This window comes from Heloderma suspectum, chromosome Z (assembly GCF_057233095.1).
Source record: "Heloderma suspectum isolate Gila_16-S chromosome Z, 16-S_ref, whole genome shotgun sequence".
Taxonomy (NCBI): domain Eukaryota; kingdom Metazoa; phylum Chordata; class Lepidosauria; order Squamata; family Helodermatidae; genus Heloderma; species Heloderma suspectum.
In genome coordinates, this window is record NC_139476.1 from 536,975 (window position 1) to 606,595 (window position 69,621).

Consider the following 69,621-nt stretch of genomic DNA (forward strand, 5'->3'; position numbering starts at 1 on the left):
CTTGGGACGTGACTGAACTACCTCCTGGGCTTCGGGCGGAACCTGATCCTTGTTCCCACTTGCTTGGACGAGTTAGTGCAAGGGAGCCTCCAGTTTAACTTGGCACTCAATGCTCATAGCACAATGGGCCGGATCCAGGCTGCATTCATTGCCCATGGTTCCCATTGAGACTAGTGGGACTTAGCTTAGCCGTGAGGAGCTTCTCCAGGTGTGGCTGTTTTGTCTTTCCCCCCTTAATGGATATTTTTCTGGTAAGTAAAGAGATGGTGGGAAAACATAGGCTGGTTACAAGTGGGAGATGACACCTGAACCCCACCTAAAACTAAAAGTCAGTGTTTGAGGCAGGGCGATGCAGGATGAAAGCCTTGTTTGGAAGCCCCTTGGTCTGGATCCAACCCAATATCTCCCAGGAACACTGAGGAATGGGAATGACACCTGGGACACCTGCTAAGGATGCAGTTCCGCATGTCGGGTTAGAATACTGACCCAGTCCTCACACCTGGTTTCAAGGGGGCTTGAAAAGATGAAAAAATGCGCTGCAAGGGGTGGACGTCTCCACACACAGGGCTGCAATGTTTAATCAGTGATTGGTAAGACTGATCAATTGACAAATTTGACTTGAATACATTTAAGATAATACCACTTAATTTAGTGGCAATTTTTTTTAAAAAAAAGATAGCATTACTGCAAGTATTTAAAAAGAGATACCCAGGGGATATACTGACCTGGTTCACACATAATGCTAAACCACAGTTTGTTCAGCCCATTATTAAGCCTTCCCTGGACCCCAAATGCCTTGGCAACGCTGCAGTACTGGCATTTAGAGCAGCTGGGTTTTTGGATCACCTTTTCCCGCCTCCTCTGTAGCCTGGCAAAATAAACCATGAACAACCCATGGTTCTGGGTTTGCATAGGACGACAACACAGGGTTCCCAACCCAACAATAAGCCATGGCTTCTTTCCCTGGTTGTTTGTGGTTAGTTTGGTTAACTTTGTTAAGTGTGGCTGGGTTTGCACATCACCGCAACCAAGAATTCAACAAACCATGGGCTAAATAAACCACAGGTTAGTGTTATGTGCAAGCCAGGTCACTGAGATGAGACATTTGCTGTTCTCTCTCGATAGGAGAGGAGGCTTCCTCTAAGCTGCACCATAACGACCGTTTCATAGGGCCAGTACCTAAAACACCGACAACTAAGAATCCCCCATTTGCATGTTTGGCTCAGGAATTCCTCCCCCATAAGTGCAAAATCCATTTGCATCCTAGACTTTTCCCTGCCTCTGGACCCTCTACAAGTTGTGGGATGATCATGGATCTGCCAGCTGTAGCTGTGAAACCAGCACTGGAGGGCAAGAAGGTGCGCTCCGTGGCTGGCAGCATCACCTGCTGGAGGGTGGCTGTGGCCACCATCCTCATGGGCAGCCTCACGGCTGTGTGTTGCGGGATCCTAATGGGTGAGTCCACAGTTGAGGCTGGTTTGTTCATATGTATGTTTTCTTTACCCTGTATTTTCAGCCGCAAATGTCCAGCTGTGTAAAAAATGTGTATACATCGTAAAACCCTGAAACTGCTGATGCAGAGCAGAGGGCACAGATGTGATGGGCTTCTGTTACAGAGGGCAGATGTTGGCTGAACATTAGGGGAAACTGCCAGATCAGCCCCCCCCCCAGCCTGGGCCCTCCAGATGTGCTAGATTATGGGAGCTGTAGTCCAAGACACACGGGGGGCACCCGTTTGGAGAAGGATGATTTAGAGCTGTATAGGCTGCTGCTGCAGCTGTTACAGCATGCTTCTTAAAGGACAAGATAAACATGTTTTCCTGAGTTCATACCCACAGCAGCTGTGGGGGGGTGTGGGGATGATGCCCCTTCAGGAGCGATCACATGTGGACTGCCCCTGAGTGCTTGGCAATGGTGCCACAGCCTCCCACAGGCCACAAGCGACGCAGCGGTCAGTTTGGGGGTGCAGCCGCTCAGCTGTGCCCCGAAGGACAGCCCCAGAGCGGAGGGAGATTCCTACCAACAAACCAGTTCGAGCTGTTCTGTCTCCGCCAAGCGAGGGTCTTTTGCCACTGGGTCTCCGTGGCCCGTTCAGACCAAGCTCCCTCACCCCATGAGGACATCTGAAGAGCCCTCCTGGATCAGACCAAGGCCCATCTTGTCCAGCATTCCGTTCACGGAGTTGCCCCACCAGTTGCCCACGGGAAACCCACGAGCGGGACACGAGGGCAGCGGCACCCGCCCGCCCATGTTCTCCAGCCCCGCCAAAATACGTTGCGGTGCAGCAGGGAACAATCCGCCGTCGCTGGGAAAGGTATTTTCCACGCCCAGGACTGCCGCTAAGCTCGGGGGGACCTGGGGAGCCCGAGGGGGCGCAGGTGACGTCGGCGTCCCCGCGACCCCCGGTGGCCCCACGCCCCTGGAGCTGCCGGCAGGAGCCCAGGCTGCCGCTTCGCCCTGGGCCTGCCCGGGGTCCAGCGCTCGGGCACCGCCGGGCGGGTGGGAGCGCAGCCGTCGCTTTTTCTCCGCAGCCTTCCCGGCCAGGCACGAGCGCCTCTTCGAGCACCTGGCCGACCTGCGCGGGATCCGCTACGAGAGCAGCTTGCAGTGCCCGCGCTCGGACTACCACCGCGCGCTGACCCCCGTGCTGGAGAGGCTGGTAAGCCGGCGCCGGGACCCCCGTTCCCTTTCGGCGCAGGGGCCGCGCTCTCCCGGGGCGCCGGGCCGGGGCGCTGCTGGGCTGAGCGTCCGGGCCCTGCGCGGGGGCGCCGCAGCCGGGTAGGGGCGCAGGGCGGCGCGGCGCGGCGCGGCTCCACCCTGCGGCCGTCTCCGGCTTGGGACGCTCCCTGGAGCGGGTTGGGACGGCTCCTTCGTTTCCAGCCTGCGCTTTCGCCTCGAAGGGCTGCGAGGGCGGCTGGCGCACAGTCGTGGCAGGGCAGCCCCCGCCCTCCAGCGCACAGGCTGAAAGACCCAACGCAAAAGGAAACGCGGGCGCGCGGGGCGGGGGGAAGCAAAACGCGGGCGCCAGCTCTTGGCTTCAAAGCCTGCATCATTTTAGGGATGCCCAGAAACTCCCTGGGTTTTTTTTTTGGGGGGGGGGAGTATTTCAACTTTCTCGAACTCATCTCTCTGTGGCGGAATACCCCCGCCCCGCCCGCCCGCAGAGCACTCCTCTTTGGGTTTGCCCAGGAAGATTGCGCCCCATCCAGCTGTCGTGGGCTTGGCCAGGTCTGGGCGAGCCGTTCTCCTTTTTCTCCCCACCACTGGGTCTGTGGCTCCTGCAAGGGACGTGTGTCTGTCCAGGGACCCTGGGGGCCTCCGCCAGTGTTGAACACCCCCTCCCTCAGTCTCAGCTGCGGGGGACAGCCAGGGGCCCAAAGCCAAGGAGGGCTCTGCCACCAGCTCGCTTCGCAGTCTTTGCTTTGCTCGGGGGGCTCCTTCAGAGAGCAGCCTCCTGCAAAGTGGGAAGACGGGACTGGAAAGGCGGGGGGGGGTCCTGGTGCCCATTTTCCAGGGGGCAAAAAGGGGGCTGCGCTGGGAAAGATGGCCGACAAGGCAACGCAACAATCCAGCAGGCAATTCCCGGTGCGTTTCGACCCCTCCACTAGGGAGGATTTCCGCTGTGGTGAGCTTGAGGCAGAGCTGCGCCAACGCCCCATGTTGTGCCCGTGGGGGACCCGTGTCGCACCCACATCTGTTGGCGCAGTGCATCATGCACAAAACCTGGATCAGGGTGCATTTTGATGGCTTGATATGTAACAAAAGCAACCAGAGTGTTGCTTTCGCTATACCCGAGTACAATATTTCTGGAATGCAGGTAAGGAGCTGCACATCAAAACGACATTCTACTGAATCATACTCTGGGTCCATCTAGGCCAGTAGTGCTGACACTGACTGGCAGCAGCAGCAGCTCTCCATGGTTTCAGGGAGGACTTTTCCCAGCCCTACCTGGAGATGCTGCTGGGGATTGAATAGGGGACTTTCTGCATGCAAAGCAGGGCCCCTGCTGCTGACTGGGCGATGGTCCTTCTACTAAAGATAAACTTAAGATTCCAGTCCTCATGGTTCGGAAGAAAGGGCAGATTTCAATAGGAACATAGGAAGTTGTCTTATACTGAGACCTTCTGCATGCAAAGCAGGGGCTCTGCCACTCCGCCACAGCCCACACATGAATCTGCCTCTCCCTGGTTTGGGGGGGGGGGTGTCGCTCTCTGCCCTCTCCTCTCTGCTCTGTCTTTCAGTTTCAAAGCAGTTTCCAGAACTCCCCACTGGAAGGCAGCTGTTTGCGGTGCTCTGTCTTGCAGTACAGGTGAGCTTGGCAGGGTTGTTCCTGCTCCCCACCCTGTGCTGCTGTTGAGGATGGGGCACAAGAATGCAGCTGGAGTGGTGCCCCCTCTCCTGCTGGGGGATCACGAGACCCTCTCGTTCCCACTTGGCAGGAAAGGCAATGCCAGTGTCATCGTCCGCTTCCGCCTCTGGTTCTCCACGCAGCAGCCGCTCCGCCCTGGTGCAGAAGAGGAGGCGCTGAGGCAGGGGCTGGCGGCTACCTTGGGCCACGAAGGGATCCCGCTGCTGGCCTACGGCACCATCTCTTCAGCTGTCCTCACAGGTATCCGTGAAACTCTTCTCACCATCCTACCAAAGAGTTGGAGTGTGCAGCTCGCCCCTTCTGATCCTCACAACAGCCCTGCAAGGCAGGACATGCTGCAGGTGTGGTGGCTGGCCAGCCAGCCCATGGTCACATCATTTCTGCCCAGGAGATTTGAACCTGCACCTTTCTAGCCCTCATCCAGCTGCTACGCCAGGGGTGGAAATGCCTCTCCCAAGGCCGGAAGCATTTTCAGCTCAAATATGCTGCTATTTGGAGATATTTCACCACCCACCTGTGGAATGCAGCCCCTGAGAGGCTCTCCAAAGGGAATGCAGCCCTCAGGCTGGAAGTGGTCCTGCACACCTGCTCTACCCCAAACTCTGCCTCTCTAGGATGCTCCCAGAAATGTGACCTTGCGGGGGTGGGGGGCAGCGTGCCTCTGAGATCTCTGTCCAGCTCCCTGCAAACGCGGGGAGGAGCGGGAGCATCTTGGATCAAGAAGCTTTGGGAGAGGCTCGACACGGGGGTGGGGGTCACGTATGACAGCCGTCCTTGTGTTTGGGGGTGGGAGGTGCAATGGAGACCTGTGCTTGCCAAGGACAGAGGGGTCCAGGGCTGGGCTTTTGGCCAGCCTGGAGCAGGACAGCACTCTGGCAGCACTGCACCTGCCTGCCCCCTCATTTCTCCTCTCTTTCTCAGGGTCAAGCAGCGTCTCCCCCTCTGGAATGGCCCTAAAATCAGGTATGCTCGGTCTTACGTATTGGGCGTCTGGCCCAGGACTCCGGTTAAGAAAAATTAAAGTCCTGTGTCCTCTCCAGGCAACCTGAATTTGCAGTTTTGCTGCTATCGTTTGCGTATTCTGTCTTGCGTTGGTACTTGCATTTTTGCGCTGCATGGTAGGCTTTTTAAAGATGTGCGTGTTGGATTTCTGTTGTGATATTGTAATGTTTTAGCCAATCTTACAATTTATATGATACCTAGACAATTTGTTTCATAAGGCATGCAATAAATATACATAAGAAATATATTCTTGTGGGTGCCTTCCAAATTTTGTGGCACCTTTAACAACTAGCAAACTTATTCTGGCATAAGCTTCTGAAGACTCAGCTCTCGTTAGTCGTTAAGATGCCACAAGGCTGTTTGTCACTTTTGCTGCAAGGCGACTTGGGAACAATCATTGTTGTAATTTGAATACATGGTGCAACTGAATCAAATTTGCATTGGGATTGGTTTCTTTGCATATTTAATCTTGATACGCAGAGAGGGACCGAAGGCCTGTTTCTCCTGCCTGCAGCCTTCCAAACCTCTGGAAGTCCTGCTCAGTTCTTTATGGCTTCTGAGATACCAGCAGACGTGGTCTACTTCTTTCCAAGTTTATCTATGCAGCCGTAGGGGCTAGGAGCCTGTCATTTTTTATTTTGTTTAAATAAGAGAATCTAATGGGTGAGATTGGAAGATTTTGAATGTTTGCACCTGATATGAATTTCTGTACTTGTGTCGATGATAGAATGCAACCTGGTCAGGTCACCAGCCTCCCCTCTCCTCCTGTCCCCATGGAGGGCTGAGGTGTATCTGGGGCTAAAAGGAGTCTTCCCCCTGACAGATCCTGTGCCAGGTCAAACCATGTTCGGCTGAGATGCTGTAACTGGAAGACAGAGACCTATTATGGGGGCTTTTCAAATTATAAACAGCTCCTTTCTTTGTCAAATCGCTGAGCGTAAGGCATTTCTTAGGCTAGCTTTTAGTGGCATTTTAGTGGCATTTAGTGGTAAATAAAACTCTGCCATTGGACCATGCAAGCGAATGTTTGAGACCATGGCATACATCCAAAAGCAAAAAATGTCCACTGGGCAGGACTGTGCATTCTGTCCTGTCCCATCCTTGCTTTGCCCCCAAACCAGAGGCCTGAGAGACCCCTGGGCAAATATCTCCAGAGAGGACTGACATTGGGGGGGGTGTAATTTCCTGCCCCTAATGCAGCAGTTGCTCAAACTCCCAAGGCTACCCCTCCAACTATGAACCACCGCAAAAGGCGCCTCTTCCCCCAACCACTCTAGACTGTCTGGAGCGGGGGACGGAGTGCAGGGGTCAGTTTTGCCATGACTGTCCTTCTAGGCATGTGTCCTGGGAACACCTTTGCCTGTCGCAGTGGCCAGTGCGTGAGGAAGGAGAACGCAGAGTGCGACGCCCGGCAGGACTGTGCAGACGGCTCCGACGAGGCAGAGTGCAGTGAGTCCCATTCTGGCAGACCCCGGGGGGCATGGATGATTTCTCAGAGCAATAGGCCTGGGGTGTGCGTATGCATGTCACTTGTTCTGGGTCATGTCAGGGTCCCTATTAGATGCGCAGAAGGAATTTGATGGCCCAAGAAGAACCGAATTCCTGACAGTTCCCTGTGTGGCTCAAACTGCTATGCAAAAGTTCATCTTTTAAGGCTGCGGCTTTTAATCACCTAATTGGTTGAATAAATAAATTAAGTAGTTTTTAATTGCCTGCAATTGGAGAGCAGATATGTTAAAAAAAATAATGACATTAAAATGGCATGGCATGCGTGTGTGTGTGGGGTGGGGAGGGGAGGGAGCGGAGGGCATGCCACTTGTAAGATGCCTCCTCCATGATTTTTCTTTAGAAAGATTGCATTCTTGAGTGCAAATTTATGCAGATTTAATCCATTCATGAATTCAACTAAAACCCGTACGATTAATTAAGATTTCTTCAAGCAGTTGATAGCAGTAATATTTTGGAGTTGGGGAAACTGTGGGAGTCTTCTCATTCTGTGGCAAATGTCAAAACTGTTTACAGAAATCCCACCGCTCTCTCTAAGGGCAAATTTGTTATGAGACATGCAGTGCTTTTGTGTGGGGGTTCTTTTTTATTTTGGGCATAGCAGTTCCAATAACTTGGTGAGAAGGTGAATTTTGCAGCCCCAGCACACTGGAACTCCATGGATCACAATTTGGCTTTGTGGAATTTAAAAGCTGGTGATGATTTTTATTTTTTATTCAGAAGGGGACATTTTTGGTTTGGGATGTTTGTGGCAGACTCTGGCCATGTGTGTAATCCCAGACCCCTCCCAACGCAGCCTGTGACCCCCCGCCCCCGGCCATAGGACAGGTGATGCTCATGGCCGGCTCTCCCCTCTCTTTCAGACTGTGGGGTTCGGCCAGCCATGCAGGCAGCCCACCGGATAGTTGGGGGCTTGGAAGCCTCGCAGGGGGAGTTTCCTTGGCAAGTCAGCCTGAGAGAGAACAACGAGCACTTCTGCGGGGCCACCATTCTGACGGCAAAGTGGCTGGTGTCCGCAGCTCATTGCTTCAACGAGTAAGGCCAGGGCGCTCCCTCCCCCGCCTGGGCGGGCACACAGCCGCTGCTGTGCATAGAGCAGCATCAGTGAGAATGAGGGTAGACCGGGCCACAGAAAGGGGACAGGGAGGCCTCTGGGGGAAACGGGGGCCAGGGCTATCTGCCCTTGGAGGTCCAGCGATGGGGATGACCAAGGTGCTGCACCGGAGGCTGCACGGAATAGGTGGGCTTTCTGATTGGGCTTTCAGATTGGGGATCTGAAAGGAGAGAGAGAAGCTGCATAGCACAGGAGGGGTTGGGGGCAGTTATAGGCATCGGGCGCTTGTCAATAATGGCTGGAAGATTCAAGTGACAGAGAAACACACACGCCCATCTCACTCACACACACACACACACACACACACACACACACACAGATTATTCCAGACTGAGGGATCCAGTTGGCAAGTGTGCAAATTCTGCCCCATTCTGAAAGGGCGGAGGTTTCCTTGCTGTTGGATTTCTGACCCCCAGCCAGCCTGGTCTCCTGGAAGGCGTCTTGGTCAGGGGGCATGGTGGCAGCCGCCCACTGAAGCTCTCCTGCCTCAGGTTCCAGGACCCCGGCACCTGGATGGCCTATGCGGGCAGCACCTGGCTGAGCAACTCTGATGGCCGCGCCGTGAAGGCTGCTGTGGGTCACATCCTCAGGCACCCCTCCTACAACACCGACACGGCAGACTATGATGTGGCCCTGCTGCGGCTGGCGGAGCCCCTGGCCTTCTCCAAATACGTCCAGCCGGCCTGCCTGCCGGCCGCCTCCCACATCTTCCCCCCGGGCAAGAAGTGCCTCATCTCCGGCTGGGGCTACCTCAAGGAAGACTTCCGTAAGCAAAACCCTCGAGGGGCCAAGGAGGGACAGGATTGGACCCCTGCTCAGCAAGGCCTGCCTTGCAGGGTGGTTGTGACAGTCCTGTGGCTAACAGGAGACTGAGCCACACTGTGGCACAGAGGGAAGCGGGGGTCACGCTGTGCTGAACTGGGGCCCTCAACGGCAACTCCCCATCGATTAAGAGCTCCTTGCAAGGGGAAATCTTCAGCCCAGCAGACAATGCTGCTGGCAGGGGTGCTGCTTGGCCTGGCCCCACGGCACCCCAGAACCTTTTCCAGGGCCCCAGTCTCCTTCCCAGAGGGGCTCCTCTGCTCCTCCAGCCGCCTGACGGGGAGTGGGGAGGCCTTTTGGTCCAGCTTATTCCTCCCCTCCTCAGTGGTGAAGCCAGAGCTCCTCCAGAAGGCAACGGTGGAGGTCCTGGACCAGACGCTGTGCGCCAGCCTGTACGGCACCGCGCTCACCGACCGGATGGTCTGCGCCGGCTACCTGGAGGGCAAGGTGGACTCCTGCCAGGTACCGGCTGGCTTGCCACCCCTGCCCTGGCCCCTTCTGGCTGCCCTGGCTGGCGGGGGCTGCCTTGGCCCCCGGCCCGGCCATTGTCCTCTTGACCCCTTTTCTCCCGCAGGGGGATTCCGGCGGCCCACTGGTCTGCGAAGAGCCCTCTGGCCGCTTTTTCTTGGCGGGCATCGTGAGCTGGGGCATTGGCTGTGCGGAGGCCAAGCGCCCGGGGGTCTACTCCCGAGTTACCAAGCTCCGGGACTGGATCCTCGCCACCATCGCCACCTTCACGCCTCCCCTGCCCCTCCCCCGCCCTACCACACCGGCCACCATGCCGCCTCCTGCCGCCTCAACCGGGGGCACCAGCACCACTGGCGAGCTCCAGCCTGGCTCTGCCACCCCTGCCCTGGCCTCCACAGCCACCAGCAAGCCGGCCACCACGGCACCCCGAGTGCAAGGTAGGGCCTGCGCCGCGCACAGGGGCGGGGTTTGCCTCGTGCCCGGGCCCCGGTGGCTGGGCGAGCTCTCTTTGTGCTTGTGCAGAGTGTGGCCGGCGACCGGCATTCTCCAAGCCCATCAAAATCGTGGGCGGCCTGGCTGCCTCCCGAGGGGAAGTCCCGTGGCAAGTCAGCCTGAAGGAGGGGCTCCGGCACTTCTGTGGGGCCACCATCATCGGGGACCGCTGGCTGCTCTCGGCCGCGCACTGCTTTAACCAGTGAGTAGGGTCTGGGCCTGAGGAGGCTGACAGACACAGACACGCACCCAGTCCCTCCAGCCCAGTGTTGTCGACACAGACTGGCAGCAGCAGCTCCCCGGAGTTTCAGGCAGGATTCTTTCCCTGCCCTCCCAGGAGATACTGCCGGGGATGGAACATGCTACCTTCTGTAGAATCATAGAATAGGGTTGGGAGGGGCCTATAAGAGCATCGAATCCAACCCCCTGCTCAGTGCGGGAATCCAAGTCAGAGCATCCCTGGCAGATGGCTGTCCAGCCTCGTCTTGAATGCCTCCAGGGTGGGAGAGCCCCCCACCTCCCCAGGTCATGGGTTCCATTGTTGTGTTGCTCTGACAGTCAGGAAGTTTTTCCTGATGTTCAGCCGGAATCTGGCTTCCTGGCACTTGAGCCCATTATTCCGTGTCCTGCACTCTGGGGTGATGGAGAAGAGATCCTGGCCTTCCTCTCTGGGACACCCTTTCAAGGACTTGAAGAGCGCTATCCTGTCTCCCCTCAGTCTTCTCTTCTCAAGGCTAAACATGCCCAGTTCTTCCAGTCTCTCCTCATAGGGCTTTGTTTCCAGTCCTCTGATCATCTTTGTTGCCCTCCTCTGAACCCTCTCCAGCTTGTCTGCATCCTTCTTAAAGTGCGGAGCCCAGAACTGGACACAGTACTCCAGAGGAGGCCTAACCAGTGCTGAGTAGAGAGGAACTAGGACTTCATGTGATTTCATGAAAGTAGGCCTAATGTAGCTCAGTGTAGAATACTGGCTATGGTTTTGTGATTGGTAGTCAAATATAGAAGACTAACCACTTTCTGTCAGACTGTGCATGGAGAAAGCTCAAGCCAAACAGGAAGCTGATTTCAACATGTTGTGGCAAGTTAGGTTATAAATTACTGTTGCTTGATTTGCACTGGTTACACTTTTTCCTTGCAGTGGTTGCACTTTTTAAAAACTTTAGGCACATTTTATGGTAACTGAATCACTATTATTTACAGTGTGCATAGTGCATACCCCTTTTTCATTTGTAAAAATTTATTAATTGGAAAAAATTAGTGCCATAAGTGCCATCTGGTTTATAGATAGTTGTTTTATTATTTTGGTTTTTAACTATCTCTGTTTTTTAATCTTTTCTGCTACTGTTGACGTGGAAGTGGGTTTGTTTCTACCACTCTTTTAGTGCCTTAACATTTTTGGAATTGCTGGTCAACTTATGGTTGTTAGCCACTTTAAGCTTTTTTGAGCAAAGATGGATATAAACATTTTAAATGAACAAAAAAATAAATAGATTCAGTACTCTCTTTAATGTAGCGTCAAACTTCAGGTGTGGGTTTTATAGGCTGCCCAGGGAGGATTTTGTTCCTCTCACTTCTCAGGAGCATGTGAGATTTGTGGTTGATAACATAGCCTGAGGTACTTTACACTTGAACCCAGTAGATAAGGTGCATTTCACAGGGCAAAGAATGCTACCTTTGAAGAAAAATGCTTGCTGTTGCTACCTCCCTTACTCAGTATGTGGCATGTGGAACATTTAAGGGAGAAGAATATTGCACAGCAAGTCACTACTTATACAGCAAGCTGACGTTGGAGTTTTGCCCTCAATTCTCCCCCTGCCTCCCCATTTCTAGCAACTAGAAATGGTTGCAACGCAGGGGCTCTGACACTGCGCTATGGCCCTTCCCTTCATAATGAAGCAAGATCCTAGTCCTCATGGTTCAGAGAAAGGGGCTGGTTTAAAGCAGATCACAGGAAGCTGCCTTCCACTGAGTCAGACCCTGGGTCCATCTGGCCCAGCATTGCAGACGCTGACGGGCAGTGGCGGCTCTCCAGGGTTTCAGGCAGAATTCTTTCCTGGCCCTACCCGGAAATGCTGCCAGGGATTGAATCTGGGGCCTTACTGCATGCAAAGCATCTGCTCAGCCTCTGAGCTGTGACGGTAAAGTAATATTCCAGTCCTCACGGTTCTGAATAATATCAGGACATAGGGAGCGGCCTTGCACCGGCTCAGACCAGTTGGCGATCTCATGGGGCATCCCTCAGAGAGCGGCCCCTGGACTGCTCCTTTCGGCAGGGCAGGGAAATCCTGCAGGTGGATCGTTGGCTCAACAGGCAGCGCCATGGGGAAGAGGCCCTCCTCTCCAAACACCCCAGTTTGGGCCACAGCAGCCTGTGTACCTGGGGAGGAGGATCGGGGAGGGGGTTCCTTGCAGCCCCGCGCTAACAGCTGCTCCCTGTGTCTTTTGCCTGCCTGTGCGGGTAGCACCAAGGTGGAGTACCTGACGGCCTTTGCGGGCACCACCTTGCTGTCGGCCATGGAGAGCTCCTCCGTGAAGGCCAGCGTGAGGCGCGTGGTGCCGCACCCCGCCTACAACCCCACCCTGCTGGACTTCGATGTGGCCGTGCTGGAGCTGGAACGTGCCCTCCCCTTCGGCAAGGACATCCAGCCCGTCTGCCTCCCGCTCGCCATCCACAAGTTCCCTGTGGGCAGGAAGTGCATGATCTCTGGCTGGGGCAGCCTCCGGGAAGGGAACGGTGCGGGCTCCACCAGCGGGATCTTCCTGAGTTTCAGCCATAATGCTTTTATACTGCTTCATTTAACAGCCTTCCCCAGCCAGGGCCCCCCAGCCAGCTCTTGGGGATTATGGGAGTTGTAGTCCAACCCATCTGAGGGCCCCTAGTTGAGTAAATCGAGCTTAATACATTAAAATCACTAAGTGGTTCACATTAAAATTCAGTCTAGACAATAGAGAAGCAAGATAAGAAATAATTAAAATATTACAATTCCAAACAGGGTGCGAGTAACAGGGTCCCTCCCAGGTCAGAGAAAGGCTGTTTGAAGACCTGTTTTCAAGTGGCATTTTAAACCAGCCACCATTTCTGCCTCTCGGACCACATGTGGGAGCGGGTTCCAAAGGGTGAGTGCCACCACCAAGGACGGCTCACGTCCCACCATCGGCGGTGGAACGACCAGTGACGGGATACATGATAGAGGGGCACAAAATTATGCCTGATGTGGAGAAAAGGGGGTAGGGAGACCCTCTCTCCTAATGCCCTTAGTGAAGCCGATGGGGGGGAGATTCAGAACAGGCAAAAGGAAGGACTTCTTCACACAGCGCAGAGTTGAACTATGGAACTCACTTCCACAAGATGTGGTGGCAGCCAACAATTTGGTTGGCTTTAAAAGGGGATTGTAGAAGTTTCTGGAGAAGGCCACCTATGGGTACTTGTCCTCATGGCTATATGTTACCTCCAGTAATCAGAGGAAGTATGCTCATGTACACCAGTTGCTGGGGAATATGGGCAGGAGGGTGCTGTTGCATTCATGTGCTGTTTATGGGTTTCCCGTGGGCAGCTGTTTGGCCACTGTGGGATCAGAATGCTGGATGGGATGGACCTTGGCCTGATCCAGCAGGGATCTTCTGATGTTCTCATGAGTAGGGCCTTTTCAGCTTTTTTAAAGAAGTAACCCTGAAGCGTTCAGAGGCCGACTGCATGGGAACACAGGATGCTCCTGTGTGGTATCTGCATGGGTTTCCTGGAAGCACTGAGTGGCTGATTTGGGGCCTGGGGTGCTGGATTGGACTGAGCACCTTTGGTGTGACCCACCACAGCTCTGCTGATCCTCCATGATCTCTCCCACTTTGTGGCTCATAGTCTCCAAGCCTGAGAACCTGCAGCGCGCCTCTGTCGGCATCATCGACCAGAAGACTTGCAGTGTCCTCTACAACTTCTCCCTCACCGAGCGGATGATCTGTGCCGGGTTCCTGGAGGGGAAGGTCGACTCCTGCCAGGTAAGGAGCAGACACACCTTCCGCGCCGGAGAGGCCTCTTATGGGTGGAACAGAGAGTGTTTAGGGCTCAAAGAAAACTTTGGAAGCAGGTCTCCTCAGGTTTTAAAACATTTACGTTCTCCTCAGTGGCATTTTCTTCTACCTTTGAATGATGCTGCTTGTGGGATTTTGATGTGGGAAGACAATGGCCTGGTTCGCATCTAACATTAAGTCATGGTTTATTTAACCTATGGTTTGTTGCCTCACCCAGATGCACCTGGGTCACAGTAATAACCCAGGGTATGGGTTGTTGTTGAATACTGGGTTGTTGATAGTGCAAACCCCGCACTACGGTTTAACTATGGGTCGTTAAGCACAGACAATCCAGAGTTCACAACCCAACAGCACGCCGCGGCTTCTCTTCCTGGGTTGTTCATGCAACCTCCCTTCCTTGGTCAGATGCAGTAGGGCCCTTCCAGTGGCAGCTGGTGACTCCAGTTCCGGAGGGGCGGCGCGTCCATTCTGGGCCTTAGTTCTTGCCAGCCAAGCCCCCGAAGGTGCTGAACCATATCCCACCACGGGCCCTTCTGCGGCCCTTGCAGTCTTCGTGCTCCATTCACACAGGAGACTTCCAGAGGGGCTTCCTCCCAGGCACCTGTTTAACCAGCTCGGGTCCTTTGCTCTCCCCTCCAGGGTGACTCAGGGGGGGCCCTGGCCTGCGAGGAGACCCCGGGCGTGTTCTACCTGGCGGGGCTGGTGAGTTGGGGCGTCGGCTGTGCGCAGGCCAAGAGGCCAGGGGTTTATGCCCGCATCACCAAGCTCAAGGCGTGGATCCTGGACACCGTCTCGCCCCAGCCCAGCACACTGGCCATGCCCACCGCCGAAGCCAGGGCCACACCCAGCACCACGGCTGCCGCCGCCACCTCCAGCCGGCCTGTCCCTGGCCAAAGGACTACCCGGCTGGACCCCAGCACCAGCGCCGCCCCCGAGACGACAGCCAGCCCCCCAAGAACCACCTGGTTGCCAGGTACCCGTGGGGCTGTGAGCACAGGCATTGTAGCGTGCCAGGCGTGGGCATGGACGTGTGCAAAGCGTCTTCCCCTTCCCTGTTTCTTTAGAGGAGCATGGAGTCCTGGCTGCAGCTCCCGCTGCAGCCCCCCCGCCCTAATCAGTAGAGGTCAGGGGTGTGCTGAAAGTAGGAATCCAGATTTCAATGCCCAGCATTCCTGACCACTAGCCATATGATGGCATGGGCTACTGGGAGTCGAAGTCTCCCGGAGAAGTACCTTCTGTCCACCCTTGAGTTGAAGGCAACCTAAAAAGGTGTCTTGTGCTGCCCGGAAGACTAACAAAAGACATCCACTTTGGCAGATGTTCTTGAGGACTAGCGTCCCTTTTGAGAACTAGCATTGGGAGCATGAAGGGGCTGTCCTCAGTGGTCAGGTTGAGGGAAACCCTTCATGCCTCCAATGAAGCCTGAGAAAGCTTCTGCCAGAATCAACTTGCAGGTCTTGGGACTGCAACTCCCATCATCCCATGCTGGCTGCAGGGTGATAGGCATTATAGTTCCAACACATCTGGAGAGCGTCCAGTCAAGGAAGGCTGCTTTAAAGTGCTGCAACAGCCTGACACAGCTCCCTCCCCCCTGCATCTGGTGGCTGGGTGGGTTCTCGCTGCTGCCTTCCCTGTGGTCATGGACGTGGTCAGTACCTCTTGTGCCACAACAGGCAGGGGTGCTCAGCAAGCCGGGCGCAGGCCTTGTTCCTGTGTGGGGAGAGGAGGCTGGGAGTGCTTGTGCCCCCCTTAACCCTCTGGCAATGCCCCTGCCGCAGCCGTGCCGTGCACCCCGTCCACCTTCAAGTGCTCCAGCAAAGTCTGCATCGGGAAGGCAAACCCGGAATGCGACGGCATCATGGACTGCAGCAACGGCCGGGACGAGTCAGACTGCAGTAGGTGCCAGCTCCTGCCCTGTGCTGGCTGGGGAGGATGGGAGCTGTAGTGCAGCACGCCTGGAGGGCAACAGGTTGGGGAAGGCTGACGTGCCAGAACCTCTCTGCTGGGGAGCCACAAGTGGTAGTCCCAGCGTCCCAATCCGGGCAACCCTGGATGGCCCCACCCCTTCCCCTGGGCCCCACCCCTCGCTTCCTGGCTCTTCTGCTGCCCCACCCCACCCCACTCCCAATGCCTCTGAGACGCCTCCCCCAAGGCTGTGTGTCATTCTGCCCCCCTCCCCCCCCCGGCTCATGGCCCACGAGAGCTTCTTCAAAATGGGATTTGGCCCTCAGGGAGAATGGGGCCCAAGGCCCCTGCCCCACACGGATGCAGCTGGCTCCCAAAAAGAGCTGGACATGCACGGTGAGGAGGACAACTGCCAGTAGTAGGAACAGCAGTTTTCTCAGGGCATTGTCCTTCTGCATAACCCAGAGGGAGGCACTGGAAAGAGATGTCCGCTGGGAGCTTTCCTGCAGCTGTCTAAGGCGCAAAGCCAGGCAGGAAAGCAAAGCCAGGAGCAGCTGCTGAGCCCAGGGCGGAGGCCCGGCTCCTGCCCGCCCGCCCCAGCCTCCTTCCCATCCGCTCCTCTCCTGCTTCCCCACAGACTGCGGCTTGACCCCAGCTTCGGCCTCCAGCAAGATCGTGGGGGGCAGCAGTGCGGGCCGTGCGGAGTGGCCGTGGCAGGCCAGCCTGTGGCTGCGGCGGAAGGAGCACAAGTGCGGGGCCGTGGTGGTCGGCGAGCGGTGGCTGCTGTCGGCCGCCCACTGCTTTGATGTGTGAGTTGGGGGGGGGATGCGGGCAGCCCCCTCCTCTCTGGCAGGGCAGGAAAGGGCTCCCTGCGGCTGCAGCTTTCTCCCAGGAACAGGGCGACCCCTGGTGGAATGTGGGTGGACACTTGAGGGAGACGGATCTCCTCAGCTTGGCACGCAAAGGGCCCCTCTCCATCTAGTCAGCAATGCACACCCCCCCCCCCGCCGTCTCTCCGCACTTGCGGGACCCTCGTGGGAACATCAGAAGCAGCCTTGTATCAGCTCAGGCCCCGCGTCCATCTACCACTGAGGTACAGCCCTTCCCCTAAAGATGAAGCAGGGTTCCAGGCCTCATGGTTCTGAATTAAGGGTTGGTTTAAATAGGAACCTACCCTATAAACAAACCAAGTAATGAAGATTCTAGTCCTTATGGTTATAAATCAAGGGCTGGTTTTAAATAGGAACATTGGAAGCTGCCTTATACTGAGTCCGACCCTTTGTCCATCTAGCCCAATAACAGTGACACTGACTGGCAGCGGTGGCTTCTGATGCTCCTGGGACCCTTTCCCAGCGAGGCTTGCTGCCCAGCAAGAGGGACGCTTTGCTGGCCCGGCCCCCACGCCCCAGTCCAGCTGGGACACACTCTCCCAAGCTCAACCCAGCACCCTCCTCTAGTCACAGTGACCCCAAGATGTGGGTAGCCATACTGGGCACCCCCTTCCTGAGTGGCCTCGACGGGCAGGTGGAGAAGATTGTCCAGATCCACAAGCACCCCTTCTACAACCTCTACACCCTCGACTACGACGTGGCACTGCTGGAGCTGACCTCACGCCTGCGCTACACCAGCACCGTCAAGCCCATCTGCCTGCCAGACAGCGCCCACGTCTTCAGCGAGGGGACACGGTGCTTCATCACCGGCTGGGGCTCCACCAAGGAGGGCGGTACGGCACCCCCAGCGCCCTCGGGAGCCAGGCCTTGCCACAAGCGAGGGGCAGACTTCACCCCACGCGCACCCGCTTTTTCCTTAGGAACTCACAAATCCACCCGTCTAATCCTGGATGCGAGGTTCTTTGATGCGAGGTCTCGTTCTGTGCAGACCAGCTTCTGCACGTGTTATCAGCTGAAACTCTGGCTGATCAGTGCAAGATCTGGGATCTGGGATCGCTGGCAAGTGGGTTTCTGGGCAAACGCTAAAAATGCAGTTAAGCTTGGCTGCTTGTAATGTTCGGCCCGATGCTGCCTGCACGGCCCTCTCTCAGCTCCTGCTCTCCTCCGCAGGGCTGATGTCCAGGCAGCTGCAACAGGCGGCCGTCCAAGTCATTGGGGAGGGGGACTGCCGGAGGTTCTACCCCATCCAGGTCAGCAGCAGGATGGTCTGTGCCGGCCTCCCACAGGGCGCCGTCGACAGCTGCTCCGTGAGTCCCCCCCCCCCCACGCACGGCAGGGTGAGCAGCGGGGTGGAGGCACCAGGCTTGCAGGGACCTCCTGGTCCCTCTGAGCCACAGTCCTCACAGTGGGGTGGGTTCTCCCAGCGCCAGCATTCCGTTCCCTGCTGTAGCGCCAAGAATTTTGGGGCAGCTTGAATGGGCCCGTCAGACCCATTTGTTGGACGAAAGACCTGCCCCCGGTGGAGGGGAAAAGGGCTGGAGCCGCCATTCCATATGGATCTGCCTGGGTTTTTGGACTGTGTGCGTGTGTCACAACTCTCGGCTGCACTTCCAAATCTATCACCCACCACTGATGGAGACTTGAAACTGCAGCCCCCGAATTTCCCCCCTCTCCGTCAGCTGGAAAAATAGCTCTTAAGCCAGGCCTAGAAGGCCGGCAGGGGGAATGGGGTTTGCTGCCGAAATCCTGGAAGAATTAAGAGGGTGCTCAGCTGGACCTAGTTTTTTTTCAAGCTGGAGCGGGGAAAGAAAACCCTGCTCAGGCAGGCAACCCCTCCTGGGAGCCTCCAGCGCTGCGTTTGCTTGCAGGAGAGGCCAACTGGGTCTCCCAAACGCCTCACCCACCCCCTTCTCTCCACAGGGTGACGCCGGCGGCCCATTGGCCTGCAAGGAGCCCTCGGGCCACTGGTTCCTGGCGGGCATCACCAGCTGGGGCTACGGCTGCGCACGGCCTCACTTCCCGGGAGTCTACGCCAAAGTCACAGCTGTGCGGGGCTGGATCGGACAGAACCTGAAGGTCTGATGCCACTGTCTGCTCAGGGAGAAGAGGCAGGACAGGGAAGGGGGTGCTGGTGCAAGAGGCTGGCTGGGAGAGACCCCCCAGACCCCCCCCCCCCGTCCTGTTACTGACTAGGAGACAAGGCCTCTGCACATAACCCAGGCGCAAACCCAGAACACGTTGTCTCTGCACCGAGGGACCCGTTTCTCTCCAGCACAATGCAACCTCCTAGGAACTGGAGGGGGAAAGAAATGTCCCCCTTGTCCTGCCCCCCCATGATCTTTGGTTATTCCCCCCACCTAGTGGGTGGTCAAGAGCTGCATCACAGCCAGAGTGGCCTGGGGGAATGGGGCGTCCTGATTTGGGTCCGCGAAAGAGGTTTCCATCCAGGCAGCTGGGCTAGAGAGACTGTATTTATTTTGCTGTCCAGAATAGCTCGGTGCCTCCAAGTGAGGGGATAGATTTTGGGTGGCGAGCTCGTTTGTGCTCTAGACTGTGCCCAGTAAAGGGGGGGGGGGGAGAAGGGAAGCTACAATCCTACCTTGAAATTGATGCGACATTAAAGAAACCACTTTGTGGAGCGGGATCTTGCGTGCGAATTATGTACCTGCTTTGTGGTGCTGGGATTTCCCCCACCCATGGTGCTCGGCTCTCATTAAGGCGACAACCTCTGTAATCTTCACGAAAGGCTCAGGAACATCCCTCCCGCCCCAACCCTTCTCCAACTCCGCTTTCCTCACCCAGCTCCTGGGAAGCAAAGCTGGAGTCATGGCATCCTACACACGGCCTCGCCTCTGCCTGAGCTGCACCGCTTCAGGCCCCAGGGGTCTCGCCAGGTATAAATGCTCCTCCGTAACAACAAAATCCATTCCTGTAGAAATGTAGCAGGGAGAATGGGGCCAGCCTTCTCCCTAAGCTGTTATTTTTCTGTGTGCAGGGAAGGTCTTGTCTTACCCTCCACCATCCCACCACAGCTTAAACTGCTACAGCCAAATTCAGGGGATGCGTTCAGCAAAACCAAGCAGCCCACTGAGCTACACTGAGTACATCATCTCAGCTGGCTGCTGGTGTGTTCATAGTCTACCAGGCAGCCCTCCTATTACAAGGGCTTCAGGGCAGTGGATGCATGCAGCAAAGGGAGCAGCGGCACCCCCTCCATCAGGATTGTGTCCCCCAAAATGGCAAGTGCCGAGTTTGCCCAAGGGGAATGGAAATGACGTGGGGGGGGGCACTTGGTACACGCTCATTCCGCTGCAGATAGGACGTGACACTGGGAAACATCCCCCCACCCGTAGCAAAACCCAAGGAGCCCCTGCTTCCCAGCCAACACTGCTGCAGTCGAGGACCAGCGTCACACCTGCTTCTCCAGTTCACAGCTGCCCTCGAGCAACACAGCACCAGTGCCTGTTGCCCTGCTGTCTGCTTTGAACACGCTACTTGGACCCTGCAGCACACCACCTCTCCCTCTGCTCGCTCAGCGGAGCGCTGTGGCCAGCCAAGGTGGCCTGCTGGGCGTTGGCAGCTGCCTCATGCTGGGCCAGATCCCCGGTCCGTCTGGCACAACCCCATCGACACCAGGGTGGGGACCCCCCAGGGGGCTGGGCCCACCCCACGTCTTGGTGGTTTCCCCAGGATCAGCTGAGCAGTGCAGGAAAGAGATCGTGGAGAAGCAGTGAAAGCGGGGTGTGGAGGGCGGGGCCGGGCTAGCTCCACGTTTCGGAGGCCCTTGGCCGCCCCCCCCCCCCCGCCTGCCTTCGCACAGTTGCTCTTGTACCTATGGCTCTCACTCAATTGCTAGCCAGGGGGCCGGGGCGTCTGCTCCTCCTCCTCCCCCCCACCAGCATTGTCTGCGCCGGAGTAAGAGGCAGGGGAACAAGCAGCTGGCAAGGGTATATCCCGCTCCAGGATCTGTTCAGATGTGGAGCGGCACAGAAGCGTTGTAAATAAAATAAGGGTGAAGGGGAGGAGGGACCCCAGGGGGCTCTTGCCAGTGGGCCCTGCTGGGGTGTGGGTCCTTGGCAGCTGCCCTTTGATGCCAGCCCCAGGGAGGTCATAGTAGCGATGCAGGAGGGAAGCATCTCCCCCCACTCTGCCCTGTCCACATCTCAGCGAAGTGGAGGAGGAACGAAAATGTGGCTTCAGCCGCACCCACTGTTGGTCCCTAGAGTAATAAAGGAACTGGCAGAAGAACTCTCAGAACTGCTGTCTGTTCTCTGAGCAATCATGGCAGACGGGTGAAGTGCCAGACGACTGGAGGGCTAATGTGGTCCCTATCTTCAAAAAGGGGAAAAAGGAGGAACCTGGGAACTACAGACCAGTCAGTCTGACATCAATCCCTGGGAAAATTCTGGAGCAGATGATAAAGCAATCCATCTGGAAGCACCTTGAAAACACTGCCGTGATTCCTCAAAGCCAACATGGATTTGTCAAGAATAAATCCTGCCAGACGAATCTGATCTTATTTTTTGAAGACCTCCCTTGTGGACCGGGGGAATGCTGTAGACATCATATACCTCGACTTCAGCAAAGCTTTCAACAAAGTGCCCCATGATCTCCTGATGAGCAAACTAGCTCAAAGTGGGCTAGATGGAACAACGATCCAGTGGATCCACAGTTGGCTACAGAATCGGACTCAAAGAGGGATCAATGGGACCTTCTCAAACTGGGGAGAGGTAACGAGTGGGGTACCGCAGGGCTCAGTCCTGGGCCCAGTGCTCTTCAACATTTGTATTAATGACTTGGAGGAGGAGCTGCAGGGAATGCTGATCAAATTTGCAGATGACACAAAATTGGGCGGGATAGCTAATACTTTGGAAGACAGAAACAAAATTCAAAGTGATCTGGATAGACTGGAGCGCTGGGCAGAAAACCGGTGTGGTGTAGTGGCTAGAGTGCTGGACTGGGAGTTGGGAGATCCGGGTTCTAGTCCCCACTTGGCCATGGAAGCTCACTGGGTGACTTTGGGCCAGTCACAGACTCTCAGCCCAACCCACCTCACAGGGTTGTTGTTGTGAGGATGAAATGGAGGAAGGAGGAGGATCATGTATGCTGCCTTGAGTTCCTTGGAGGAAAAAAGGCGGGATATAAATGCAATCAATCAAAACAACAGAATGACATTTAATAGGGACAAATGCCAAGTTCTGCACCTAGGAAAAAGAAACCAAAGGCACAGTTACAAGATGGGGGATACGTGGCTCAACCACACTACAAGCGAGAAGGATCTTGGAATTGTTGTCGATCACAAGCTGAATATGAGCCAACAATGTGATGTGGCTGCAAAAATGGCAAATGCTCTTTTGGGCTGCATTCATAGAAGCATAGCTTCCAAATCCTGGGCAGTGCCAGTTCCCCTCTACTCGGCACTGGTTAGGCCTCATCTGGAGTACTGTGTCCAGTTCTGGGCCCAACACTTGAAGAAGGATGCAGACAAACTGGAGAGGGTTCAGAGGAGGGCAACAAAGATGATCAGGGGACTGGAAACAAAGCCCTATGAGGAGAGACTGAAAGAACTGGGCATGTTTAGCCTTGAGAAGACTGAGGGGAGATAGGATAGTGCTCTTCAAGTACTTGAAAGGTTGTCACAGAGAGGAAGGCCAGGATCTCTTCTCGATCATTCCAGAGGGCAGGACACGGAATAATGGGCTCAAGTTACAGGAAGCCAGATTTCAGCTGAACATCAGGGAAACATTCCTATTAGAGCAATACAACAATGGAACCAATGACCTAGGGAGGCGGTGGGCTCTCCCACACTGGAGGCGTTCAAGACGAGGCTGGACAGCCGTCTGTCAGGGATGCTCTGACTTGGATTCCTGCATTGAGCAGGGGGTTGGACTCGGCTGTGTAGGCCCCTTCCAACCCTACTATTCTATGATTCCTAGGGGGCTTAAAAAAGGTTCCCTACCCCTGGTCAACAGTGACTGGGGGCAGCCCTCCAGGAATTTTCCCAGCCCTCCGTGGAGATGCTGCCGGGGATCGAGCTGGGATCTTCTGCTTGCTGGGGTGCGCCACTCAGCTGTGGCTGCTTCTTTTGCTTCTGCACCCTGTGGGGCAAACTCGGAGGAAAGCAGGGAGACAGCACTGGTGTTGTCATTTTAATTGCTTCCAGAAGGACCACAAATCCAGCCAGCCCTGCGCACCCCGCCTGCCCGCTGACCACCTCATGGAGTGGCAACGGGCCCCTCCCCAGAGTCCGTGACAGGGCTCTCCTGCCCGCCTGCGCCGGTCACATGTTGGCCCGCTCCCGCTGCAGCCGGGAATTGTAGGCCCGTGAGACGGTGTTCCAGGCGTCCATGTAGCGATCCATGCACATGGCGATGCACTTCTGCAAGGAGACAGGAAGGGAGCAGGTGAGGAGGGGCAGGGCTGAGCAAGCTCCAGGCGCCAGGTTTAGCTGAACCCCCTCCCCGCACAGTGGAAGGGCAGGAAGGAGGGGTGACCCCTTTGGGAAGAGGCCAGCGACAGCTCAACAACAGAGCCCCATTCCGGCCAGGCTCACCTGCTCAGAGTTGTCGAGGGAGCTGCCGGGTTTCCCAATACACTTCCGGAAACATTTGTCCGTCATTCTCTGCAAGGAGGAAAAGGAAAGTCAGAGATGGAGGGCCAAAGCGGCAGGGTGCAGGAAAGGGCCCCTCTTTTGCTCTGGGGAAAAGCAAGCAAGGGCTGCCAGCGCCCCAGGAAGGCTGCTGACTAGCCACTTACAACTCGCTTTGGGCCAAAAGGGCTCACGGGGCCAGAGAATGGCAACAAAGTGACAGTGGCGCCATAACAAATTCAAGACACGTTTAAAAACAAATATAGTCTAAAAGCGGGGGAGGGGCACAGTAGTCTGCCGCAGTGAGAACGAAGTCTTGCGGCACCTCAAAGACTCGCACGTTTAGGACGCAATCCTAGGCATGGCGAGGGAGAGAGAGTCCGGGAACTCCCAGCATCCTCCCACGCTGGAGGCCTTCAAGACGAGGCCGGACAGCCATCTGTCGGGGATGCTCTGCCTTGGATCCCTGCACTGAGCAGGGGGGTGGGCTCGATGGCCTCGTAGGCCCCTTCCAGCCCTACCGTTCCATGATTCCCCAGCCAGCTTGGCTGGGGAATGCTGGGAGCTGCAGGGCTCTTTTCCCCCTCGCCATGCCCAGGATTGCGCCCTTTCTCGGGCACAGTCAGCCAAGCCCCCGAGACCTGGGGCGGCTCCGTGCAAAGCCAGCAGCCCATGCCGGGAAACTAACTTCAGGCTCCAGCCCGCGTGATCGCGGATCAAGGGCTGATTTCCCCCAGGAACCCGGGGCGCGGCGCGGCGCGGCGCCAAACCGAACTCGCCCACCCGGCTCAGAGCTGCCTGCGCCGCCGGGCTCCCCGGGGCTTCGGCCGGGCCCTCCGTCGGGCCCGCCTGGAGGCGCTGCCGGGGAGCGCGCCCGGGCCGAGGGTCTGGGGGAGCCCGGCTCGGGCAGGCGGCCCGCGGCACCGGCCCTCCGGGCGCGGCGCACCCGTCCGGGCGGGGCGCCCTTTGCCGCGAGCCACGGCCGCCGCGGAGCGCCCCGCGCCCGCGCTCACCTGCAGCAGCTCCTGCGCGTTGGCCACGGCGATCTGCACCTTGACCTGCTCCATCAGCGCGCCCGCGTCCAGCCGCGCGCCCGCGCCGAACTCGCCCGGCGGAGGCGCCGCCATGGCCGAGACCGCGCCGCGCCGCGCACGCGGCCGGGGCTGCCCCGCCCCGCCGGGGGCGGCTCGCAGTCGAGCGCGGGCGCGCGGGAAGCGGCGGGGCGGGGCGGCGCGCCCGGGTCCCAGCGGCCGGGCTGCCCGCGGGCGCAGGGCGCGGATGGCGCAGGGCGGGCGGCGCGGCAAGGCTGTGCGAAGCCCCCGCCCCGAGCTGAGACCCGTGCGCTGCCCTGCCTCGCCCCGCACCTCCCCGGTGGGCGGCCGTGCGGGAAGCCGTCTCTCGATCGCTTTCTCACGAGACGCAAGAGCCACGTGTTTGCCCGCCACCACAAGAAGCCCCGAGGGGGCCCCCCCTGCTCATCCGGGGGGGAGTAGGGGCAGCCCCCCACTGCCCAGCCCCACAGCAGTAAGCGACCCTCTTCCGCCGGGGCAGCAGCTGCCCCTCCCCCCCCGCAACGTCACTCGGGCTCCGAAAATGACCTGCACGTCTCGCGCGCGCACAAAAGCACCGCGCCCCCTTGGCCCTGCTTCCCGCTCCTCCTCCTCCCGCCAAGGGGGAGCGTCGAGCGAGCCCACCATGGAGGTGCCAAGGGTGATGGCTAGAGCGACTTCCCCCTCGTCGCTGACCGCGGCCCAGAGCGGCCCCCCGTCGCAGACCGGGAGCTCATGCGGGGGCGCCGCCTAGTGCTTTCCCAGCGCCACTGGCCTCGCGCGGAGCGCTGCTGTTCCGCGGGCGGGCGGCGCCGGAGACGCGCGATGGTGTGCCGTGGCAAGGCGCTCGCCGGCTGCGCGGTTTGCGCTGGATTTTTATACTGAAGGGTTATTATGTGATATTATAAATTGGTTTTTAAATCTGTATTAAAGGTCCTTGCCGGCAGCCCCTCCGCCTTGTGGGCATCAGGAGTTTGCGTGCCTGCACGAGCACCCCTCCTGCGTAATCCCCAGGCGCGCGTGCCAACTCCTTGCAATGCCAGCTTATTTTTATTTTATTTTATTTTATTATTAAATTTATTAATCGCCCATCTGGCCGGTCACCCAGCCACTCTGGGCGATGTACAACATACCATAAAACAATTTAAAACAATAAAATTCTACCATAAATTTTTTTTTTAAATACCCTAACCTTCTGCGTGTTTACTCAGAACTGGCCCCACGCTGCTCAACAGGGGCTCGCTGCTTGCTGCCTGTGTCTAGGGCTGGAGCCTTGGATGCCTCTCTAGCCAACGGTGCAGCTGGGGTCAAAGTCCAGGGCCCTGCAGCCCCCAAGGGCCACCCAGAAAGCGGCGAACAGGCCCGGAGCGCGCCAGAGCCAGCCTGGGCGCCACAACACCTTTTCTTATTCTGAAAACAACGTCAGAGTTGGGGGCAGCCAGATGGGCATGAGCAGAGTGACAGATGCTCGCTTTATTCTGTTTACTTTTACGATACGTTCGCCTTTTCTACAACAGAATGGTGCTTCTGCCCAAGTCAATGTGTTTTGCATCAGGGCAGTGGAAGAGACCTCCATTTGGTTCCTGTAGGCAAGATGGTACTATCGTCTGAGTGAGCTTAAAAGGCAAAACTGCACAGAAACACAGGGCTGTCTAAAGCTCCCTGCCTTGTAAGACCAGTTTATATCATTTCATATGCATGCATTGAAATAGATATATATTCAAATCTGTGTAGCTACAATTTTTCCCTTTCCTCTGTTGTTTTCCTGAAATTTTACAATAAAAATGATAAATATAGGTATATATAAAAAATATTTTTTAAAAAGTCCAGGGTCTAAAACGACTGGACAGGGGTGAATGCTCCTTCCTTGTTCTCCTCGCCCTCTCAGCAGCTTTTGATACCATTGACCATGGTATCCTCTTGGACTGCCTGGAGAGGATGGGCATTGGAGACATCGTATTACTGTGGTTCTGGTTCTTCTTCTCCGGCAGATACCAGAGGGTAGCACTGGAAGAGGAGGTGTCAGACCCATGGCCGCTCACATGTGGGGTGCCACTGGGTTCCATCCTCTCCCCGATGCTATTTAACATCTATGTGAAGCCACTAGGTGCCATCATCGGAGGTTTGGGGTGTGGTGTCATCAGTATGTCGATGAGACGCAACTCTACCTCTCACTCAAATCTTCACCAGGTTTGGCTGTGGAATCCCTGTCTAAATGTTCAGAGATGGTGAGTGGCTGGATGGGGAGGAATAAGCTGAAGCTGAACCCTGACAAGACTGAGGTACTTCTGGTGGGAGGCAAAAGGAGATTGGGGGATGTTGACCTAGTGTTGAATGGGGTATGGCTACCCTTCAAAGACCAGGTCCACAGCCATTTTCATTTTAGACTCCCTGCTGTCCATGGAGGCTCAGGTGTCAGCTGTGAGCTGGACAGTGTTGCACCAACTCCATCTGATATGGTGGCTATGCCCCTACCTTCCCGACCATCTGCTCCCATCAGTAGTATACGCCCTGGTCACCTCTCGTCTAGACTACTGTAGCGCACTGTACATGGGGGTTACCCTTGAAGACAGTTCAGAAGCTGCAGCTGGTGCAGAACGCAGCAGCTCACCTGATTAAAGGTAGCCGCTGGCGAGATCACATCACTCCAGGGAATTCGGCCTCATTGGAGTCTGTGGAGGAATTCTCGGACATCCCTAAGGACAGCTAGGCTGGTGAGGACGAGGGAGGGGGCCTTCTCTGTGGTGGCCCCCACTCTGTGGAAGTCCCTCCCTAGAGAACTCCGCCATGCCCCCTCTTTAATAAGCTTCCGTCATGCACTGAAAACTTGGTTATTCAGGCAGGCATTTGGGTTGGGTTAGGGCATCTTTAAATAATGTTTTAATGTATAATTTTACTGTTTTAAATTGTACCATTGTACATCTCCCAGAGTGGCTGGGTGACCGGCCAGATGGGCAATTAAGAAATTTAATTAATTAAATAAATAAAACGACTTAGCTGCACTGCTTCGCGCACCGTAAATATAGCACTTACTAATCCCCTTTCGCTCATTGCATAGGGTCAGGCCCCTCTTTGGGGCTCAGGATCTTACGCCCCAGCTTTGCAGAGGGAGAAGAGAGCAGGGAAGAGGCTTTGCAAGGGCCATTTCTGGGCCTGAGAGATGGAGGGGGAAGACATGATGCAGCCCTGCATACAGAATCCGTCCAGGGGCTCTCTCACGCCCAGGACTGTCTCCTGTGACCAGCAGCAGTGGCCCTTTGGCAGATCCCAGGTGCTGTGGGCCCTGCGTGAAGCTGCCCCATGGCCAGGGTCCATGGTATCCAGGGTATCCAGCCCAATACCTCAGCTGTGAAATGAGCTCCCTAGTGTGGTTCGCCTGGCACCTACAGTGTATTCCTCCCGGTGCCAGGTGAAGACTTTTTTATTCTCCCAGGCATTTTAGCTCCCTAGTCTTTTTACTTTGGTGTTTTAAATATGTATTTTAAATCTCTGCATTGCTGCTAGGTTTTATTTATTTATTTATTTATTTCCATTTCATTTCATTTCTGTACCACCCAATAGCCGAAGCTCTCTGGGCGGTTCACAAAAGGTTTTATTCTGATGGTGTTGTTATATTGTGGTTTTAATGCTTTTATATTTTAAATCATTTTATCCTGCGTTTTTTGGTTTTAATTTTTGTGAACCATCCAGAGAGCTTCGGCTACTGAACAGTATAGCAATAAATACATAAATAAATACCCCATCTGCCGCTCTGGCTGGCAGTGGCTCTGTCCCCCGGGCCTCTCTTGGACAGAGATGGGCTCCTTCCCCATCCCTGGGGCTCCATGAAATCTGCCTTCTCCAGTTATGCCAGGGAATGATGCTGAGGCTGCCTGAATGCAACGTAGGTGCTCTACTACTGAACATTAGCCTGCCCCCTAAACACAACACCCTCTTAGAAGGCTCTCTTCTGGAGGCCAGGGCCACCCACAATGGTGCAACAGACAGCCAGCAGGGAAGAGCCTTCTCTGTTGTGGCCCCCATCTGTGGAACGCTCTTTCCAGGGAGTTCCACCTGGCGCCTTCCCTGCAGATGTTCAGAAGCAGGCCCTCCTCTTGAACAGTTTAATCCCATATCTTTTATTTTATTTCATTTCTATACCGCCCAATGGCAGAAGCTCTCTGGGTGGTTCACAGAAAATACACATCACAACGCAAGATGATAAAAACATAATATAAAATCTCTAACCTACAAAAACTAAAGCAATTCAAACAGCTGAAACATTTACAATAAGAAACTGGATATTACATTGCTTTGGTTATTAATTTTTACTTCCGGCTGCCCCATGTTTTCAATAGTTCTTAAATGTTTGATATTGTATAACTTTGAGACTTTTATTGATGTATTATTATTATTTTGTTACTTTATTGTTGTTGTTTTCTGGTTTTATGATTGTAAGCCGCTCCAAGGGCATTTGCCAGTTGAGTGGTGTACAAATCTAATGAATAAAATGAATGTAGAAGAGCATTGGCTGTAGCTATTTGGCACGTGCAGAGAGACAGCTGCATCGCCCAGACCAGTGCAGTCTCTTCTCACTTAGCTGCGGCTGTCTTGCGGTCCTGGGCAGAGAAAGGTGCTGTTCCTAGTCCTGCAGCCCCCCTTTAGCTGGATGGCAGGGATCGACCCTGGGAGTTCACCAGGCAATGCATGTGCTCTGCCCACTGGCCAGCAGCCCCTTTGCCCCCAGTCAAGCTGCCTTCTGCCGACTGGGCCCACCCAGCCCGGTCCTGGCTGTTCTGCTGGCGGTGGCTGCAGGGCAGAGGGCCCCCCGACCCGTTTGGATTGACGGGAACACTTGGAATGTTGCAGGTGCTCTCACAAAATGGCTGCCATGGGCACCTGACCCACTCAAACTGGCTGCCACAGTGGGCATGGCCACTCACAGGACATCCATTTCCCAGAAAGGCAAACTGGTGAGACTAAAAGAAACGTGACTTGCCCAGGAAGGCGGGGTTGGGTTCTCCACTCCAAGACACCAAGGCACTTTTTAACCTCTGTAAAGGTGGCGCCGGAGGGCAGCACTTCTCAGCATGCCAGCACTGCAGTAATTTTTAAAGCAAAAATCTGAAGTAAAATAAAAATCCGGAGGGGCAGGGAGCCTGATGGGTGCCAAGAGGGGGCACCATTTCCGAGACCCTATCTCCAGGGGGTCGTTTCCCAGCCTCTTGGGCAGAGAGAGCTATCCGGTCCCTTTCCCTACCCTGCTGCCCCTGGAGATCCTTTTTAATTGGAAATTCTTCCTGGGATTGAGCTGGGATAGGTGGGAGGGGTCTTCATGCAAAACAGGGGTTCCGCTCGCTGGGGTGCACCTACCTTCTCCAGTAACAGGAGAGCAAAACTAAAAAGAACAGCAAAACAAACCCAGCTGAAGAAGATTCTTTTAATGCCAGAAGGATACTAGAAGATTTGTTTAGGAGATGTATCTTAGGCAGAAGTCCTTTCTGTACAACACATAATTCAAAAGTGGTTAATGTTCCCTTTGCAATTCTATTCCTTTGCTTCTTGTGGAAACAGCCTCTTACTTGAAAGTTCTGGAATCACGATCAGCTTTGATTTCTCCTGTTTTCTTGGGCTTGATGATATGCCATGTGTCTTCCATTCTTAGCTATGTCAAAAAGGGTGCAATTCTATGCATGTTTAGGCAGAACAAAGGTCCTACAACTCCCAGCATTCCCAGCATGGCTGGCTGGGGAATGCTGGGAATTGTAGAACTTTTTTCTGCCTAAACATGCATAGGATTGTGCCCAAAATCACTTAGGTAGCAATCCTAGGCACACTTACCTGGGAGGAAGACCCACTGAGCTCATAGCATTTACATCTAAGTAGACATGGGTACAATTGCACTGCATGGTCACATTTAATCCAATGTTGTGTTCTGCCACCATGGGAAAACTCGTCAGTATATATGAAAAAAAATTCAGTGTCATGAAAGTGCTTCAGGCTGAAATCTCTGGGAACTTACCGAGGAATAAGCCCAAATGAACTCTTGGGGTTTCCTTCTGAGTAAATTGGGGATTGGGGGCTCAGTGCTTTCTATAAACATCCCAAGTATGAAATGCTGAAGCTTTCCCTGGGTGGTCCACAGCTTTACTAAATTGCCATTTCTTTTTAAAATTATTTTATTTTTTGGTGGAATACCAGGGAAGGAATTATTGATTCTGATTGTTATGTCTCATCAAAATCGAGGCATGTTTGTCTACAGCAGCAAAACCAACACAGAGTTTTGCTCTTTGGAACGCATAAACACACACAGTGCCAACTGAGGATAACACTGTCTGCATCTGCTGAAGTACGCTCCAGTCCACAAATGTTTATGCCACAGTAAATCTGCTGGTATTCACGGTTGACAGTATACTAGTTCCGGCTCTGTAGCTGATTGCATTCATCTTTACGTAGGGATGTGGGAAGCTGTGTTCTACTGAGTCAGAACTTGGTCCATCCAGCCCAGCATTGTCAACACTGGCTGGCAGCAGTGGCTCTCCCTCCAGGGTTTCAGACAGGAATTTTCCCAGCCCTACCTGGAGATACTGCTAGGGACTGAACCTGAGACCTTCTCCGTGCAAAGCAGGGGCTTTGCCACTGAATGGCTAAAAATAAATGAAGTCTTAGAACTCCTAGCATTCTCCAGCCAGCAGTGCTGGCTGGGGAATGCTTGGAGTTGTGGGACTTTTTTCTGGCTAAACTTGCATAGGATTGCACCCTAAGATTCCAGTCCTGATATAAGTTCTGAATAAAGGACTTATTTAATTTGGAAGCTAACTTCTACCATCTAGGTTAGTTTAGTCTACACTGACTGGTAGCAGTGGCTCTCCAGGCTTTCAGGCAGAATTCTTTCCTAGCCCTACCTGGAGATGCTGCCAGGGATCAAACCTGGGACTTTCTGCCTGCAAAGCAGGGGCTCTGTCACTGAGCTATGGTCCCAATCTTGAGTTAACAATTTGCCTTGAGAGTTGCGCAGAAAGGCAGGATGTAAAGGCAATTAACAAAACAAATATCTGTTGAGTGGCCCTAACAGTACATGCGCCTCCGTTCAAGGTAGAAGTCAGTATGTCACCACTGCAACCCTGGGGTGGGGTGGGGTGGGGCGGGGCACTTCTGCATCACCCCAAACCAGGACATGCATCACTATGGAAAAAAGAGAGGACACCGATCTGCAGTGGGAAAAGCCGTACTGGGGTACAATCTTAAAAATGATAGAATGATCTCAGTACGAATCCAAGGCAAACCATTCCACATCACAGTAATTCAAGTCTATGCCCCAACCACTGAGGCCGAAGAAGCTGAGGTTGATCGGTTCTATGAAGACCTACAACACCTTCTAGAACTAACACCAAAAAAAGATGTCCTCTTCATCATAGGGGATTGGAATGCTAAAGTAGGAAGTCAAGAAATCACCGGGATAACAGGCAGGCATGGCCTTGGTGTACAAAATGAAGCAGGACAAAAGCTAATAGAGTTTTGCCAAGAGAACACGCTGATCATAGCAAACACTCTTTTCCAACAGCACAAGAGACGACTCTACACATGGACATCACCAGATGGTCAATATCGAAATCAGATTAATTATGTCCTTTGCAGCCAAAGATGGAGAAGCTCCATACGGTCAGTAAAAACAAGACCTGGAGCTGACTGTGGCTCAGATCATGAGCTTCTTGTTGCAAAATTTCGGCTTAAATTGAAGAATGTAGGGAAAACCACTAAACCATTCAGGTATGACCTAAATCATATCCCTTATGAATATACAGTGGAGGTGAGGAATAGATTTCAGGGATTAGACCTGGTAGACAGAGTGCCTGAGGAACTATGGGCGGAGGTCCGTAACATTGTTCAGGAGGCAGCAACGAAATCCATCCCAAAGAAAAAGAAATGCAAGAAAGCCAAGTGGCTGTCTGATGAGGCTTTACAAGTAGCTGAGGAAAGAAGGGAAGCAAAAAGCAAGGGAGAAAGGGGAAGATATATCCAACTGAATGCAGAGGTCCAGAGAATAGCAAGGAGAGACAAGAAGGCCTTCTTAAATGAACAATGCAAAGAAATCGAGGAAAACAACAGAATGGGAAAGACTAGAGATCTCTTCAAGAAAATCGGAGATCTCAAGGGAACGTTTTGTGCAAAGACGGGCATGATAAAGGACAAAGAAGGCAGGGACCTAAGAGAAGCAGATGAGATTAAAAAGAGGTGGAAAGAATACACAGAAGAACTATACAGGAAAGATCTTAATGTCCCTGATAGCCATGATAGTGCGGCCACTGAACTTGAGCCGGACATCCTAGAAAGTGAAGTCAAGTGGGCCTTAGGAAGCATTACTAACAACAAAGCTAGCGGAGATGACAGTATTCCAGCTGAGCTATTTAAAATCCTAAAAGATGATGCTGTTAAAGTGCTGCATTCAATATTCCAACAAATTTGGAACACTCAACAATGGCCGCAAGACTGGAAAAGGTCAGTTTACATTCCAATTCCAAAGAAGGGCAACGCCAAAGAGTGTTCAAACTACCGCACAATTGCGCTCATTTCACAAGCCAGCAAGGTGATGCTCAAAATCCTACAAGCTAGGCTTCAGCAGTATGCGAACCGAGAACTACCGGAAGTACAAGCGGGGTTTCGAAGAGGCAGAGGAACTAGAGATCAAATCGCCAACATTCGCTGCATCATGGAGAAAGCAAGAGAATTCCAGAAAAACGTCTATTTCTGCTTCATTGACTACGCTAAAGCCTTTGATTGTGTGGATCACAACAAACTGTGGCAAATTCTTAAAGTGATGGGAGTACCAGACCACCTTACCTGTCTCCTGAGAAGCCTGTACGAGGGTCAAGAAGCAACAGTAAGAACCAGACATGGAACAACCGAGTGGTTCAAAATTGGGAAAGGAGTACAACAAGGCTGCATATTGTCACCCTGCTTATTTAACTTATATGCAGAGTACATCATGAGAAATGCCGGGTTGGATGAATCAGAGGTCGGAATTAAGATTGCTGGGAGAATTATCAACAACCTCCGATATGCAGATGATACCACCCTAATGGCAGAAAGCGAAGAGGATCTAAAGAGCCTCTTGTTGAGGGTGAAAGAGGAGAGTGCAAAAGCTGGTTTGAAACTCAACATTAAAAAAACGAAGATCATGGCATCTGGCCCCATCACTTCTTGGCATATGGAAGGGGAAGAAATGGAAGCAGTGACAGATTTTACTTTCTTGGGCTCCAAGATCACCGCAGACGGTGACTGTAGCCATGAAATTAAAAGACGCTTGCTCCTTGGGAGGAAAGCTATGGCAAACCTAGACAGCATAGTAAGAAGCAGAGACATCACCTTGCCGACAAAGGTCCGTCTAATCAAAGCTATGGTTTTCCCATTAGTACTGTATGGCTGTGAGAGCTGGGCTATAAGGAAGGCTGAGCTCCGAAGAATTGATGCCTTCGAACTGTGGTGCTGGAGAAGACGCTTACGAGTCCCCTGGACTGCAAGGAGGTCAAATCAGTCCATCCTAAAGGAAATCAACCCTGAGTGCTCATTGGAAGGACAGATACTGAAGCTGAAGCTGAAATATTTTGGCCACCTAATGCTAAGAGAAAACTCCCTGGAAAAGACCCTGATGCTGGGAAAGACTGAAGGCAAAAGGAGAAGGGGACGGCAGAGGATGAGATGGCTAGATAGCATCACGGATGCAATGAATATGAACTTGAGCACGCTCCGGGAGAGAGCTCAGGACAGGAAGGCCTGGCGTGCTATGGTTCATGGGGTCACGAAGAGTCGGACACGACTGAACGACTGAACAACAACAACAAATACACACATAATTAGAAATAATAATTTAGAAATAATTGAATTAGAAAGACAAGGCATCTCTCACCCTAGTGGGGGAGATCCTGTGACCAGGTGAGCTGTGTGCCTACTACTCAGTTGGCTGCCCAGCTGCTGGTCCCTGTGCATGGGCAACTCCAAGCACCCCCCCCCCAGTTCTCCTTTCTTGATCTTTGAACCAGACCTGGGCCGGACACCCCTCAAACAGGAGATGCCTTCAAAGAGAGGGCTTTAAAATACAACACCTGGCCATCTCAGCCCTCTCTCTCTCTCTGGCATGTTGTTCCAGCCCCTCCTGCTCTTTGGAAGCATCCAAACTGGACAGCTGCCCGTCAGCAGCACCAGCCAAATCTCCATTTCCACGGCTGCTGTCCCCCCCCACCCCTGCCAGGGTATCTTCAGTCACGGCCACAGGTTACGGTCTCCCTGCTGAGTGGAACATGGTTGTCGGTAGACACATTGCTCCATGTTTGCAGGGGAATAAATGCCTAAATATTTTATTGGCGTTTGCTGCCAAGCACATTACAGGGTGTTTTGACAGCAGCTCTTGCTTTCATCTTTAATATCCAAACCTGGTAGCTCCAGCTTTGCAATATGGATTTTATACCCCAAGACTTTGTTGGAAATGTCAATGCACTGCAGCTAATAGCTTGATGGATGGATCCTGCTGGACCTCGGCAACAGCACCGATTTCCAGTGCAGGGAGTGCCGTTGCTCTGCTTTGCATGCAGAAGGTACCTGGCTGGGTTCAGGGCATCTCCAGGCAGGCTGGGAAAACACCCTGCTGAAGCCCCAGGCAGCCGTTGCCACTGGTCAGTGCAGCTCCCAGGTCTGTCGTGGTGCGGGGGTGGGGGTCTCTTGGTGCCCACCTGGCTCCTTGCCCCTGCTGTGTTTTTTTCCTTAAGATTTTGTAATATTTAACTGGGAGGCTGGCATGCCACAGAGCGAAGAGCTGCCTTCCAGCCCCATCTTTATTTGGGTTCGTAAGAGCGGTTCTGTGTTCTGGAGATCAGGGCCCCGCTCCGCCCTTTGACTTTCCTTTTATAGTCTCACCAGTTTGCCCTCTGGGAAACGTGTGTTTTGTGGACAGCCACACCTACTACGGAAGCCATTTTTTGCATGGGCAAGGCGCCCCACCCCCATGGCAGCCATGTCACTCTCTCACAATTCCCGATGGGCCCACTGACCCCAGATGATCCCGTGCTACATGGACAATGGTCTGACTCTGCATAAGGCGGCTTCCCGTGTTCCTGTTTGGCGCTTTGTTTAGAACTGTGAGGACTAGAATCTTGCTCTGTTTTTAGAAGCTCAGTGGCAGAGTCCCAGCTCGGCATGCAGAGGGCCCTGGGTTCGGTCCCCTGCAGCATCTCTAGGTATGGTTGGCAAAGCATCCTGCCTGAAACCCTGGAGAGCCGTTGCTGCCAGCCAGACTGTTTCACACAGCTCCCCATGGCTGGCACAGGGCCCCTGCAACGTGCTCCTTTGAGTACTTCAAAGGCCGAAATGGGCTGTGCCCCAAAGTGCAGCCAGATCCATTCCTTGGCCGCCTCCCAAGTCAAGACACCTGAAGGGCCCGACCTGGGCTGCCCGACCCCGTGGACCCCCTCACCACATTGCTCATGGCTGGGGAGGATGGGACCTGTAGTCCAATATTCCTAGGGGGCACCTGGTGGGGGGTGGCTGGTCTACACTCTCACTTGGGAATATGTCCCTACTGCTTAGAGCATTGCACTGCAACTTGGGAGACTCGGGTTCGAGTCCCTGCTTGCCCATGAATCTCCCCGGGGTAACTTTGGGCCAGTCCGTGGTTCTCAGCCTGACCTACCTCACAAGGTTGTTGCGAGGATAAAATAGAGCGGAGGATGTGTGAGTTGCGCCGGGTTCCTTGAGGGAGAAAGTGGGGTAGAAAGGTGATAAATAAAAACGAGCAATATCTTTACCCCTGGTCTTTAAAACCCCTTTGGTTTACGGGCAGCGCGAAGCCGCTCACAAAGACGGGGAGGCGGCGGCGGAGCAGCCCAGCAGCCCGGGCGCCTCGCAAGCGGGGGAAAGCGGGACCCGCCGCTCAAAGAAGAGGGCGCCGGCGTGACTTCAGCGTCCTGCCACGGAAGGAGCAGCGGAATTCCGCCCTGGACTCCTCGGGAGTAAAGCCGGCGGGGCTCCCGCGCTCCGAAGACGAGCGCTTCCTCCGCGCGCGCCGGGCGGAGCGGCCCAGCCCGGCGCGCCCCTGCGCCCGCTGCGCGCCGCCGCCAGCCAGCCAGCCAGCCAGCCAGCGAGCGCGCCGGGCGCGGAGGGGCCGCCGGCCGGGGGAGGCTCGCTGGGCAGGCGCCGGCGGCGATGCGCCCGGGCCGGCGGAGGGTCCGCGGGACGCCGCCGGGGAGCCGCCGGGCCAGGTAAGCCCGGGGCGTGGGAGGACACGTGTCGCGCCGGGGCACGTCGGAAGCGCCCGACCCGAGGGCGGCTGCTGAAGCGTCGCCCGCCCGGGCCGCCGGGAAACTCCGAGCGAGCTTGCCGCCTTCCCCGCGGCCCGGGGCAGCGTCTCCTGGCCCTGCGAGGCGCCCCTCGGCTCCCCGGACAGGGGTCCCCCAGCCCCGCCGCCCAGAGGCCGGCTGAGGGGCGCACTTCCCAGGCTGCCCCTTGCGCCCGGGAAGGGCCCGGAGGAGCCCCCGCGGTCCCCGGCGCGCAGCTGGACGGAGGCGGCGTGGGCTGGGTTGCGCGCTCCCCGGCCCCGTGGCAGCCAAAGCGCCCCGGGCTCCAGACCGCCCCCCACGCCCTGCGTCTGTCTCGCCTGGATCAGGGTCCCCCGACGGGTGGGAGACGGGCCATCTCCTGGCCGGACGGTTGGCCACCGAGATGGGAGCGGAGGCAGCCCCCAAAGGGGAACCCACCTCCCCGCCAGCAACAGGCTTTTCTCCTCGTGGCGAGGCCCCAAACGGTCATTGTCCGTGCGGGGGGGGGCGGCTTTTACGCCTCCGGGGGAAGGCCGTGGTACCGCCGGCCCGTTGCTCGGGGGCTTCCCGGGTCGGCCTTTGACTGCCCTTTCTTGGGAACAAGACACTGGGCCGGAGGGACCGAGCTGGATCTGATCCAGCCGGAGAGTTGCTCTCGCCTCCTGACTTCCCACGGAGCGCACAGAAGACCGACACCTCCCTAGCCTGGCTGTGTTTCCATCCGGAGGCCAGCCGGTCCGGCTCGTGGCCGGAGGAGGAGGGCAATAGCGGTGGCTGTGCTGAGAGGCGCCTCCGAGCCAGGAGAAACCGGCGTCTGTGGCTGTTGCCCCCCTGCCCTGCCTGGGGGTTCTGCACTGGGCGTTTGGCTGCCCACCACTGGAAACAGGATGCTGGGTGACTTGCGTAGATTTATGTATTGTTCTTACATCCGGCCTTCTTCGATGGTGGGGCTCCAGACTGTGCCCGTCAGGTTCCTGAGGGTACTTCCGCCTAGGCCCTGAGCAGACACAGACCAGTGTGGCTTCCACAAAGTAGTCCTTGCTCAGACCTTGCACCCCCCGGGGGCTGATCCAGGAAAACAGTTTCTATGGTCTTATCCTGTCCTGTGTCAAATGCCCAATGTGCAGTTGACCCTTCCGCCCCCCCCCCCGGGAATGGCTGTATCTGCGCCACAGCGAGACCACGGAGCTTCTTCAGCTCCGGGGCTGCTCAGCCGCTAGCCACTCTGCCCCGTGTGCCGGACTGGCGTCTGGTTCGCCTCGGATGTCCCTCTGATCACGTCAGGGTGGAAGCTGGAGGCTGGCCGGCCAGCTGCTGGCTTCTTGGGAGCACCTCAGGCGGCCTTTCTGGAGGGAGCGCTCTCCTTGGCGAGGCCCACTGGTGCCAACATGCTCATCTCTTCCACACCAGGCCAAGACTTCCCCCTCCTCCCAGGCACACGGAGGTGTCCGACGGGTTTGTTATGTCTTAGTTGTCTTACTCATGTTTTGGGATTTGGATGGAAATTGTTTTCAGCTGCTCTACGCTTTCGATGTTTTTAATAAGGCTGTTGTGTGTCGCCTTCGGTCTGCCTCAAGAGAAAGGCGTCTAATAGATTCACCTGATAGTAACAATAATACCATGGTGGCTGTTCAGATGCCCCCAGCAGGGCCTGAAAGCAACCACCCTCTCCAGTGACGGCACGCTGCCTCTGAACCTGGAGGGAGCATAGAGCTGTCATGACTAGTAGCCACTGATCACCTGAGCCTCCTCCACGGGTTTGCCTAATGCGCCCTTTAAAACAATTTAAGGCGCCATCCTAGGCATGTTTAGGCCGAAGAAAGTCCTTCAACCCCCAGCATTCCCCAGCCAAGACTTTTTTCTGTCTAAAGGTGCATAGGATTGTGCCCTGAGCTAATAAGAATACGGAAAGGGAGGGAATTAGATCAATTGCTGTTAGAAGAGGGGGAGGCTCTCCGTGGGTCCAGGCTATTGGTGCTCTGAATTCCAGATGCAGCAGCTGTGGGGGTTACTGCCCCCCCCCCCCGTGAGCCCTGCTTGTGGGCTTCCCCTGGTGACTGTGGAAATCATGGATGTTGGCCAGATCAGCCTTTGGTCAGATCTTGCTTTGGGGCTCTTTTTTGAAGGCAGGTCTGCCATTAACCTTGATAGATAAACAGAGCCTCCATCACCAGAGGCAGCATCCATCTGAATATCCGCTGCTGTGGCCCACAAATAGAATGGTGCTATCATTGCACTCATGCGCTGCTTTTGGGTTTCCCAGGGGGGCACCTGGTTGGCCCCTGTGGGAAAACAGGGTGTTTTGAGATGAGCAGGAGATGCCCTCCTCCTTTGCCCGACTGTGAGAGCAGTTAGGTGGGCAGCCACACAAGAGAGGGTGTTTTCTGCACTGGCCCCACACCTCTGGAATAAGTTGCCACTGGGGGTCCACCAGGCCCCATCATTGCAGGCTTTTAAGAAGGCCTTGGAAACGTATTGTTTTACTCTGGCCTTCCCCTGATTATGTTTGCGGTTGTTGCTGTTTTTATTGTGTTCTTATTGTTTTTAATGCTGCATCAGTTTTTATTATGCGTTTTATTGTTGTACGCTGCCTTGGGAGGGCTCCTTCCCTGAAAAGCAGACAAGAAATATTTTAAATAAATAAATATATAATGCTGGACTGGAATGGCCTCAGGCCTGATCCTGCAGGGCTCTTCTGCAGGATCAGGGGTGCCTTGCATACAGTAAGGTTTATTCTCCCATCACTTTAGGTGTGTTTTCCCCCATAGCCAGTCCCAAATGCTGGGTCTCTCTCTCTCTCCCTCAGTGTGCACAGATGGCATCTCCTCTGCAGTACACATGGTACAATGGGGAGAGAAGAGGCAGAGCTCCTGGGTTCAGCTCCTGACTCATCTCATGCATCTCCCCAGAGCAGGGAGCTCCCAGCACCTGGCATCTGGGAGGGCTCTCTTGCCTTCGGCTACCATTTCTTATTGGTATGGAATATTTCTGAACACTGCCATGCCAGGCTCACCATCGGGCAAAACTCACATGGCCCCCTGACTCATGTTATTCATCAATGGCGCCTCTTGGGTGTGACCACACCGTTTTCCAATTCTCCATGTTCCAGAGACTGTGTCAGTCTGTCAGCACAAACAAACTAAAAAGAGTGCAGCCCTTGACAGAGATTTTCTTGGAAGGCAATCCCACTGTGTTCAAGGGGGTTTCTCTTGAGGAAGTGTGTTTAGGATTGCAGCTTTAAGGCACAACCCTTTAGACAGAAAAAAAGTCCTATAACTCCAGTCGTTCCGCAGCCAGCCATACTGGCTGTCACAATAAATCGGTTTGTAATAATAATAATAATAATATCAATCATTTTAAGGTGCACGAGACCTTTTTTCTGTTTTTAATTTAAATTTTCCCTGGAGGAGGTGGTGGCATCTTATACAATTGGAATCATTTGGAAAAAAAACCAAACCAGACCCTAGGTTTACTTTTTTTTTGCTCTAACCCAATCAAGACTTTATTTTGGTTTGTTCCACATTTGGCAACTTGTCCGTCTTTCCAGGTTGTTTTGGCAGCTGTGTTCACTGGGCAGTGTGGCACTGGGGATGGGGGAGCTGGCATAGGATGTGTTGGGTTTCAGTCCCTGCTGGGCCCCATTCTCATGGGGCACTGAGTCCTGGCCGGTCGTGCACTCTTTCACCCTCATCTCCCTCACGGGGCTGTTGCGAGGCTGGATAACGGAGGGCAACGCACTTTGTACCGCAGGAGGTACTGTAAATGTGGCAGAAATGTATCTAGGTATTTAGAAACGTGTTGGCAGGATCTGTGTGCATACAACCAGGTAAAATTCATGGCCCCGTGGAAAGGAGCTGCTCTTAGGCAGCTGTGCAATGCTCACTTTGGGCAATCGATGTCTGCCCACAAATTGCATCCCATGAATCGGGGCATGCACTGGGACAAAACGTCAATCCAAGTTTCGTTTTCAAGAAATCATCATTCTTAGAAGACTTGCTTAATGGACAGTGGCTGTTTATTTTAAATAACCTAGCTGAAATCTGGAACAAATGTTTGGTTTCCTGTTTGCCAGTGGAGATGGCTGTGGCTCATCCTGAGCATACAACTTTTTCTCCCTTCGTTCTGCCTATTCCGAATTCGTTGCTGGAGAACGATTGCCTTGGGATTTCTTTCCAAACCTTGGACCGGCCAGCTGCTACGTTGTCTGATCTGATCTAATGATGCTCTAACCCAATCAAGACTTTATTTTGGTTTGTTCCACATTTGGCAACTTGTCCGTCTTTTCAGGTTGTTTTGGCAGCTGTGTTTGGCAACCGATTCCGTTGTGTTTGCCTCTCTGTTGAAACGAGGCAGCACTTTGGTTCCAGACATGCTGGTTGAGTCCGAAATCTGTAGTCATTTTTGGGGGTAAGAGTTGGTCAAGGAGCCTCCTGTATAAGGCTATCAACGGCTACTGGCCATGAAGGCTACATGTCACCTCCCATATCACAGGCAGTGTACTGTAGGACACAGGCAGGGCTAGTGCAGGGTGTGTGTGTGTGTGTGTGTGTGTGTGAACCTTTATTTGTTTACAGTGTTTTTGATCCTGCTCTTTAGCCAAAAAAGCCTCCTAAAGCAGCTTACAAAAGATTAATAATGGGACAGTCCCTGCCCTAGGGCTTACAATCTGAAAGACATAACACCAAAGGAAAAGAAATTGGGGTCGGGGAGGGCAGGGAGAAAGCAAAACTCAAGCACCAGTTCTGACTCATTTCAAAGTTCTCATGGGTTCTCCTTCTGGCAAGGGGGGGGGCAGGGGACAAGCCCCTGCAGCTGCTCCTTCTCTGGCCCACAGACCGATGGGGCCGGGCTGGTCTCCTCCTTGCCGTGGTGATTTTCCTGGGAAGCAGGTGTGCCTTTTGTGGCTTGTTCTCTAAATTAGAGAGCCAGGGCCTGCAGGAGAAGCTGCCACCACCGGGGAAGAGGCGTGCCTGCTGCCGCTGCCGCCACCACCACCACTATCACTGCTGTGGACTCCTGCCTGGCAGTATTTTTAAGGGGATTTTTTAGTTGTTGTTGTTGTTGTTTTAATTTCTGGGGGATTCTGTTGTGTTTTAGGGGCGGGTAGCCTGCCTGATAGGCGGGAGCGAGGGGACATGTGTCCGCCTGATGGAGGCAGTGGGGGGAGTGTTGGGGGCCAGAACATCCCGAGGCTGGGTGGCAGGCGCTGGCGGAGCGCTAGGGGCTGGCCATGCCAGGGAAGGGGAACAAGGGAGAGATGTGTAGTATCTGTCCCCTGCTCCGGGCCTGCCCAGAGCCAAAGGATGGCTGGGGGAGGCGTGACTCCACCTTCTGGCCTTTGTTTGCCGCTCTGCAATGCCAGGTCTGTTACCCAGAAAACCTCCCTCATCCATGACATGATCCTGGATGAGGGTGCAGACCTGGCATGTATTACGGAGACCTGGCTGGCCGAGGCTGCTGCTCCAACTCTTGCAGCCATGTGTCCAGCCGGAGTTTCGTATGCACAGCAGCATAGGAGTTTCGTATGCACAGGTGTTGGGGGACTTCAACGTACATTCGGAGGCCATCCTCACAGGAGCACCTTGGGACTTCATGGAGACCATGGCTTCCTGGGAGCTGCACCATATTCTAACTGGGCCCACCCATGTAGCCGGTCATGCACTAGACCTTGTGTTTGTTTCTGGAGAAGTGGGGAGTGATCTGGAAGTCGGGGGTATATCCACCACCCCCTTGTCATGGTCAGATCGCTATCTGGTGACATTAGACTTCTCGGTTCCACAACCCCTCCGCAGGGGTGGAGGACCCATTAAAATGGTCTGCCCCAGGCGTCTTATGGACCCGAATGTGAAGCCGCTGGGGCTATCATCAGGAGGTTTGGGGTGCGGTGTCATCAATATGCAGATGACACGCAGCTCTACCTCTCGTTCAAATCTTCACCAAGGTTGGCCGTAGAATCCCCGTCCGAATGTCTGGAGACGGTGAGTGGCTGGATGGGGAGGAATAAGCTGAAGCTGAACCCTGACAAGACCGAGGTACTTTTGGCGGGAGACAAGAGGAGGCTGGGGGATGCTGACCTGGTGTTGCTACCCTTGAAAGACCATGTCCGCAGCCTAGGTGTCATTTTGGACTCACAGCTATCAACTCCATCTGATACGGCGGCTGCGCCCCTTCCTTCCTGACCATCTGCTCCCATTGGTAGTACATGCCCTGGTCTCCTCTCGTTTAGACTACTGTAATGCGCTCTACGTGGGGTTACCCTTGAAGATGGTTCGGAAGCTGCAGCTGGTACAGAACGCGGCGGCTCACCTGATTAAAGGCAGCCGCTGGTGAGATCACATCACTCCAGTGCTGAAGGAGTTGCACTGGTTACCAGTTGTTTTCCGAGCCAAATTCAAGGTGTTGGTTTTGACCTTTAAACCCTATATGTTTCCGGCCCAGCCTATCTCAAGGAGCGCTTCCAGCAACACCAGACAGGCCGCTTAACAAGATCAGCCTCGGATGGCCTTCTCTCTGTCCCATCAGCCAGGACAGCTAGACTGGTGGGGACAAGGGAGAGGGCCTTTTCTGTGGTGGCCCCCAACATCACAGTAATTCAAGTCTATGCCCCAACCACTGAGGCCGAAGAAGCTGAGGTTGATCGGTTCTATGAAGACCTACAACACCTTCTAGAACTAACACCAAAAAAAGATGTCCTCTTCATCATAGGGGATTGGAATGCTAAAGTAGGAAGTCAAGAAATCACCGGGATAACAGGCAGGCATGGCCTTGGTGTACAAAATGAAGCAGGACAAAAGCTAATAGAGTTTTGCCAAGAGAACATGCTGATCATAGCAAACACTCTTTTCCAACAGCACAAGAGGCGACTCTACACATGGACGTCACCAGATGGTCAATATCGAAATCAGATTGATTATGTCCTTTGCAGCCAAAGATGGAGAAGCTCCATACAGTCAGTAAAAACAAGACCTGGAGCTGACTGTGGCTCAGATCATGAGCTGCTTCTTGCAAAATTTCGGCTTAAATTGAAGAACGTCGGGAAAACCACTAAACCTTTCAGGTATGACCTAAATCATATCCCTGATGAATATACAGTGGAGGTGAGGAATAGATTTCAGGGATTAGACCTGATAGACAGAGTGCCTGAGGAACTATGGACGGAGGTCCGTAACATTGTTCAGGAGGCAGCAACGAAATCCATCCCAAAGAAAAAGAAATGCAAGAAAGCCAAGTGGCTGTCTGATGAGGCTTTACAAGTAGCTCACGAAAGAAGGGAAGCGAAAAGCAAAGGAGAAAGGGGAAGATATACCCAACTGAATGCAGAGTTCCAGAGAATAGCAAGGAGAGACAAGAAGGCCTTCTTAAATGAACAATGCAAAGAAATCGAGGAAAACAACAGAATGGGAAAGACTAGAGATCTCTTCAAGAAAATTGGAGATCTCAAGGGAACGTTTTGTGCAAAGACGGGCATGATAAAGGACAAAGAAGGCAGGGACCTCACAGAAGCAGATGAGATTAAGAAGAGGTGGCAAGAATACACAGAAGAACTATACAGGAAAGATCTGAATGTCCCTGATAGCCATGATAGTGCGGTCACTGAACTTGAGCCGGACATCCTCGAGAGTGAAGTCAAGTGGGCCTTAGGAAGCATTAGTAACAACAAAGCTAGCGGAGATGACAGTATTCCAGCCGAGCTATTTAAAATCCTAAAAGATGATGCTGTTAAAGTGCTGCATTCAATATGCCAACAAATCTGGAACACTCAACAGTGGCCGCAAGACTGGAAAAGGTCAGTTTACATTCCAATTCCAAAGAAGGGCAACGCCAAAGAGTGTTCAAACTACCGCACAATTGCGCTCATTTCACATGCCAGCAAGGTGATGCTCAAAATCCTACAAGCTAGGCTTCAGCAGTATGCGAACCGAGAACTACCGGAAGTACAAGCTGGGTTTCGAAGAGGCAGAGGAACTAGAGATCAAATCGCCAACATTCGCTGCATCATGGAGAAAGCAAGAGAATTCCAGAAAAAGTCTATTTCTGCTTCATTGACTACGCTAAAGCCTTTGATTGTGTGGATCACAACAAACTGTGGCAAATTCTTAAAGTGATGGGAGTACCAGACCACCTTACCTGTCTCCTGAGAAACCTGTACGAGGGTCAAGAAGCAACAGTAAGAACCAGACATGGAACAACCGAGTGGTTCAAAATTGGGAAAGGAGTACGACAAGGCTGCATATTGTCACCCTGCTTATTTAACTTATATGCAGAGTACATCATGAGAAATGCCGGGTTGGATGAATCAGAGGTCGGAATTAAGATTGCTGGGAGAATTATCAACAACCTCCGATATGCAGACGATACCACCCTAATGGCAGAAAGCGAAGAGGATCTCAAGAGCCTCTTGTTGAGGGTGAAAGAGGAGAGTGCAAAAGCTGGTTTGAAACTCAACATTAAAAAAACTAAGATCATGTCATCTGGCCCTATCACGTCCTGGCATATAGAAGGGGAAGAAATGGAAGCAGTGACAGATTTTACTTTCTTGGGCTCCAAGATCACCACAGACGGTGACTGTAGCCATGAAATTAAAAGACGCTTGCTCCTTGGGAGGAAAGCTATGGCCAACCTAGACAGCATAGTAAGAAGCAGAGACATCACCTTGCCGACAAAGGTCCGTCTAATCAAAGCTATGGTTTTCCCAGTAGTAATGTATGGCTGTGAGAGCTGGACTATAAGGAAGGCTGAGCGCCGAAGAATTGATGCTTTCGAACTGTGGTGCTGGAGAAGACTCTTACGAGTCCCCTGGACTGCAAGGAGGTCAAATCAGTCCATCCTAAAGGAAATCAACCCTGAGTGCTCATTGGAAGGACAGATAATGAAGCTGAAGCTCCAATATTTTGGCCACCTAATGCGAAGAGAAAACTCCCTGGAAAAGACCCTGATGCTGGGAAAGACTGAAGGCAAAAGGAGAAGGGGACGGCAGAGGATGAGATGGCTAGATAGCATCACGGATGCAATGAATATGAACTTGAGCACGCTCCGGGAGAGAGTGCAGGACAGGAAGGCCTGGCGTGCTATGGTCCATGGGGTCACGAAGAGTCGGACACGACTGAACGACTGAACAACAACAACCACTCTGTGGAACTCCCTCCCTAGGGAACTCCGCCATGCCCCCTCTTTAATGAGCTTCCGCCGTGCATTAAAAACGTGGTTGTTCAGGCAGGCATTTGGGGTGGGTTAGGGTATTTTAGAAAACGTTTTTATTGTAGAATTTTATTGTTTTAAACTGTTTTATTATATGCTGTACATCGCCCAGAGTGGCTGGGTGACCAGCCAGATGGGCGATTAATACATTTAATAAATAAAATAAAATAAACAATTTCAAATAAATAAATAAATAAAAGGCATCCTGTCCCTGAGAGGGGGGCTTCTCCAATTTTAGCTATTGTAGCCTGTTGCCCGCCCATGTCCACTGGTGAATTTCCTGAGCACTTTTAAAGCCATCTAAACTTTAACCATAACAATAGTGTCATGTCATGTTTTTGATTGACTGAATGATGTATTGAAGACAGAAAGAGACCTGTGCGTGGGATTAAGTCTGGAGAGACCTGATGGGGTTTGCAGGAAGGGGGCTTGGGGGTCTGGGGGCTGGGATGGGGCCCCAGTAGGGGCGGTCCGTGTAGGAGGGTTTCATAATGGTTTGAAGTGACCAGCCACCAAGGGAGACCCAGAGTGAGATTGAAGGAGATGCCAGAACCAGCCAGGGATGGATCCCTCGCCTGGGCTCACCAATTTGACTTCTGGGCATGATTGCCTGAGTTTGAAAAGAGAGGCTATTTTTAAAGTGTTGTCTGCAGTTTAGCCCTTGCGACAATACTTTGGTGAGGCCGTTTCCAGAAGCGTCACACCCCACCAGCAAAAAATGATGGAGCGCTCGGTGGAGGCACCTGCAAGAAAGCCAGAGCCATTTCTTGGGTAGCCTGGATTGGGCGGGGGGGGGGAGGTTCCTGGTGGAAGGGGGTGGGGGGAGACCCTGGGCTGGCATCCTCCCTGGTTCATTGGCGAGCCCATGTGAATCAAGGGATAGAGCATCCTTGTCCAATCTGTCGCCCTCCGGATGTGTTTGGACTACAGCTTCCATCATCTGGCTAGGGATGGTGGAAGTTGTAGTCCAGATGCATCCAGAGAGTGACAGATTGGGCAGGGCTGGGTACAGGATTGGACTTCAGCACTGATATTTTGATGTCCCGGCCCTGCTGTGTACGGCCGGGTCTTTGCAAGGCATTCTCCATCAGCCTCAGTGCCTCTTTTGTAAGACAGGATGCTAGTTAGCAGCCTGCCTCGCCAGGTGGGTGTGAGGGCAAAACATCACAAAGAAGGCAAAGTCCCCCGCAAGCCTCATGTCGTCCCCAGTTTGAAGTGTCAGTAAACTTTTCAAGGTATCCAAATATGTAATATGGTCCGTCGTTGTCCAGCAGCCGGACCGTGATTTTGCGAGGGGTGTGCGTGTGTGTGTTATAAACCATTGTTTACAGCCCTTCCTGACTGTAAGACACTGCAGATTATTAGAAATAAACTGTCTTCATCTGGAACTGAAAAGGTTTCAGCAATGTTGCTAACAAAAAGGATGTTTGAGCGTGGTGACTAGCATTGTTACAAGACTAGCCACCGACTTTAATTCCATGCAGCCCTGTCCATTTAGGCTCACCTTTTTCTTATGCACCAGTGTCTTGACTGTGTCTCTTTCCTTTTTTACTTTCCCTTTCAAAAGGTTGTCAAATGATGGTTTTACAAATTGCATTTAGATTCTGGCCCCCCAGATGGTTCAGTTCTTCATGCTCAAAGACAAGTGTGGTGGAATGTCCAAACATCTTCCCGTGGATCACCCAGGGGGCGAGTTTGAGGACTCAGCTGGGCTACGGTTTGTGGCCTGGCTCGCAAGCCCTTGATTAGAATAATAAAATCATAGAACAGTAGGGTGGGAAGGGGCCTTCAAGACCATCAGTCCAACCCCCTGCTCAGTGTCCTTGTCTTTGTCAAGTTTGAGCTGATTCATGGCTGGGTCGGAGTGCAAAAGGCCGGCTAACCCTTCCAAACTGGCTTTCCTGGATGGACCGGGTGCTGCCACCTGGACCGGGGAGGAGGCCTGAGCCTGTGCAGATCTCTGGCCTCCTTCCTGAGCCCATCGGCCGCACCTTTGGGCTTTGCAGCCGCAGCCTTTCCCTGCTTGGCATCTTCTCCTTCCCGATCACGTCCACATCTTCCTTTGGGCCCAAGGAGGCCCCAGCTGGGCTGAGCAGCACCTGGTGCTCCTGTGCTGAACCATCGCCTGACAGCTGCACTTCTGGTGGGTCTGCGAGAGGCGGGAGGACAGAGTGCCAGCTGAGCTGCTGAAGCTACAGGCACAGCCACTGCGAAAGCACTCCCCACTCCTCTGCTCGCCGGGGACTACAGAATCGTCATCTGCAAAAGTGATTTGTGGAGGCAGGTGCAGAAAGAGTGCCTGGGCATGCTGGGGAATCGGCAGCATCGAGCCCCCTTCTCCAACCCTCCTCCAGTGATGTGGCCCTCCGTGGCCTTTCTTCCCACCCACCCACCATCCCTGCGGTGAGCCTGTCGAACTGACACCCACTTCAAAGTTTTGCTCAAAAGCTGAAGCCTCAAGTTCGTCTCCTTGCAGCATCAGACCAGTTGGCTTCCCATTTCACCTTCTGGTTTACCTTTGCAGGCTGGCGGGGTCTGGTCCAGTCCTAAGCCTCCATGGCCAGCACGGTTGCTCCGTGATTGCAGTTGGGAGGATGCAGTCCCTGGGAGCCAGACGAGGTCCTTGATGACTCTGGATGGAGAAGGAGAGTGGCTGAAAATGGCTCAGAAGGGTACCAGGTTTTATACCAAGCCAGGCTGATGACCCCGATGAAGGGGGTTGGACTCACAGCAGAGGCAGTGGCATTTGTCCATAGACATTCTCCATGATGGAGCCTATGTGTTCAGAAGCAGGACTGAGGGTACCAGAGTCCAGGGACATTCTTCTTTCCCTCTGGCATCTTGCCAGCCCCTGTTAGAGAAGTTGTGCTTGGCTCCATCAGCCTTTGGGCTGATCCAGCAGGGCTTTGCTTGTGTTCTCAAACCCTAGAGTTAGGAAGGGATGGCGATCTCCATCCCTCAGTAAGGGATGCAGCTGGGATTTTTAATTTTAATTTATGTATAGTGTTTGTGCCCTGCTGTTCAGCGGAAATGGGCTCCCAGAAGGCCTACGAGGTTAACATTAAGGCAGTCCCTTCCCTCAGGCTTGCGATCTAAAAGACAGACACAAAAGGAGAAGGGATGGAGGGGGGAGAAAAGCTGAAGGAAAACTCAGGCATCTGCTCTTCGTTTCAAAGTTCTCATGGGTGTTCTTTCAGGCAGGAAAGGGCGACAGAAGCTCCCTGCAGCTGCTGCTCTATGGTAGATGAGGGATGGGGCCAGGTTGGCCCCCCCTTGCTGGGAAATTCTTCCTGGGAGGTGGGGGCCACAGCCTCCCAGTGGTCCTCAGTTCTCTGGCTGGTGGAATATTGACTGCAAAGTGGCTGTTGATTTAGGTTCCCCAGCCTTCCCCACTTGCTGTGCTCCAGATGTGTTGAACTATAACCTCCTCAGCCAGCACAGCTACACCTCCCATCATCCCCAGCCAGAATGGCCATGCTGGGAGTTGCATTCCAGTATATCTTGGGGGCACCAGGGTGGGGACTGCTGGAATCACAGGGACGATTTTTGGGAAGGCCTGATGTCTTCCGTCTGTTTTCATGAGGCTAAGAGAGCAAGGGAGGCCTCTGATTTGGGGCAAAAGGAAGAACGGGGCTCAAAAATATCCCAGATGTGGGAGATGTGATGCTTGAGTGGGAGGATGTGAGCAAAGAGCAAAAGCAAAAGGACTAGACCCGCAGGGCACTCAGTACCAATGGGCCAAAATGCAGCAGTTGTCCTGGAGAAGCAAACCCATCAGGGACACCTCTAATTGTACACCCACCCCAGATGGCTGCGCATCCTGACAGAAAATGTTGCTAGGCATGTGCTCGAGTCACAGCTGTTCTGCAGGAAGCGCAGTCCTGGTCTGTGGTGAAATTAAACATGCTCACGGCATAAGGAAGCCGTTGCAGTCAGTTTACTCAGGCGGCAGAAGCCAGCGCAATGCAGAGCAGGCAGAGGAGGGGTAGGATGGTGTGTGTGCATGTGTTTTGGTGAGGGGGGGAGAATTGCAGTGCCAGGAGGTATCCAGGGATACCTTTCATCTGTAAGATGTTGCAGGGTGATCGATTCACCAATTCAAACCCATGCAGTAAACCAGCCAGTGAATCCGCCTTCTCCAGCCCTGTGCCCTTCAGATGTGTTGTACTACAAGCCCTGTCATCCCCAGCCAGCATGGGCACAGAGCCTGCAAGTTGGGCAGGGGTCCCCATTCCCCCCTCCGTAACATGGGAACAGAAGTGGTTTATTTGATGCCCTGAACATTAGAAGGGGTAGCAAAGGATTCTTGAGGCTTCAGCATCTGTTCTAAGAAGCTACTGGTTCGCAGCGTCGATTAGTGTGGGACATCCTTGAGTCAGAATCCCCCTCCCACAAATGGAACCCTGCACAGCAGCAGAAGGAAAGGTTCAGAGGTTACAGCCGTTCATGAGAATAATCAGTCGGGGCAAATGTGTGTAACGGAACCTGGATGGGCTGCTTTTCCAAAGGAAATGCAGCTTCAGGTGGGTGTGATTTAGAGTAGAAAAATGGGAGGGGCTGTCCCTCCTCCCGAGATGATTCCCCCCATGACCTGCATGACTTGGATTGAGCCCCCGCCCCGTGCTTTTATTGATCCTGCTCTATTCCTGGTGTGTGTGTTTTTAAATTGGATTTTAACTCTCCATTTGTTGTGTTTTAATTGTAAGCCATCTGGGGGACTCTTATAGGAACAAAATGCAGGCTATGATATTCTTACAGACAATCTCATTTAGAGATGACCTGAAAACAAAAAAGGACACATATAGGAAGTGGAAAGAAGGCCAAGTAACAAAGGAAGAGTACAGGCAGGTAGCACAGAATTGCAGGGATGGTGTCAGGAAGGCTAAAGCTGAGAACGAGCTGAGGTTAGCGAGGGATGCTAAAAGCAACAAAAAGGCTTTCTTCAGCTACGTGCATAGTAAAAGGCAGAGGAAAGAAATGGTCGTCAAGCTATTAAATAAGGATGGCAAAACGATAACAGATGACAAAGAAAAGGCAGAGGTGCTCAATTCCTACTTTGGCTCAGTCTTCTCCAAAAAGAGGGTCTATGACCCCCCTGGCAAAGGCGAAGTGCAGGCTGAAGGGGCAGGATTGCAGCTTGAGATCGATAGGCATATGGTCAAGGAACACCTAATTACTTTGAATGAGTTCAGATCTCCAGGGCCAGATGAACTGCACCCTAGAGTAATAAAGGACCTGGCAGAAGAACTCTCAGAACCGCTCTCTATTCTCTTTGAGAAATCATGGAGGACGGGGGAAGTGCCAGATGACTGGAGGAGGGCTAATGTTGTCCCTATCTTCAAAAAGGGTAAAAAGGAGGAACCTGGGAACTACAGACCAGTCAGTCTGACATCAATCCCTGGGAAAATTCTGGAGCAGATGATAAAGCAATCCATCTGGAAGCACCTTGAAAACAATGCCGTGATTATTCGAAGCCAACATGGATTTGTCAAGAATAAATCCTGCCAGACGAATCTGATCTTATTTTTTGAAGACCTCCCTTGTGGACCGTGGGAATGCTGTAGACATCATACACCTCCACTTCAGCAAAGCTTTCGACAAAGTGCCCCATGATCTCCTGATGAGCAAACGAGCTCAAAGTGGGCTAGATGGAACAACGATCCGGTGGATCCACAGTTGGCTACAGAATCGGACTCAAAGAGTGCTTATCAATGGGACCTTCTCCAACTGGGGAGAGGTAACGAGTGGGGTACCGCAGGGCTGTGTCCTGGGCCCAGTGCTCTTCAACATTGTTATTAATGACTTGGAGGAGGAGGTGCAGGGAATGCTGATCAAATTTGCAGATGACACAAAATTAGGCGGGATAGCTAATACTTTGGAAGACAGAAACAAAATTCAAAGTGATCTTGATGGACTGGAGCGCTGGGCAGAAAACAACAGAATTACATTTAATAGGGATAAATGCCAAGTTCTGCACCTAAGAAAAAGAAACCAAATGCACAGTTACAAGATGGGGGATACGTGGCTCAACGACACTGCAAGCGAGAAGGATCTTGGAATTGTTGTCGATCACAAGCTGAATATGAGCCAACCATGTGATGTGGCTGCAAAAAAGGCAAATGCTCTTTTGGGCTGCATTAATAGAAGCATAGAGAGGGTTCAGAGGAGTGCAACGAAGATGATCAGGGGACTGGAAACAAAGCCCTATGAGGGCTTTTCAGGGGACTGAAAGAACTGGGCATGCGTAACCTTGAGACGAGAAGACTGAGGGGAGACATGATAGCGCTCTTCAAATACTTGAAAGGTTGTCCCAGAGAGGAAGGCCAGGATCTCTTCTCAATCATCCCAGAATGCAGGACAAGGAATAATAAGCTCAAGTTGCAGGAAGCCAAATTCCGGCTGAACATCAGGAAAAACTTCCTGACTGATAGAGCAGTACGACAACGGAACCCATGACCTAGGGAGGTGGAGGGCTCTCCCACAGTGGAGGCATTCAAGTTGAAGCTGGACAGCCACCTGTCAGGGATGCTTTGACTTGGACTCCTGCACTGAGCAGGGGTTGGACTCGATGGTCTTGCAGGCCCCTTCCAACCTACTGTTCTATGGTTCTATGATTCTCACCAGGGCTCACTTGGGGTCGGCTCTTGAGCAGCCAGGCTTTGTGGGATGGCTACATTGCCCCCGCAATTTCTATGAACCAAGAAATGCATGCAGGACTGAGCCCTGAGAGCCAGACGATTTAGGATATGGACAGGATCCATGATCAAATCTCCTGGATGTGTTAAGGCCCAGTCCTAAGTATGTTTAGGCAGAAAATGTCATAGAATCCTAGAATCGTGGAACAGTAGGGCTGGAAGGGGATTGCAAGACCACTTAGTCCAATCCCCTGCTCAATGCAGGAATCCAAGTCAGAGCATCCCTGGTGGATGGCTGTCCAGCCTCGACTTGAATGCCTCTGACTTGGATTCCTGCCTTGAGCAGGGGGTTGGACTCGATGGCCTTGTAGGCCCCTTCCAACCCTGCTATTCTATGATTCTATGATTCTATGATTTGGGAGAGCCCACCACCTCCCACATTGGCTTCTTCTGTTGTCTTCCGCCTTTTTTTCTTGTTGGAATGGTTTGTAATTGTGTTGTGATTGTGCCGTTAGAATTTCCTTTTTTAAAAACTCCTACCCATCTTGGACTCCTTTTCTCATTAGAGTTGCTTGCCATGGGACCTTACTTATCATTGTTCTGAGTTTATTAAAATCAGCTTTCCTAAAATCCAGGGTGCGCGTTTGGCTACACACGGCTTTTGCTTCCTTACAATTGCTGACTGGGGCATGCTGAGAATTGTAGGACTTTTTCTCCCTCAACATACTTAGGATTGGGCCCTTAAAGAGCTTTAAAACCAGTGTGCCTTGATGCCCGGGGGGGGGGGGCATTTTGATTGGAGAAAGGGGGAAAACTTGTCCTACTGCTGATGCAGTGCAAAGCCTCCGAAAGTTAGCCCATCAGCAATTCTGGCTGCACCTCTCCCTGTCGCATCTGGTTTGCCTTTTGGGCTCTTTGAAGTCGAGTTCTTCCGGCAAGGCTTTGTTTCATGATCCAAGCCTCTGGAGTCCTGGTGCATCTTTGCAGAAAGATGGTGCCTCTTCCCACCCAAGGCCTCTGTTCTTTCCAGTGGGGACAGCTGATTTTAGGCTTCACCAAGCTGGCTAGTTTTTGAGATGGGAATGAGCCAGCAGGGTGATGCAGCAGCAAAGAAAGCCAACACAGCCTCAGGCTGCCTTTCCAGAAGCACAGCATTGAGGTCACACGACGGAAGAGTTCCACTCTATTCTGCATGAATCAGGGTGCATTTGGAGTCCCGTGCCGAGTTCTGGGCACCCCATTAAAAGAAGGGAAGAGCGATCAGGGTGGTGCGAGGTCTGGAAACCCAGTCCTAGAAGGAAGGTTTGAAAGGTCTGTTTAGCCCAGAGAAGAGAAGATCGAGCAGAGACATGGTAACGGCCTTCCAATATCTGAAAGGCTGTCATGCAGAAGATGGAGCAGATTTGTTCTCTGTTGGTTCCAAGGACAGAATTAGAACCAGGAACAGGAAACTGCAGGGAAGCAGATTTTGGCTAGACTTTAAGAGCTAAACATCTAACTTCGGTCTCCAAGTGAGGGGAAACCACGGCTCTGGGATTGCCTCCTAATGCCTCCTAATCCACAGATCTGATTACAGGTTGGGGACTAAGTGCTTCCCCCCCCCCCCCGCCCTCCTCCTCAGAATGATTGTTCCTAGTGGAAGCTGCAGAGCTGTGAGGGGCAGGTTCCAGGTGGGAGCCAAAATGCAGAAGGCAGGCCGGGAAGCTGCAGGAGTTGAAGTACTGAATGCAAGCTGCACAGAGGGGTAGAAAAGGCCACTTAGCAGGACCACCTGAACTGGGAGGCACGAGCAGTACTGGGCCCACGTGTGTGTGCGTGCGCGCGCGCGCGCGCGTACTCAGCCCCACTCCGCTCACCATGTCCAGGTGGCAAATTCTCTCTTAGCTTCTTTAGGCTGATAATTCCTAGGCACTCCCTGGATGCTGGAAAAATCACACTGGTAGGAACACAGGAACGCCAGAAGCTGGCTGATTCAGAGTCAAACCCTTGATCCATCTAGCCCAGTATTGTCAACATTAGCAGCTACGGCTCTCCAGAATTTCAGGCAGGATTCCTTCCTTGCTGTACCTGGAGATGCCACCTGGGATCAAATCTGAGACCTTCTGCATGCAAAGCAGGGGCTCTGCCACTGAGTCACAGCCCTTCCCTTAATAGCAAAGTAATATTCTAGTCCGCGTGGTTCCAAATCAAGGGCAGATTTTAAACTGGAACATAGGAAGCTGCCTTCTATGGATTAAGGTCCTAGGTTCATTTGGCCCAGCCAGTCGTTGGCAGACTGGCTGCACCTCTCTCCAGCAGAAACCGGGGCTTGAACCCAGGACCTTCTGCAGGCGGAGCACAAGACACAGCCTTGCCCACGCTTCTTCAGGGCGAGACGAGGACGGAACGTCATCCTCAGACCTTGCTCTATTTCCGTAATTCTCCTCTTGTGTCATTTTTTAAAGTCGCTCTAGCTGCCTTTGAATGTCCCCTTGCTGCTTCTCTTGGGGGGCAGGGGGGAGTGAGAGAGAGAGAGATCTGCCCCTTGGAAGCTGGAAGATGCTCTGTAACTGGGATTTGCCACCTGCCTTTATGGTGCTTTGTGGGGAATTGATTCCATGGAAGCATCACTGAGGTTGCTGTTGCTTTGGGAGCCGGGAGCCCCCTTGCACCTGCCAGGCTGCGCTAGGACGTTCTGGGTGGATGCCTGCTTCAGGACAGCGGCTGAGGCTCTGGGGTCCTCTTTCGAGGGACTTGGGTCAGGCTGTGGAGCAAATCAATTGGGCTGTCAGGACCCTGGAATGGTCACCATCTCCTGCTTATGCTTGGGGTTGGGGGAGAGTGGTTGAAGCCAGATGGGCTTTAGTGCCGGAGAACTGCCTCCCAAGAGGGCCTGTGCAATGTGGGGCATGCTGGGGGCTACTAGGCACAGGCATAAAACCAAACAAAAACACTTTTATCGCATATTTATGTCCCGTGCTTTCTGGTATCAGGGCAGGGTGGGGACTGCCCCTTCTCAGGATAGCCCTTTGAGGGTGGTGAGGCAGAGAGATGCAGAGAACAGCTGGTCTGGGTCCTCCTGAGAACTTGGCAGCCGTTTTGGGGTCTCAGCTTCCCTCTACTGTCTCATTGACAAGCATGGGAAAGGACAGGCATTTATTGGCCATGCCTGTGCCAGCCTGCGTGCAGTGGCACCACCCTCCCACGCTGCAACCGCACTGTTGCCCTGCCCCCGCAATGGAGATTTCAGGATGCACAGGATTGGTGCAAGGCAGCCCACTTTTCCTCTTCCCTCCCCGCCCCATTTTCCTTGTGTGTCATGTCTTTTGAGATCGTAAGCCTGTGAGGGCAGGGACGCTCTTGTTTCACTGAGCGCGTGTGTGACTCCATGACTAACAGCAGCCATGTTCCAGGTGTCCCCCTGCCTTGATACTGCAGGTCCCACTCTGTGCAGGAGATTCACGGGCAGCCTAGGCCCACCCCTGCCCAGGTGGCGAAGCACTGAGCGTGTCCGAAGGGGCTTCATCCAGTTAGGAGCAGCCTGGTGCAGCCTGCTCTGTCTGCTGCCATGACCACCACCACTGGGATGGAAAAGTAAGCGTCTTGGCTGTAGTGCTGGCAGGCTTTTCAAAATGCAGCCGCTGCTCAGTTGATGGTAACTGGAGTCGAAAAGCGCCATTGCTGAGACACTCACCATGATGCTCTGGTGTCTCCCAGCCTTCCTCATTGCTGGCGGCTCTTAGGTCACCAGCGGCTTGGCTGTTGGCCGGCTGGCCATCCTCTATTCTGTGAGTGGAGCGGGACAAAGAGCCCTCTGGGCTGTGCTGGGGGGGCAGCAGAAAAAGAAGCCCCTCATTGGAGAGGCATCCTAACCCCTCTGAGCAATTGCAGCCGGGGAGAGTGTGAGGAGTACATTCAAAGCGATCTTGATAGGCTGGAGTGCTGGACTGAAAACAATAGAAAGGCATTTAATAGGGACAAATGCCAAGTTCTGCACCTAGGACAAAGAAACCAAAGGCACAGTTACAAGATGGGGGATATGTGGCTCAACCACACTACAAGTGAGAAGGATCTTGGAATTGTTGTCGATCACAAGCTGAATGTGAGCCAACAATGTGATGCGGCTGCAAAAAAGGCAAATGCTCTTTTGGGCTGCATTCATAGAAGCATCGCTTCCAAATCCCAGGAAGTGCTAGTTCCCCTCTACTCGGCACTGGTTAGGCCTCATCTGGAGTACTGTGTCCAGTTCTGGGCACCACACTTGAAGAAGGATGCAGACAAACTGGAGAGGGTTCCGAGGAGGGCAACAAGGATGATCAGGGGACTGGAAACAAAGCCCTATGAGGAGAGACTGAAAGAACTGGGCATGTTTAGCCCTGAGAAGAGAAGACTGAGGGGAGATAGGATAGCGCTCTTCAAGTACTTGAAAGGTTGTCCCTGAGAGGAAGGCCAGCATCTCTTCTTGATCTTGATCCATGCAGGACACGGAATCAGGGGCTCAAGTGACAGGAAGCCAGATTCCGGCTGAACATCAGGAAAAACTTCCTGACTGTTAGAGCAATACGACAATGGAACCAATTCCCTAGGGAGGTGGTGGGCTCTCCCACACTGTGGAGGCCTTCAAAACGAGGCTGGACGGCCATCTGTCAGGGATGCTTTGACTTGGATTCCTGCATTGAGCAGGGAGTGGGACTCGACGGTCTTATAGGCCCTTCCAACAATACTATTCCATGATTCCATGGCTAGCACCCCTGGCTGTTTAAAAACTTGGGGAAGCTTCAGGTGGGTCCTCCTGTTTGAAGAAAGAACCAGGAAGCCCAGATGCCTGAGTTTCACGTTGCCCGCGAAGAAAAGACACGCAGCTTTGTTCCCTGCTAGGACGTTCTCTAGTTTTGCACCTCCTGAGAATACATCCCTGGACCCTTTAAAAGGAGGGTGAATGGCTGCGGCAGACTTGGTGCACTGAGCCCAGACCAAACAAAGCGCAGTGGCTGAGGCTGTGACGGCAGGGCGGAGGAAACTTAAGGCTCTCCGTGGCTACCGGTCACGACAGCTGCATGCTGCCTCCGGCATACCAGTGGCTGGGGAACACTTGCACGTGTGTCCTGCTTGTGGGCGTTTCCTTGGGGCAGCACTGCAGAGGCGTTGGAGCCGGGGGCTGGCCTGTTGATGGTTGGCAGCGATCCTAGATGCTCTCCTGGGGGACACCCCTGTTAGTGTCACATTTATTCCGTTTGTGGCATGAATCCTGGGTCCGAGCCACGCTGGCCCGTACTGGAGGGGCTGCAACTCCCAGAATGAACCAAGCTCCGAAACGTCCGTGTGGCCCCTCAGAATCCTGCAGCACCACGCCAGCAGCTGCCCTGTAGCAGGAACCAGCCTGTTGGCTTCATCCGGAGGGACTCTGCCGACAAATGTGAGCATCTGATGCCTCGATGATGGTTCCAGTCTGAGACTGCAGGATTCTCATATCAAATTGGGGGCGGCAGGGGACGGACCACAGGATCTGCCTCTCTTCGAAATGCTTGTCCTATTTCAAGCAGCATTTCCTCCCGTCTGTGCCATCTCTGAAGGTGAATTCCAAAAGCTCTGCCCATCCTTCTGGCTTGTGCACGGTTTTATGCACATACCCGTAGCCTCTCAGTGTGTTGTCGTGTTTTTCCCTGGATGTTGGCTGGCGTCAGCCATGCCCAGAAGCACAGAAAATAAGCACAGATTTATTTCTCTTCTCTCTCTCTTTTGCATATAGCAATCAGAAAAGTGATGGTGATACAGAGATAAAGAAGGGCAAACCTCTCCTTCTTGCATGGTAGGTAGCCAAGTGGTAACAGATCTGGTCAGTTCAGTGGCAGATGTCTTCAGAGGAGGTGTGAGGTGTCTGAGCTGGCCTGGAAGGTGAGCTCCTCGTCCCAGGTGGGTGGAGAGGGGCGGTGAGGAGACATGAAGCCAGCATGCACACAGAAGCGGTGGGGGAATGGCTTTTTTAGGCGCTCAGGACCAGGCCGCCTGATTGCCATGTGGGCAGGGCTGCTTCTGCCCTCCCCAGGAAATCCTGCATGGTGCTGATCCGCAGCAGGGGTGTGTAGAGGAGCAGCCAGCTGTTTCCCAGATTGCATGGCTCCCCATCTCCACTCACCTGGAGGGAGTCCGCTTGCGTTATCTCTTAATTCCACACACATTCTCATTAACAGGCTTGTTCGTGGCTGGCGGAGCTCATTCAACCTGTGCGGCTGACCTGGTTGTCCGTTCGCATTTCATATTCATGCTGGGTGTGATCAATCAACAGCCCAGACATATGTTCTCCCCACTCCCAACAGCTCGTGAGGTCATTTGAGGCATTTGCTGGGGGGGTAGAGTGGAGGGGGGAAACAATCCTTATGGCATTCCAATGCCAGGAGCGAGTGGCGTAGATTTTGTCTGCACAGAATCGGATTCTGGTTTTAGAAGCCCTGTTGGGTTCTATAGAAGAATTTCAGAACCGCTCTGTGGCCATCTCTGTCCTGCCTTCGCATCCGCCATTCCCAGTTCTTGGGGTTAAAACTTCCATTTGGAAACTGGGTTTCAGGAGGGAGCATGGTGTGAAAGACGCCATTGTGTGCAGATATGAGACTCCCCCAACCCCTGCCAGTGCTCTGGCACAAATAAACCCGAACAAAGGCGAAGGGGCAAGTTCAGAGCTCTGAGAGGGAACCAGGGAAGGAGGAGAATGGGAGTCTCCCATTGGCAGGGTTGGACAGTCCCCTTTGTATCTTGAATACTTATTTTTCGCCAAGGACTACCTGCAACCCACCCCATGTGTTCTGTTCTGGAGGGAATCTACATGGCAATGGTTTCCGAAGCATTTTGTGGTTATATCCAGATTTTCATGAAATCGCTTTGGTGCATCAGGGGCACACGAGGCAAGAAAAGTGTAATATACACTACCCCAAAACCTGCTTTCACAGGTCACATAGCACTTGATACCCCATAATTCAGGGTTAGGTGGGCAGAGTCCAGCAGTGGAGCTGAATGCCATCAACTGCCGAGGTGCTTGCTGAAGTAAGCCCCTGTAGTTTACCCCACACCTCTTCCTCTCATCCACCGTTGGGATATTGTGAATGGCCAAAACAGCGTGGCTACTGTGAATGGGAAAACAGTGCTACTCCGCCACAGTGAATAGATACAACAGGCTACAGTTTATGAATGGGAAAACAGCGCTACTGTGAAGTAGTAGGGAAAGGAAGCCTGTGTCCAAAAACACCCTACTGCGAATGGGGAAAAAGAGGGAGGGGGGAGTGTGCCCCCACCCCTTGGCCATCGCTGCCAGGTCACAGAAACACCCTAGGGATGCCCAAAATTTAATGTGGGGGGACGGGGCGCACTGCAGCGGAACCCGCGTTTAAGAAAAAACACACTAAAATGATTGTGAAAATGTGCAGTTTCCAGAAGGACACTCCAGGTTGCTGCAGGTTGGCAATGGTGTCATCTGTCATGAAGGACCCCAATGTGCTCACACTCCACACTAAACTGGCCGTGTTCTGGGGGCCCTGGAAGGCTCACCAACTTGGTTGCTATTTAGAGATCTTTTAGTTGGTCCTAATAAAAGTGTGACCTCTCTGTGGCTTTGGGTTTTTTTTTAATGGACCAGCAGGGGCCCTCTGCCAACGTGCGTGTGTTTCCGTGCTCCGATTATTCAATGAAAATGATTACCATTTTTCTTTGCTGCTTGCAGTGTAGGACAAGGATGGGCCGAATTCAGTCTTACGTGGTCTGTTTCTTTTTATTTGTTTGGAGTATTTCTTCTTCTCTTCTTTACTAGACTCCCTGTAGCCCACTGAAGTGCTTTCAACCAGAAGTAGGCAGAAAGTCGATCCTCAGGTGTTTGGGGCTTCAACTCCCAACATGCCAGACCCTGGCCATGCTGGCAGAGACTGAGGGGAGTTGAAGTCCCCCAAATCTGGAAATCGCCCAGAGCTCTTGTGACAGCTAAAAGGCATTGCTCTTCTTCCCATGATCCAGTGTCTGCCCTCTTTTGCCTGGATGGTGGGGGACAGTGTGATTTGTAAATTGTTGCACCCAAAAGGCCAGCTTTATTTAGAATTTTCCCATCGAGTTGAAGATCAGTTTTATTCAGTTTCACTTGCATGCTGTGTCTGCAGCTGGCTGTGGCTAATCATACTAAAGGAAGTTATTTTGATGGGATTTGTGTGTGTGTGTGTGTGGGGGGGGTGTATTAAACCAGCCTTTGGCAGATCTTGGGCTGTATTTCGTGAGCTGTATTTCTGTTTTGCTGGAGGGAAATGACTGCTTTTTATTTCCAGACACCCCACCCCCTCTGCCCACCCCTGCTTACCTGTCGGAAGAAGGAAGAAGGTGCCACCATTCCGGCACATCCATCTTCCGAACATCCCAGGCCTGCTCCCTCTTGTTGCTAGGCAACCATGGCTGCTGCCATGCTAGTTGTGGGTCTCTGGCTGCCGATGGAATCGAATTCCCTTTTTATTTCTCTAAATGGGAAAGGAAAGAGGAAGACGGCTCTGCGTCAGAATTAAGATCCCTTCGCTGCAGAGCCTGATGCCCCGCGGCCTGTTCCGGTAATAAGGGTCTGCCTAAGAGTGCCTCTGGGGCATGTGCAGAATGCCTTCTGCTCAGTGACAACTGGACACATGTCTGGGATTGGGGTGGGGGGTTCTAAGGCCAAGAATGTGGAGCATGGAGGGTTATCGGTGGTGGAGCTTTGCATGCAGAAGATCCCAGGTTCAATCCCTGGTGTCTCCAGGTAGGGTTGGGAAAGAATCCTGCCTGAAACCCTGGAGGGAGAGCCCCTGCTGCCAGTCAGGGTTGACAATACTGGGCTAGATGGACCCAAGGTCTGACTTAGTAGAAGGCTGCTTCCTGTGTTCCTAGGGTGGTAGTGATTTGGGATGGTTCTCTTGGACCTCCCCTTGCCCTGTCCTGCACAGCAGTGTCTGGTAGCCTTGCCAAGTTCTCAGCTGCCACTTATTCAAAAACAAGTTTCTAGCCCTCAGTGATTGTAAGAAAAATTATGGAGAGATGTGGGGAGGCAGAATGCCTGTGTTCACACTGTGTTGTGCTCGTTGGCTCACTTACATGGGTCGTCTGCCATCCACCTGCCCGCTGCTTTTGGTTTAATCTGTCAGGAGGAGGCGGTGGCAGGTTTCCTCCTTCGCGGTGCTTTTCGGCTCTGGCGTGGTGCGGATTCCAAGGGTTCCGCCTGTTTTTTAATCAGTGTGGGGACATTAGCTTTACTAATTAATTGAAGTGGGAGGGGTTGATGATGGAGGGCTTTGAGTGGGAAGCAAATTAATCTCGGTCTCCTGCTGTGGAGGAAGATGGATTGGGTAGTGGTGACGGCGGCAGCAGCATGGAATGAGGGTAGAAGAAGCCGCAGGGGAGCAGACGTGCCAAGCGCTCGCTCCCTCGCTATCCAGAGCAAGGCGGCCCCAGGGTGCTCCCCTCATTAGCAGGTCAGGGGCCTGAAATCTATTTTGGAAGGGATGCTCAAGGGGGGGAAGACAGACCCATTTAATTTGTCCGCTACCGGATCTCGCTGCCTGAATTTGCCATCTGATGCCCTTGGTCATGGAATCAAAGGCAGCAACTCGGAGATGTCCCAGCAGAGAGGAAATGCTACTCTCCCACCTCTCTCTCTGGGCCGAAGAGTTTGCTTCGAGGGGGATTTGACTCCCACAGAGTTCCGAGTGTTCCGGCTTCAGTTGCTTGGCTCGTCAGCCTTGGCCAGCCTGGTGCTCTCCAGGTGCGTTGGGCTGCCCCTACCACCATTCCCAGCCAGCAGGGCTTGATTTGTGTGCATGTGAGGGAAACAGAGTCTGTGAGGGGCTCTCTGCTGGTCTCGCCAGTCCAAGGGATGCCACATGCACCATCAGAGAGTGTGAGCCATGGTGTGTGTGGGCAAAGATGGCATTTGGGTGTCGTCCCTTGGACTCATAGATTCATAGCATTTCTATCCCTCCCTTTGGCCAAAAAAGGCTCCTGATGCATTTTAGAAAGCTAAGCAATGATAAGACTTGCAATCTAAAAGGCACAACACAAAAGGAAAGGGGATTAGGAGGGAGGAGGAAAAGAGCAAACTTAGGCTCTAGATTTTTAGCTGCTTGGTTCAGCGGGTCGTGGAGGTGGATCTAAATGTGGGTGGTGGGAAGGGTGCCGCTTCCTCTTCCCCTGATATCCTCAGCAGTGGCTGTTGCAAGAAGGAAGGAGTAGAGGGGGCTCCTTGTTGGAGCTGACTCCAGACACGGTGGAGGCTGCTGGACTGCCACTTCCAGTCCTTCCGATGACCTTGGCAGATGTCCAAAAGGAGCTTGTGTGACCCCCTCTGCTAGTGGGGAGATGCGCAGGTGCTGCCTTCACACCTGGGGCAGGTGCATCTCCTCTTGGGCAGAGCCTCGGTAAGGCGGGGGCAGGAAGCACCATCCTCTGGTCTTCCTCCCCCCCAAATATGCAGCATTCCTCTCCGACACTCTGGGATTCCTTGCTAGGAACTGACACAGCTATCCAGCCCTCAAGCTTTCTCCAGCGTTGTTGGTGCCTGTCTGAGGTACGCAGCCTCCACTATCTGCAGTTAATCATTTGTTGGTCAGGTCTGCTGACAAATAAATAAATCTGCCAGTGTGGAGGGGCTGCAATCTCCCTGTTTCGGTTTCCTGGCCTGCGAAAGGCACAGATTGAAACCCACCCCCTGATCTGGCACCCTGGTTTCTCTGCAGTCATGAGGGTTAGCAGCTTGGCGGCTTAATTGTTTTGTTTTTTAAAGGGAACGTTCTTTTATGAAATGTGAATGTTGAGCTCTGTGCCAAGTCCTAGTCAGAGCACCATGAATTAAGGATGATATTTTTATCCCGCAGAGTAGACAGTCTGTTCTGAAGACCCAAATGTGCATGGTTGCACTCAGGTGGATCCCTCCAAAGATGCACCCGCAGGCAACCCTCCTCTCCCTCCTCTCTCTCTCTCCCCCCCCCACTGGGCCCACACCCAAGCGTCTCCATTACAAGCGAACATAATTAGGGACCTCTCTTCCTTCTGCCTGCCCCTCCCGGCATCTGCCAATTCTGCAGCCTGCATAATGGATGAGCTGCTGTAACCAGACTCTGCTCTCCGTTGCCACCTTGGCCGGGCGCTGGTTGGCACGAGGCGAGGAGGATGGGCAGGGGTGGATGCTGGGCTTTGCTGGCATCCCTCTGCCTGGGAACCTGTCGATCCTCCCACACACGTGCACATTCGCCCGCAGAAGCAAGCCATGAACGTCGTGGCCCCCTTTACGTCCAGAACAAAATACCTCACGTCTCTTGCGCTGCCTTTCTGCCTTCGTTTCCCCTTTGCCTGCCTTGTAGGGCACTCCACGGGGCAGCTGGTGTGGGTGGATGATGCACACACAGGTTTGGTACCCTTTGCGCACACACCCCTTCCACCAGCACTGTATAGGATGGGCTGGAGCTCTTCGTTGCCTTCTCCTAATGTCAGGGTCTCTATCTTGCTTGCCTGCTGTTCCTGAGCACCTTGATGAGAAGGGAACTTTCCACCCATCATAAGAACAGAAGAAGAGTCCTGATGCTGGATCAGAGCCGGGGTCCCTCCAGTCCAGCATTCTGTTCACACAGGGGCCAGCCAGCTGTTGACCAGGAACCCACAAGCGGGACACGAGGGCTACAGCACCCTCCCGCCCGTGCTGCCCAGCATCTGGTGCACAGAGGCTCAGTGCCTCTGATCCCGGAGGCAGCACAGTGCCATCAGGACTAGCAGCCGTCGCCAGCTTTCCCCTCCTCCTCCTCCAGGAATTTGTCTAACCCCTCTTAAAGCCATCCAAATGGGAGGCCATCACTACGCCTTGCGGAAGTGAAGTCCATACTTTGACTCTGCGCACTCCACTGCTGCAGCAAAAGCGTTGGCACAGGAACAGGCGAAGGTGACCTATGCTGAGTCAGCCCCTCGGTCCACCTAGCTAAATATTGTCTGAGTCTCCAGGGTGTCAGGCAGGATTCTTTCCTGGCCCTCCCTGGAGATGCTGCCGGGGATCCAGCGTGGGACCTCCTGTGTGCAAAGCGGGGGCTCCCCCACTGAGCCACAGTCCTCCTTCTGAAGTCCCATCTTTAGGGCCCAGAAGAGCTTCTCTGACCTGCCGCCACCCCCAGTCTTAGGGCTGATCCTCCTCATTGGCTCACAAAGGGCCCAAACCGGGTCTGAAGCAGAGCTCTTTTGGCTGCCTGAGCTACATTCACGCAGAGCAACTCTTCTGTATTTTTCCGTCTCGACAGCTTGGATCTGCAGTTCTCTAGGCAGACAGTGCAGGAGATACCCAGCTTAGAATCTGCAAGAGGGGCAAAGACCCTCACCTGACGATTCCACCCTGGAAAGCACAGCGGGACGACGCATCTCGAGGAGTCTGGGGGCTGGCATCTATTCTAGAATAATGCTTTAAGAACTGCAGCTCCCCTGAGCGCGGGGAGGATCGTGCATCTCCTCAGCAGGTAAAGTGCTGGCAGGGTAGTGGAGGAGGTGCCGCATAAAGTTGTGGAACAACTTCTGTCAGAGCCAGGTCTGGGTGTTGTGGGGGGACCCCACTGGGCATCAGGGCCCCGGGTGGCTCTTTCCCGTTTTCTCTGAACTCACCCGCCTGGAAAGGAGAGCAGCGTCCCCCACCCCGTCTGTCCCGAACACCTTTGACTGGAAAGGACCAGAGGCTGCTCGTCGCTTGTCCAGGCCGCATGGGGAACAGCTGTCGCCCCGGCCTCCCTGGGCGCCTCGATTCTCCCTTGCTTTGCTGTTGGAAATTGTTTCCTCAGGTTTGTCACAGTGCAGTGATGAGATGCTGCATGACGGATAGAATGTCAGGCATCTGGAATATAATGCTTTCCTGTTGTGTCGATGGCCGGGGAGGCCCTGCCTGGCCAAATCGGACCACAGCTCTGTCTCCCGCCTCCGGCGCCTATCAGCTGGGCCCGGCCACTGTGCTTCCGATGAAACAAGCGGCCCAGGAGGCAAAATGGGGAGACACACCAGCCAGGGCATCGTCTGTCGTAGAAGTCTAGATGGCTGACGAAATTCCAGCTTGGCTTCTTGCCCCAGAGCAAGAGACAGGCGCTTCTTCCTCTGTTCTGGCTGGTCTCCAGCTGGGAGGCGCTTGCCAGGCCCCCGGCGTCACCCTGCTTGAGTTCTCCTCTCTCCTGGACTTCCCTGTTTCCTCTGCATCTATCCTTCAGGGTCAGCCTGACCCACTTGCTGTGGGAGAGAGACCCAAGCCCCTCTTTGCCCAGAGCTGCACGGACGCGTAGCACCGCTGCAGCATGTCCGCTATACACTCAGCAGAAGAGCCTTTGCTGGGAACATCTCTCTGCATCTTCTAGCAACCAGCCAAGAGGTTAGACACTGACTGGACCTGCACAGTTATATGCAGGCCAATGCACAGTCCAAGGCTGCCCATCCTCAGAGGGTCACCCACAGAGAAACCACTTCTTGGTAGGGGGTCATTTGAGGATTAGGGGTTCTCTCTAGGAGAACCTCAGAGTGGCAGGAGGAAAGGAGCGTAGAGCTGATGAATCTTGGAAATGGGGGATGGGGGCTGAGGTTTTTTCAGCCTATCTAGACGCTCGAGGGGGGGGGGATCACTGTCCATTTCGTTCCCTGCTGCATTCTGGCTTTCAGTCCTGGTCATTATTTTGAAATGGGTTTTATCACTGCTTTATTCAACAAAAGTGCCTTTTGAGCACTAGAGCAGCAGAGTACAAATAACACATTAAGAGTGTGTTTTGTGTCAGTGGCGAGATGAGGCCATGGGGCTGGCCAGAAACAGCAAGGGAGGGAGGGGGAATGCAGACCCTGGGGCAGAGGGTCGCCGTTTTGATACTTTCCTGCCAGGCACTGTACGAAAGGCATTGGTACTAGTCCTGGTACTAGTCTGTGTTTGCTAGAGAATCCAGAGATGCAAATTTGGGAAGAATGGCTCTGATTTGAAAGAGAAAGACAAGGCGTCTCTCACCCCAGTGGGGGAGATCCTGTGACCAGGTGAGCTGTGTGCCGCTACTGGGTCAGCTGCCCAGGTGCTGCTACCTGTGCATGGGCAACTCCAAGCCCCCCCCCCCCGGTTCTCCCTTCTTAGGGGGTCTTGATCTCTGAACCGGACTTGGGACAGATGCCCCATAAAACAGGGGACGCCTTCAAATAGAGGACCATGCTCTGCAAGGGAGGCCACCTGGCCACCGCGAGTGTCTGTGCATGCAAGAGAGAGCGCATGAGGTGGGCTGAGTTTGGCGGGGGGTGCAGTTGAATGAGGCTGAAAAAAGTATCAGTTCTGGATCCAGGAATCTCTCTGGGAATCTGCTTTCAGATTTAGAGTCCCGTCTTCATTGCCTGGGGGAGGAAGACCAAGTACAAAGGGGTCATGTCCTGACCTACAGTGTGTTGCACCCTGTGGCACTGTGGTGCTTTTGACGGGGAGGTGGGAGCTTTTTAAAGAGCAGAGAAACTATGGATGAGGTCCAGGGGGGCAGCTCCAGTAGCTTCTCTTTCTCCCACCCCCCAGGTGACAATACCCACTGTCCTTTGCACCTGGACACCCTGAGAGAGACAGGTGTTTGGGTTTTAAAGAATGTTACAATTTAAAAGCAGCTCCTGGCGTACGGGACCCTCTTTGAGCCAGCTGCTGGGATATGATCCATTCTGGCCCAGTGCCCCCAGCCTCCCTGCCATACCCAGAGGAGGCATTCAAAACACCACCCCCCAGAATGCCCTGGAACCCCTATTGCTTTAGAACAGGGGTCCCCAACATGGCACCCTTGGGAGCCATGGTACCCACAGAGACCTCCAGTGGCACCCACAAAGCTCTCCCCTCCCTGTCCCTTTAAAAAAAATTGTTCTAAGAAAAACCCTGGAAAATGTTCAGCAGTCTTCTTTCTATCCCTTTCTAGCCTCTAGCCTTGCTCTTTCTCTCCCCTCTACCTTGCTGTTTCCCCCTCCTTCCCAGCCTCTAGTATCGCTGTTTCTCTCCCCACCTCTTTCTCTTGCTGTTTCTCCCCCTCCTAGCCTCAAGCCTTGTATTTTCTCTCCCCTCTCCCCTTGCTTACTATTTCTCTCCCTTCCTCTTACCTACCCTCCTTTCTCTCCCTTCCTAGTCTCGCTCTTTCTCTCCCCCCCAGACCACTTTAGCTGACTTTTGACTAGCCAGGCACCCCACAGCAGCCATTATGTGACTAGCCACATCCACTGTGACAGCCATTTTGTGGTGGCACCCACAGAAGATTCTCAAATTCCCAAATGTGCCCGCAGGTCCAAAAAGGACCCTTGGGGGCCCCTGTGGGGCAGAGGCCTCTCTTGAGGCTGGTTCAGTCCCCTCCTGAGGGTTTCTCCTCCTTCCAGGGACGTGTGCGGTACAACCCTCATTTGCCTGTTGGAGATGGTGGCTTGGGATGTCTTTTAAAATAGTGCCCAATTTGCATTCCTGCAGGCTTGACTCTGAGGTCCCCAGTTTTCCAGGTATGGGGCACAGAACATGGAAGGGCCTCCAGGCATGTGAGGGTTGCTAGAAGCAGGGAAGAAGTCAGGCAGAAATAGGATGCCCAGTGCTGATCTGGGCAGGCCATTCCTCTCTCAGCAGCAGCCTCAGGACCCTCGGTCCCCCTCCTGCCTTGAGTTCCTCTCTGTTTCTCCCCCCGCCCTGCTTCTGCTCCCCCCTTCCCCCCCCCACTGCCAATTTTAATCTGGCAGTGCCAGTAAGGGATGAAGCTGCGCTGACAGCCGCCGTCTCCGGCTGTTGGGTATTAAGAGAGGAGAACGAGAGCCAGGCCGCCGCAGTTTGTGCAGGCAGTGTGGGACCTGCCTGCAGAACAGAGAGAGCCCCTCCCTGGTGGGCTGGGGTGAGTCAGAAAAGCTCTTCTGCCTTGGCTACCTTGCCTGGGGGCTGGGGAGGAAGGGACCTCTCAGGAAGCTTAACGCAGGCGGGCAGCCGGCTGTGGAAATCGGATAGTTTTCTGGGGTGTAGGTTTGGGGGCAGTGGGAAGAGGAGAGAAGGGGCATGGGGGGGCATGGTGTCACCCACGCCTCCCACTCCCCCAGCCCCTTGGCTGGGACAGGCACAGGCAGACCGGCCTCGCTGCTGGCCACGAGGCAGCATGCTGTGTTGTCGTCGGGAGTGCGCCTTGCTCCGAGGGGATGGTTTTCCTGCAACAAGCTATGCAGCTGGTGCTTAATGGCTTGGCAGCGGTGGTGCCCGCCCAGCAAGGCTGCCTGTGTGGAGACCCGTCCAGCCTGGTCTGGGTGGGGTGGAGCTGGGCACCCTGAAAGAGCGGGAAGGGGCCATTGAATCCACCCACTGCTTGGGGCAGGAGTCCAGTTTCAAGCCTCCCTGACCGGTGGCTGCCCAGCCTCTGCTTGGACACCTCCAGGGACGGAGAGCCGAGCGCCTCCCTCAGCAGCTGGTTCCATGGCCTGACTGCTCTGACCCGTTAATTCAGTCCTAAATTAGGTCTTGTTTAACTTTAGATCTTAATACTAATTGGGTTCTAGACACTCTGGTGGGTAGCCAAGTGAAGTCTAAACAGGCAAACGTCACTACAGACTAGAACACAAACTAAAACCTATTAAATGTGTATGTTACATTTTCCTTCAGTGCTAATCATATAATCACAAAAAAGCTTCTAATGCTCATAGAACTACCATGCTGTCTTCTCTTTTGTGATTTTCTTAAATAAAGCAATAGATTCAGTTTATGCTTTAGTCTGTAGCGGTGTGTCTGTTTTAGACTTAGTTTGGTTACCCACCAGAGTGTCTAGAACCCAATTAGTGTGGGTTCTGAAGTTAAATAGGACCAAATTAATATGACCATTAGGATGTTTTTCTTGATGCTCAACCCAAATCTGCCGCCCTGTAACTGAAGCCTGTTATTTTGCATCTACAGTCTCGATGTCTTTGGCTGATTGTTCAAAAATAGTGTTTAGATATATGTTATTGTATGCCATCTCTTTATATGTTTTTATATAAATGGCCTTACGCGTTGCATAATGTATTTAATGGTTTTTAATCTTTGTGAACCACCCAAAGAGCTTTGGTTATGGGGTGGTATAGAAATAGAATAAATGAAATGAATTGATGATGGAGAACAGGTTGCGGCCCTCTTCTGCGTGACAACAACGCTTTCGGGACTGGAGAAGTGCTCCCATCTCCCCCCTCGGTCTTCTCTTCTCAAGGCTACACAGACCCAGTTCCTTCCACCTTTCCTCGTGGGACTGAGTCTCTAGTCCCCTGATCCCTTTGTTGCCCTCTGGACTTGTTCCCGTTTCCC

At 53.6% G+C, this 69,621-nt stretch overlaps 2 protein-coding genes across 2 annotated transcripts; one reads left to right on the plus strand and one right to left on the minus strand.

Moving 5' to 3' along the window:
- The first annotated feature begins 1,310 nt into the window (after positions 1-1,310).
- LOC146333436 (transmembrane protease serine 9-like) lies at positions 1,311-19,230 on the plus strand. The gene is made up of 20 exons (XM_084826317.1): positions 1,311-1,455; positions 2,195-2,314; positions 2,532-2,659; positions 4,242-4,309; positions 4,440-4,609; positions 5,291-5,332; positions 6,707-6,820; positions 7,741-7,912; positions 8,483-8,757; positions 9,139-9,275; positions 9,388-9,718; positions 9,804-9,975; positions 12,236-12,507; positions 13,630-13,766; positions 14,439-14,772; positions 15,578-15,694; positions 16,342-16,513; positions 17,162-17,427; positions 17,765-17,901; positions 18,515-19,230. Exons 1-20 carry the CDS (start codon positions 1,311-1,313, stop codon positions 18,674-18,676), a joined length of 3,471 nt encoding a protein of 1,156 aa, XP_084682443.1. The 3' UTR covers positions 18,677-19,230.
- Positions 19,231-22,730: 3,500 nt separating this feature from the next.
- Positions 22,731-24,336, minus strand: LOC146333437 (mitochondrial import inner membrane translocase subunit Tim13-like). Its single transcript, XM_084826320.1, has 3 exons — positions 24,197-24,336; positions 23,148-23,216; positions 22,731-22,973 (listed from the first exon to the last, which is right to left on the minus strand). Exons 1-3 carry the CDS (start codon positions 24,308-24,310, stop codon positions 22,875-22,877), a joined length of 282 nt encoding a protein of 93 aa, XP_084682446.1. The 5' UTR covers positions 24,311-24,336; the 3' UTR covers positions 22,731-22,874.
- Positions 24,337-69,621: the final 45,285 nt, after the last annotated feature.

Coding starts and splice junctions, on each gene's coding strand:
- LOC146333437 (XM_084826320.1), bottom strand. CDS start 24,310: ATGGCGGCGCCTCCGCCGGGCGAGTTCGGCGCGGGCGCGCGGCTGGAC. Junction 23,217..24,196: donor ACGCGCAGGAGCTGCTGCAG/GTGAGCGCGGGC, acceptor TCCTCCTTGCAG/AGAATGACGGACAAATGTTT. Junction 22,974..23,147: donor CCCTCGACAACTCTGAGCAG/GTGAGCCTGGCC, acceptor GTCTCCTTGCAG/AAGTGCATCGCCATGTGCAT.
- LOC146333436 (XM_084826317.1), top strand. CDS start 1,311: ATGGATCTGCCAGCTGTAGCTGTGAAACCAGCACTGGAGGGCAAGAAG. Junction 2,315..2,531: donor ATCCGCCGTCGCTGGGAAAG/GTATTTTCCACG, acceptor TTTTCTCCGCAG/CCTTCCCGGCCAGGCACGAG. Junction 4,310..4,439: donor TGCTCTGTCTTGCAGTACAG/GTGAGCTTGGCA, acceptor CCCACTTGGCAG/GAAAGGCAATGCCAGTGTCA.